Source organism: Cavia porcellus, unplaced genomic scaffold (genome assembly GCF_034190915.1).
Source record: "Cavia porcellus strain 051 isolate PalLab524CR breed Dunkin Hartley unplaced genomic scaffold, mCavPor4.1 scaffold_22, whole genome shotgun sequence".
NCBI classification, from domain to species: Eukaryota; Metazoa; Chordata; class Mammalia; order Rodentia; family Caviidae; genus Cavia; species Cavia porcellus.
The window spans coordinates 12,087,999-12,152,764 of NW_026947505.1; the positions used below are offsets into that span (position 1 = coordinate 12,087,999).

At 36.0% G+C, this 64,766-nt stretch overlaps 1 pseudogene; it reads left to right on the forward strand.

Annotated features, from left to right (window-relative positions):
• The first annotated feature begins 56,609 nt into the window (after positions 1 to 56,609).
• On the forward strand, positions 56,610 to 56,726 carry LOC111755595 (small nucleolar RNA SNORA40; annotated as a pseudogene).
• Positions 56,727 to 64,766: the final 8,040 nt, after the last annotated feature.

Genomic DNA, 64,766 nt, shown 5'->3' on the forward strand with positions numbered 1-64,766 from the left:
TCCTGGATAGAAAGCAGAGATGAGGCAGAGCCAGCCAGATTGGCTGGAGCTCCTTAGTCCAACAGGATCTGATTCATCAAAAGTCTTGATTGGCTGCCGTGATTGGTTGAGACTTTGTTACAGAAATCTACTCCACAGTCGTGATGTCAGTTAGGTTAGTTTATATACTAATTTAGCTTGCAGTTCATCACATAAGGACTCAAACTAGGGAAGCATTCGCAGCCAAATTTAATTGAACATACTAATGTCCTCATATCACTAGTGCCACACGTGATCTTGGTAAGATCACTGCTCTGTTTACACACCTGGTGGTTATGGCTGCTTGTTATGATTTTGACCTGAAATCTTTACTAACATTTCATGTAATAAAGACTTAGTGCCCATGTTATTAGATGGAACTCCTACAGTGGAGACTTTCTTTCCAGGTCCTTAGTGTCCCAAACAAATAGACAAGAAGCAGAAAAGGAATGGAATGGATAGATTTACTGAGAGGGGGGCAAAACACTCTACAAAGCAGATAGGTTGAAGAGGGCTCAGTAGTCATGAAAAATGGAAAGGGCCATTTAATATCTAACATACCTGCATTGGCTCCTACCTCATATAAATATGGCATTGTGCCAATCGTCCCTTCAAAACTTCACTTGTCTTCATGCCTGAGGAAAATTGTCCTATGGAAAAATTAATTTGTCCTCTCACCAGAGGTAAATGAAAGGCTAGGACCGGTGTCTCTGCTTGCTTGTGTCCACATGTACATGAAGAATTGGAAATACCATCTTCTGATTGGTCCTGTGAATAGTGCCACATTCAGATGAAGAGTTAGAAATAGAGAATTTCTGACTAATCCCATGAATGATGCCCAATTCAAATGAAAATATTGCTTTCTGACTGGTCCCTTGTACAGTGCCTGCCAGCTACCATGAGGTGCACAGCTCTGCTCCACCTCCTGCTCCCCACCATGATGTTTGGCTTTGCACCATCTCCAAATACTGGGGCCAACTGACTAGAGAACAAAACCTCGAACACCAGGAGCCTCCAAAAATCTTTCCTTATTTTAGGTTGTTTATTTTAGGTTGTTTAGTCAGGAACAGAAAGCCGAACTCACAGTGGCCCAGGGAGTCAGCATCACACTGCTTTCATTCTGGCTCAACCCTGTATTGAAGACCAGGCTTTTCTTTTTTTTTTCTAATTGAAAGCTGAGTTAAGGCAGTGATGTTGGTGAGATTTCAGAAGAGGGCAAAACCTGAGCTGTTCTGATATCCTCCAGACCTGTCTGAGCTAGGAAAATGTCTGGCTCTCTGACTACAGCAAGGTGATTCTGTCTTTCTTACAGTTTGGAAAACTCTGATCAACAACCAAACATAATTAACTTGCAGGAGGAAATCCCAATGATTCTGTGATTATTACAAAACCCATAAAACTCTGATTTACTTAGAGAAATGAGAATCTTATCTTTAAGCCCAGAGAACAATATTTTAAAACACACAGTGCTCCATTAACCTTTTGAAAAATTAGGAGCTAACCTACCTGTGAGCACTAATCATGATATATCAACTTCATGGGTTAAGAAATGGCTAAAAAATTGGCAATGCACTGTTTAGGGTGTGTCTGTGAATGATCCACAGAACAGCAAACTGAAGGGGAGATTCCCCTGGATTGGGAGCAAAGCTGTCTGTACCTTGAGTATCTAGGACAAGGCCACTGCCTCTCATGAGTTTGTCAGGGCCCCATGAGAAGTGTGCACAGCTCAGGTAGCTGATGCACACAGTGACTTGACCTTTGCTTGAGATAATGCAGACAGTTTTCTCTTGTTCCTCTTGAAGCTTACAAGGCTTGCTGTTCGGCTAAAGATGAGGTATTCTTACTGTCCCAGATTCTACCTTTCTCTTTAACTCTCCATGAACTTATTCAAATGCTAATTTGTATAAATCAACAGTGCAAGTTCTGCGTCTTCCTTTCTCTCATCAAGTGAAGTGACTCAGTTTTTGTATGTTGACTCCTGTCTTCTTCATCCCCCACTGTCCTCCCTCTGGAATTTCAAGAGCTGTGCTGGATGCCGCACCAGATGTGGGTGGAACCAGCAAATAGCAGGTAGCAGAATAAAGAGGGGAAAGAAAGAAGTGTTCCTATTTGGAAGAACCCCAGTCTTCCTGAGCGAGTCTGTCCTTTGCTGCCATCACCTTTAAATATCTGTCTTCAGTTTCTTCAGCCTTCCCATGCAGACTCACACTGATAACTCTGCAGTGAGCTTTCAGAGCTCCAACCCTGGTCAGGTACTGCACCTTGATCCTTCTTGCTCTGTAGCTTCTGTCCTCTTGGGCTCCTGGGTCCTCCAGCTGTCCGGAGGGCAGACAGCCACTGTGGATTCTCCTTCCTCTAATCACACAGGTGGTTGTTGTGGACTCTATCCTCTGATCTTGTTAGCCTATCTAATAAATTCCCTTGCATAATCATACATGTATTTTCTATTGACACTTTAGAAAACCCTAACATACTACCTATTTGGAGATCTCAAATTTTGTCTTTTGGCACTATTGAAAAGATTTTAGAAGCTCGGTGTGTGGGCCATGTTTGTAATCCCAGCACTCTGATAGGTTGAGGCAGGAGGACAATAAATTTAAGCCCAGCCTGGGCAACTGAGCAACTTACTAAGACTCTAAAATCAATCAATCAATTGATCAATCAATCAATCAATCAGTCAGTCATTAAGTCATCACTGAGGATATAGACCAGTGTGAAGGCCCTGCGTTCCATCCCATGGGTGTGGGCAGAGAAAAGCTTAGACATTTTATTTTCAGTAGGGGAGAAAGAACATTATTATATAATAATTAAAAATACTCTGTCAAAGGAAAACCTTTAAACAACGATCTTTTAACAATGCTACTCAAAGATTAAAAGGTTGCATTAAAAGTCATTAATTTTGTGAATTTTGGCCTAAGAGAAGCACTCTAAAATCCAGCATCGTGAATATTCCCTCTGAGGGTCTTGTGCTCAGTTTATTGTGGAATAAGAAGAACTCAAATTTTTAGCATCAGAACAACTCTGAAGATTCTACTAATCTCTCCTATAGTTATTATAAGTTTCCAACCTTCATTTAATGAAAGCTGCCCCAAAATGTGACCAACATGAACACCCTAAGGAGATTTTTTTTATCAGTCCAAGAAGCTTTTATTAAAATGGAGATTTTAGTGCAAACACAGGAGGTCAGATGTCTGCTGTAGGGGTTTTTCAGTTGTGCAGGTTGTTTGAGCCATTTTAAAAGAGAAAACTAAGATCAGGAAATGCCTAAGGGCAACTACTACTTGTCAAGTCTTATCATCACCACAGGAAGGAGTTACATTTTTAGAAAATGTATTTTGTATAATTGAAACCCTTGTCTTTCAGCTGAAGACAAGATGTGTCAAGCGATGACAATTATGGCAGTCACTGGAACCACCTCTTTACCCCAGGATAACTGTCTTCCGATTTTATGAACCACATCTATTACACATTTTGATTGGGACACTAGAAGTTGGTATACTGGTATGGATTTTTAACATTTATTCAAGTTTATTAAATGTCAGGAACTGTGCTAAACCTGGGAAATGGGTAATTTAATATAGCTACATAGAAAGAGTTTGCCAAATAAAACCTCACTTCCAAAATCTTTTTTCTCTCATCACCTTTTATTTCATTTATATTTCATACATTCTTTATAGAAAACAATAGAATATGAAATGAAGCAACAGGAAAAATGTACTTTTGAAACAGTAACCCATTCTCCTGGCAAACATTTTGGTATACAATATTTTGTTAAATAATAGTGTAGTATAAGATCTTCTAATTCTTGTTTACATAAATGCAAGCCTGTAAATTTGCATTTAGTATTTAAAAACAAGGACATGTTGTAGTTTGAATCTTCAAGGTTTCTCAAAGGCACATCTGTTAAAGAGCTGTGCTGGCCGCACAGCCCATAGTGCTCCTAAGGGGGAGTTAGCATTTTTAGTTGGTGAGGTCTAGTGGAAGGAAGTCAGTCAGTGGGGACAGCTTTGGAGGGGACATTGAGATCCTGCTGCTTTCAGTCTTTCTGCTTACGAGTTGCCATGAGGCTAAGTGGGCCCTGTATATCCCTACTTGTACCCTGATGCACTGTGCTGGCCTAATACCAAAGCCACAGGGCCAAGCTGACATGGAAGGAAACCTCTGTAACCACCAAAGTAAACATTTTGCTTCATTTAAGTTGACTTTATCATAGTGATAGGAGGCTGTACCCAAAAAATTGGTACCAAGAAATGGAATCATCATTGTAACTATAACTGGATCAACTTCTGGGCTGTTTGTTGCTTCCAAACCAATATTTAAGAGGCAGGAGTTTTGGAGGAAAATCAGTATTATTCATGGGTTAGCATCTTGAGAATTTTGGTGGGGAACAGTCAGACTCAGAGCCCCACCTTGAGGAATCAGGTGTATAAAGGGCTTTCCTAAGGAGAGAAGGTGCTGCAGGATGATGAGCACGAAGGCTATGTGCTAAGCTTAGCAGGGTCTTTGTCATCTAGGGAAGGTATCTTGTATTTTCTCCTCCTTTTACTTAACACAATTGACCTCCACCTTCCAGAGCAAGCTCTCACTTTCTTAAAAGAGACATAATATTTGTCTGTAGGTTCAACAATTTGTATTCTGTGCTTCAGTTGATACACAGAGCTAAAGACTGAGAAAAACCATTACACATTTTTTTTTTCTGGTACCAGGGATCGAACTCACGACCACTTGCTTGCAAGGCAGGTGCTTATGCCACTGAGCTAAATCCCCAGCCCCACCATTACACATTCTAATGTGATAAGTTTACCAGGTATTCTGGGTTCTGTAAAATTATAGAGATTGTATAACAGTTAACATGTTAGAATTTAGAATGTCAACAAAAGAGAGGAGACATGGTCTTCTCAAAAAGCATAAGTAGCCTTGCAGAAGGACAAAGGGAAGGGAAGAAAAAATATTTGTGTCAAGGACAATTCCAAAAGGAGCAGCCACTATTACATGACTACAATTGATGATTCTGTTTTAGAAGATTTGGGAGTCAGTTTGTAGAAGGATTTGCAAAAGTTTGGAGAAACCAATAGTACTATAAACAAAGCTAATTGGAAATTCTGGGGGATTCTTGGGATCAAGTGCTGACAGAGATGGAGAATAAAGTCTGTGTTCATGACAGAAATAAAGACTCCTTTTTGAATAGGACTAAAGGCCACTTGTGCTACAATTCATCAAAGAACTTGTCCACATTTTGTTTATGGTCTAAGACTACAGGATATAGAATTTAAAGGTGTGTCATTGGTTTATTTGGTGGAGAAAATTTCAAGGCAGCACAGTATTCAGACAGTGCATAGATACTGCTCCCTATTGCATAAGGCTTACTACGAGACGCCAGCAAAAAAAAAGCAGAATAGAAAGACTTGAAAAACTTGCACTTTGGCTAGAAAGAAAGCACAAATAAAAATCCAACCCCAAATGGTGCAGTTGCTAAAGAGATTATTACAACTATAAGAAAGAAGCCATTACTGGAATCAGTGGGTGTAGCTCAGTGGTACAGCACTTGACTAGCATGGCTGAGGCTCTTGGCTCAAGTGTGACCAGCACCTGCATCCACAAAAAAGTCAAGCAAGTAGTTTGTTTTAGAGTGATAGAAATCAATCCAACAATTTCAGGGTCAAATGTGTGAGAATTTAAAGTCCTTTCAAAGGCAACCTTCTAACATGAAATCCCCAAAGAATCCTGTCTCCACAGGGTACCAACAAAATTGTTTCTCTGGGATCACTTCCTACATCCCACTGTCACTGCATCCAAGCCATTGCTTCCATTATTCCAGTGGACTCATAGCTTGACATCATCCATCATCAGTTTTGCATGCAGTTAGGATGAACATTCAGTGAGGCTGCGGAGGTGTCCAGTGATATTTTAAAGGAAAGCCTAGGAAGTTAGATAATATATTTCAATGCCCAGTTTACATTAAAACTCCAGATTATTAGGGAATGAAGGAATCTTCCTCAATCTCATAAAAGGCATCTGTGAGAAAACAGCTAACACCATACTTGTTGCAACACATTAAATAATATCCCCTTTGATTAGAAATGGATGGCAGAGATGTTCATATTTGTCACTCAACATTTACTGAAGATGCTATGACTATAAGTCATAAATCCACCCCCAAATCATCCTTGACACAAGTTAAGAGAGATTCACACCAGCAAATGTTAAAAAGGACACAGAGCAACTGAGACTCTCATACATTCCTGGTAGTAATATAAAATAATGCAACTTACTTGGAGAAGTATTCAGTAATTTCTTTAGAATTTAAACATACATCTATACAATGATCCAAAAATTCAGCTCCTAGGTGTTTATCTCAGAAAACAAAATTTGTTCATATAAAGACTTGCACTTAAATATTCACAGTAAATTTATTCACAATAGCCAAAAAATCAAATGTTCATTAAGAGAAATTGGGACATGTAAATTGCAGCACATGCACAAAACTCAGTACTATGTAATTGAAAAGAAGTCAACTATTGATACACATAGTAACATTGAGGATTTTCATTCTGAAAAAGATCAACGCATAAGGGTATAATATACTGTCATTTAAAAGTTAGAATTTACCATCAGAGATGGAAGTCCAGGTGGATGGGTCTGCTGAGGTGGAATTGATTGAAAAGTGGAGTGAGATGAATTCCTAGTGTAATTATAACGGTGTGTATCTTATTAGATTGTTGATTCTGTAGATTCATACAATTACCAAAACTCATTGATTGAAGCAGTTAAGATCTGAGCATTCTACTGCAAGAAAATAACATGCCAATAAAACTTTTTAAAAAAATGACCATTATTCAAAGAGAAATTTTTTTGTAAACACTGAATTTAACTACAAGTAGCTATATTCTTTAGACTTTCCTCAATAGTGTATGTTCTTCCATATCATGTTCATTAAACTCATGTCCAAAGAAACAGCCTCCATGAGTTTAGCAGAACACACCATGACAAAATAGCCTGGCAATGTTAAGTACATTATTTGAAAGTCAAAAATAACAAAATCAATTTGATTCATTTAAAAATATTTTATGCATAGACTGGAAATCGCTCTATTGATTGGTTTTCATCTGTCCTAAAGAAATATTACATCTGCACATCATCTTTACTGTTATTGTTGTTGATATAAAATATTTTCTCTTGGATAAATACAGTTTTCTAAGTTGGAAAGAATACCATACAGATATTTGTTAGGAAGGAAACTCTGATTCCTACAAAGTAATGCACATTTAATTCATTAAATATTTTTCATGTAATTGTCTTATACTATGTACAAAATAAGCATGATTAAATAGTAGTTACACACTATAATAATTATTTAACAAAGTCAGTCTATGAGATACTTTGTTTTGTGCCTGTCTCAGTGATTTCACATTTTATAATAAGAGTTGCTCAGGCTTGAACCTACAGAAGGATGGAAATCCCAAGAAATGCAACTTTCTTATCAGATTTTATTTGATCCCATTTAGGAGGTCATTTTTCTAGGCAGCAGTTCACCTAAGAGACTACAGTGTTTTGAGCAGAAATATTTGACTGAGCTTGGACTGAGAGCCCATCTGCCAAGAGGACTGGTTTTCTTTGTCAAGGAAAGAGTCGTAGAACTTCTTTCAGAGGAAAACCACTGGGAAAAAGAAGAGCATGTTTGAGAGTTCTACAATTATAGTTTTAAAAAAGCTTTCTGTAGACATTCCCACTTACGAAATATTTCTATAAGCCATTTGTTGAAAATAATGGGGCAAACCTGAATTGGAGATTGAAGAAAGCAGAGACTATAAGATGAAAGTGTTTCTTTTTTTTAAATTTCTGTCTTGAACATGATAAAAGAAGCTGAAATGATGTGAACCTTGAACTTTCATTTCTGATTCTTCTGTGTTGTTAAAAGCAGGAAAAATGAAGCCAACTACAGAGGACTTTTTGCTTTATTCTGATGTACTCTGGCATAAAATCATAAGTGAAAACATAACAGCAGGTGCTGCTTTGGAAATAGAGTTACGTGCATTTATGTCAGTATATGATGGATGAGAATGTACAGCTGAGAAGCCTTTTCTTGGCTGTCCCTCCTACCGCAAAGGAAGTACATGTGCCAAAAGCTATTAGTTTTTTATTTAAAATTATGTTTATTAAGTTAAAGTGAGACATACTTATTGTATCTTGTACTGAAAAAAAATCGATACACCAATCAGCCTATGAAATGTAATGAAGCTTAATCTGCAGTCTTAGGTGCATATCACCCAAAAGAAGATGCTGAGATGTTTCAGGGGAAATGATTTATCAAAGATTTGCTCTCAGGAGAAACCAATGATGGAATGGGGCATCTAGCATAACAATAAAAAGAGAAGGACCCAGGCAGACTAAATTTTGGTGACAGTCTCTCTGAAAACTCTAGCATACGTGTTATATCTTGGGAGTTCCACTGCCTGAAGACGAAGACTTCGCACTCACTCTAGTATCAAAGTCCCCAGGGACATGAAATTTCCAGCTTTGTATTTCTAGCCTTATTGAGAATGGATGGGCTCCAGTTCCCAAAACAGTCTCCTCAGTGTCACTGATGAATCCCAGCTGTAAATCCAGCTGAAGCTGGGATGGGTACACAGAGTGGCCGAAGGGCCCAGTGGATCCAGGGGAAGCACCTGATGATGTGGATATAAATTTTACAGTGCAAGATATCACAAGACTGGCACATGTTTCCTTTTTCTTCCTCTCAATTTTGCAGATGGAAGATTCATTTTCATTATAGATCACAACAACCTCAGCACCATTTGTCTCTCATTAAAACGGGAACTTTTTTCTTCATAGTGAAAAGAAGGGTTTTTACAGCTTTCTTTGACATATCCAAATGGCCAGCATCCCTACTTGCTCTGAATATTGTTTGTCTCCTCTCAGATTCACGTGATTACCACGGTGGTGGTGTTGAGAAGTAGAATGAAGAGACCAGTAGAGGAATCAATGCATTTCTCTTGGGACAGTGTTAATTTTCCAGAAACCGCCCCTGACACTTCGCCTCTTTCCCATGGACCCACTGATATTTACACTGTAGGAGGAAGCAGTGTCAGGCCCTCACCAGCAGCTGAGCAGATGCCAGCTTCATGACTTTACACTTCCAAGCCTGCAGATTTGTGAGTTCAATAAACATCTTTTCTTTACAGACCTCCCAGTCTCAGGCATTCTATTATAATAACAGAAACTCTCCTCTTCTTCTCTGGGGTCATGTTGAGTGAAATAAGGGCACTTGAACAGAACCTCTGTGAAACCGAGGCATCCAATCTGATGTAGAAGGCTACTACGTGACTGATGGGTAGGGTACACGGAGTGATTACGCTGCACAAGGGATGACCACATCCTGGGAAGAGCAGAGTGGGGAGCACAGGAGTCCCCCACCTCACCATTCAGAACTGCAGTTTCCTTTTTTACTTATTTTATGTCAGTTGTGGCACTGAGGCTTAAACTTAAGGTCTCACACATGCTGGACAAGAATCTTACCACTAGGCTATAATCACAGTCTGGTGCACAATATAAAATTGAAGAACTGTTTATTTCTAGAAGTTTCCATTTAGTAGTTTGGAACTTCTGTCAGCCATGGCTGACAAATTGCCCAAAGTGAAGCTACAGATAATGAAGTGATTAGCGTAGTAGACATGTGATATGTGTGTCTGCATGTGTTTTTATATTAAGAAATGGAATCCCATGCTATTTGCATTCATTAATCTGTTGTTTTACTTGCGAACACATTTCAAGCATATTTGCCCTGGTCGACAGATATAGTACTAATTCATTAGTTTTAATAACTTCATAATATTCTACATTTCAGTTGTTCTGTAATTAATCGAAGCATTCCTCAGCTAATGGGCATTTGGGGGTATTGTTTTAATTTTGCCACCAGAGAAAAGTGAGGAATAAAACAAAACAAAACAAAGCCAAACAAAACAAAAACTTTCCATGGAATATCATTTTATGAGCAGCATTATTAGAACTAAGGTATGCCTTCATGGTTTTTAGAAATAGTGCCAGACCACTTTTACAATTGGTTAGAACAGTTTATGTGCCTAGCAGCACTGATGATTTCTGATTTCCTTAATCCTCACTAGCAACGTGCAACCCTCTTAAACTCTTGGCTGTATTATAGATGTTAATGGGAGCATATTGTGCTTTGCTTTTTTATTTCTCAGATTGCTCCTCAGTTTGAGCATATTTTTCCTGTATTTATTGGTGATTTGGACCTCTTTTTTGAATTGATTCTTCAAACACCTGGCTTATTTTCCTATAAGGAATAATTTTCTAATGAGTAGGTGATTTTTGTAAATTACAACCCATGAAATCTGTTACAGTTTGGATAGGTCTGGAGTGACCCTAGCCTTCATATGTTGATATTTAATCCTCATGGTGAGGTTTTAATAGCATTGAAATTTAGTCCAACAAGAGTGTTTGGAGGTGGGGACTTTTGGAAAATGATTTGAATTAGATAATTCTGTTAGTGGAGCCCACATAGTGGAATCTTGAAAATTTTATAAGAAGGAATCCTCCCCGGCTTTCTGTCTCCCGTTCTCCTGTAAGCTGATGCCTTGGTTGCCTTAAAATCCTAGAAGTTCCCCAGTAACAGGCATCACCAGATATAACCCTCAAACTTACAACTCCCTAATCATAAACTACAACCACTTTTATTACAGTAATGAAAAACACATTACCATAAAGTCTTCTGTTTCATTTCTCTTGTGAATGTTTCCTCCCATCTATCATTTAAATAAATAAATAATTTATATTTTCTGTTAAAGAGTAAGTTATCCTAACATAAATATTTTCAACATTTTTTTCATTAAAAAATGCAACCTTGCCATTTACTAAAGTCACAAGTATTTCTATTGATACCTGGTCTCTTCCATAATTTACAATGGTTTGTTTACCTATTTCCACATCAAAAATGTTTAATAATAAAAATCAATATACTTGCTCATTTGATTTAGTAGTGAGTTTCAATACAAATATATAATCAGGTTTTGCAATTTATGTAAATTTGAAGCATTTGTTTTTTTTTTTTGCTATGAACTTAAAATTGCTTGATTTTTCTAGAAATAAAATATTAGAATTTCATTAAATTAATATCAATGAAGAATTTACATTTCTATGATATTAAGATTTCTTATATAGAAATGTTTTCCATTTCTATGTACAATTCATTGATTTCAATGATGTCCTTTAGATAGAACTGAGTTCTTGATAAATTTAAAATCTGTTATAAATGTCATATTCTTTAATTTCCATTTATAACTGAATAGTGATCAAATTTTGGAATGTAATAGTTGAACATACTAGTATAGAAGACTATTAGCTCTAATTAAAGAGTATTAGAACTCTTCTTATTCCATTTTTATATGAATTTAAAAATTTGTCTTGTTTCATTGTTAAAATATAACAAATAAGGAATATCCTTGTCTTGCCTCTGATTTTATTATAAAATTCTCAGTGCTATGATTATTATTTGTTAATTATTCTATTTACTTTTAGTTATTATTATGTTTAACAACATTGTGTTCTTAAAATTTCTACTAGGGATATTGAATTTCTGTCAATAATGTTTTTGGCTACTATAGGTATTACCTACATATTTTTGTCCTAACATACTACTCTAAGAAATCATGTTGAAGGAATCTTAGTGTTAAATCATATTTGAATTCCTGAAGAAGTCTTACTAGATCACATTGTATTTTTATTTTGGTACACTAGATTTGATATGCTAATATTTTATTTGTTCTAGAATATAAATTTCGCTCAAATACATTTATAATTAGAGGATCTTCTCTATGTTCTAGAGTAGCTTAAGTAGCTCTTTCTTTCTCAAGCTCTTTCATAACTCCAGCATTCTTCCCATAAGTCAGAGTGAAGGAGTGGGATCTAGATTCAACTTTCTTCATGTAGATATCTAATTTATACAAGATCATTTATTAAATATACTGATTTTTATCCCATGAATTTTTTGTGACTTTTCTCAAAAACCAATGGGCTGTAGATAAATTGGTTTATTTCTGCATTTTCTGTTTCATTAATTGGTCTGTATGTTTGTGCTTGTGCCAGTACCATGTTGTTTTTGTTATAATAGCTTTGTAGTATGATTTGAAATTGGATATTGTGATGTCTTCAACATTACTAATTTCTTTTAGGACTGCTTTGTATCTTTTTTGCTTTACTGTTTATTTAAAATATTTTTCTAGTTCTGTGAAGCATATTGCTGGTAGTTTGACGTGAATCACATTGAATCTGTAGATTGCTTTTGGTAAAGTGACCATTTCAATAATATTAATGTAAAGATGGATGAGACCTTGCAGGTTGTAAGAAAAGGAATATGGGCCCATTAGAGTTTAGAAGAAAAACAATCTCAGCAGTCTTTGGAGAATATAAACAGGCAGTCTGCAGTCTTGTTTTTGCAATGCTGTCAAATAACTGTTACAATATGTATTTTAGTTCCTCTGTTAACCCATGACTCCCAAACCTCTACCAACAAAACAATCAATGAGGGGGGGGGCGTCTCCCTGCAGGGATGCATATCACCTCAAACACAGGATTGCAGCCCAACGCAGCAGTTACCCAGCTCTGGGGCCCCCATATTTTGGCCATACAAAGCCATATTGTGGCTTTGTATATCCCTTTCTTTTGCAAGTAAGCTTTACTTTTGACCTCTTCCTCTTTGTAAATCAGAGGGAGGGAGGGAGGGAGAGAGAGAGAGAGAGAGAGAGAGAGAGAGAGAGAGAGAGAGAGAGAAAGCAAGCCCAGGAAACTTCAAGGGTGGACTGCAGACCACAAGCCTTCCCAGAGATGAAATGTGACACATTTTGGGGGCTCAGCTGGGATGAAAAGACCACAAAGACTACTGGACACAGTCAGAATAACCGATCTGACATGGGGATGAACACAGGAGGATGTTTGGTTTTCTTGTGCTTTATATTGTATTTTTGTCAAAGATGTGTATGACTCACTTTGCCAAACATACAAACAAATCCGACCTATGAATGGTCTCCCAGAATGGAACTCATGTGTAAGTCAGGGACTTACTGTAGTTCAATTAAACTTGTTTTGTTAAAGGGAAGGAAAATGGAATGAGGTGCCCTGGGTCTGACTCTTCTTTGCCCTCCTGGGATCAAGTGAGTTTCTCAGTATTTCCTTAATGTCTCACAGCCCATCACTGACATCTACCCTCTCCCAGTAACCAAGTGAGAAAGCAAAATTCACACTCTCAGAGAAGAAGGAAGATTGGGTCCCAAATGCCCCCCCGCAAAGGGTACTGTTCCACCTTAGTCTGAGTCTGCCTCTCACCAGAAGAGTTACTGCCCATCTGTTCTGATTTAAGGAGAGAATCAGAGCAGGTCCCATTTACTTAGAATTGGGAGAAATTAAACAAGACCTGTGAAACTTCACAGATGACCAAGATGGCTATAAGAGATTTTAAAAGAGAAACTTTGCCATTTAGGTTAACCTGGGATGATGTGATGTTTCTCCTTAATGAGACTCATGACCAGGGAGCAGAAGAATGAGCTTTGGTTGCAGCCCCTGGAGATTGGTGAAGCCAGGCTTCATGCCCCTGTGGATGGGTAGGCTGGCTCCTGGTCCAGACCTCAGTGGCTTGCTAAAATGCCTCAGGGAGAAGAAGCTCACTTGCAAGTCCTCTAGTGCATCAAAGAAGGACTAAAAGGAGCAATAGTTAAGACTGTTAACTACACCAAATTAGGACAGATTTACCAAGAATGAAGGAGCCCCTCTCAGTGCAAAACTATGTCTAAAGATATATTTAAAGATGAATTCCCAGGTTTCAAGAGCTGTCTCCCTTTGAACTCCTGTATGGGGTAGCTTTACTCAAAAAGGCCTCCCAGTCAATGGGAAGACCAAGGGAGCCTTACAGCATTTGAGATTCTTATCCCAGTTCCAGCAGATTCTGTAAAGCTTGAGGCAAACAAACGCAAGACCCACTCTACCTAGAGAGCCTCTCTTCTGCCCTGGAACTCTGGCACCGGTCAAGGCTTAAACACCCAGGATCTGAGCAGACCCCAGTGGGAGGGTCCCTGCACGATGATCCTTCCACACCCATTGTAGTTAAGCTGACAGGATCCAATGCCTGGATTCACCATTCCAGGTTGAAACTCTGGGCTGCTTCTGGAGCTCCACAGGGAAATTCCTCACTATTGCTACTTGAGACAACACTTGAGTCCACTTGTTACCTACGAGCCTTGTAAAATCCTTAAACTTCTCTTCAAAAGACAACAAGATAAGTAATGCCTATTGATTAGCAGAGCCTTGACTACCATCAGTTTTGGTTATGCATTCTTTCATGGATGCTGTTCATTGGCTTACTTTATCTCCAATTCGCTTGCCTAGTACCCCAAGGGTGCAGCCATTTCCACTGTAAAATATGAGAACCATGGTTTCATTGACCAATCCATTAACTTTTTCCATGACCCAGACCTTATCAGGTCCTTCAAGGGATAACAATTTGATTAGGTACTTAGATAAAGCAAAGGGTTCCATGACCAAATGGCTGTGGGCTTACTGGCAACAGCTCTTCCCCCAAGTCAAAGTCCTATGTTTTCTATATCGATCTAGCTCCTTCGTTTCTTGGGAGCCCTGGCTGCTGTATTATATTTCTGTGCCTTTTTGACTCCCTGTATTTAACTGCTCTACCTGGTTCATTTCAGACCATATAAAAATGCAAATGGTCCTCCAGATGGAGCCAACTGTGGAGGCTCCTCTTTCCTTCTACTGTGGCCTGTTAGATTGATCTCCTAATGGATACCACCCACTGCCCCAGCAAGCACCTCCTTCAGCTAGTAGTACCCAGCATGGTTGTTGCTCGGAATCTCAAAAGCAGTTGGATGATGGTTTACAAAGGGAGAATGCAGGGATAGATGGGAACCTCTACGCAGGGTCAAAAAAGATATACAAGTTCTTTAAAGTTTAGGAGAAAAACAACTTTGCAGTGTTCCAAGAATGTAAATAACAGGAAGTCAGCAATCTCGCTTTGTTTATATGTATCTTTATATGTATATTTTTGAGAGCTTTTTTTTTTTAAAAGTCAGGGTCCCCACTTTTTAGTGCAGGCTTGTCTTAAACTCACTTTGTAGCCTAGATTGGCCTCCAACTTGCAGTGATCCTCCTGCCTCAGCCTCTCAAGTGCCGGGACTACAGGTGTGTGCCACTATGTCCAGCATGCAGTCTTGCTTCTGTAACATGTTCCACTCTAAGGGTTGCAATGTGTACCCCAGTTCCTCTATCAGCCAATGACACCCAAACTCCTCCCAAAATCCAAGCAGCCGGGTGGGGCCTCCCCAACAGGGAGGAACAACCACTTCAACCCTTAAAATAGGATTACTGTGCAAACTCAGTGGCTGTCCAGCTCTGGGGGCTCCTCTGAGTAGCCTTGTGTCTCTTTCTTCTGCAAATAAACTTACTCTTGCTTTGCACTCTATTCTGCTTCCTCTTCCTCTGTCTACACTGGACAGGAGACATTTCCAGGGAAGCTCGAGGGTGAGCTAGACTCCATATGTACCTAGGGATACAACATTCGTCCTGCCAGTCTGTGAGAGAGCGAGGACTTCCTGTTTGCTAATGCCTGCTTTAATTTCTCTTCACTGTTCTCATTTTCATTACAGAGGTCTTTCATCTCCTTAAATTGATTTTCTATTTGCTGAAGTCATTTTGAGAAGACTTGTTTTACTGATTTATTTCTTAGTAGGTTAGTAATGTATAAAAAAGCTGTTGACTTTTGAGTATTGTTTTTGTATCCTTCAACTGTACAGCATGTTTAACAGTCTTTTGGTGAAATTTTTTGTGCTTTCTGTGTAAAGGATCACTGAATTTAAAAGCAAAGCTAAATTGACTTCTTCCTTTCCTATTTGCATCTCTTTTATTTCTTTATCTTGTTTGATTTCTCTGGCTAAAATTTCAAGTCTTACATTGAATAGGAGTAGCCTAACCTTTACTTTGTAGAAAAAAGACCTTCACATTGGGAAATTCCAACTTTTTGAAGGAAAAATTGAAAAGGTAGTAAACGCAGGGATTAAAGAATGCTAGATACTGGTGGTCTCTAAAAGAACATAAAATATTTCTGGTGGAGCTGAAAATCTACAGACAAGAATATGCAATCATTTTCAATAATTTTTAAATGTTAAGAAAAATATGAGCAGGGACCCTTAAATGTTTACCAAACATAAAACAATCAAATGAGAGTTCTATAAAGTATTGAGTTTTTTTTTTTCAAAGAATTTATGAGTGGATTAAAAATCATTTATTTCCATTTAAAAAATAATGTGAGGTTCACTAAAAGCCAATATATGAACAGTTGTTGCCCTTTTCAGGGAATTAAACAGATTTTCCCATGACTAGATTTTGACCAAAATAAACCCAAAATTACATTTTTAGTTTGGAATATTATAATTTATTTCTACCTTAAAAATAAAGCTCCTGTTGTAAATGATATAAGGTTTAGCATATGTTGTTATTTATAAATTAATCTTGGATTTATTGAATTTTGTTTTATATAAATATTCAGTTATTAAATCTGAGTACTATTAATTTTTTCTATGTCACATAACAAAGTAATAAAGAAATATGATTTATGTGATCTTGACTATAATGTTTCCATATTTAAAACTTTTTCCATGCAAAAAGTAGGCAACATAAAACAATGCCAATGTTACAGAGTTTCTGTGCTCACCTTCTTCAGTCTTATAAACCTTCATGATGTTTAGACGAGTAAATAGCTTGAGTTTCCCATTTCACATTCTAACAATTAGCATTTATTTAATAACTCACTACTTGCTATTTATGAATCTGTTCTTTCACTTTCTATTTTTCTGTTATTCTGCATTCTACAATGTTCCATCACAATTGATTTTACTCCATACTTTATTCTTCATTTAGAGTAGTCAAGAATTTAAAATTTAGAATGTAGTTCAGATGTGCAAACAGAACTATACCCTACAAAACACTTCATTCAGACCTCTAATTCTTTCTAATTTATAGTATTTTGTTGGTTACTAAATTAAAGAGCAAAATGGATTGCAAGCTGTAATCCAATACTACACACAACAGCAGTCTTAAAATATAAACACTTTTACAGAAAATCTAAAATCTATAACAAACTATATTTGACTACAAAATAGCCTAAAATGCAAGACAGTTATAATTATCTAAATATATCCATAGCATCTAACTTACAATTTTGTCCATAGTGGCTACTTAAAAGCTATGTTGAACAAGTAATGAGTTCATTGTTATTCTTGATCCTACTTCTGTTTATGAAGACTAGATTTTTAGTCTGTGTTACGATTTGTGTCTGGATGTTCCCCCAGTGTCTCATGCACTCATAGGACTTTTTCTTTTTTTTTTTTTTTTTTTTTTTTAAGGAGAAAAGAAAAAAAAGCAGAGAAAGTGTACAAGTTATACAGATTTGCAGAAAAAAAATGAACAGTAGGAAATCACTAGTTAATGGATTACATATTGTCATCTTAGAAATAATTGTTCAAGTCACACAATTAAAGCTTGTAAAGTGGACATTCCATCAATGATACTGCAAACAGTTCTGTTCAATGATCCAATAAAACTCTGTGATATCATTTTCTATCTTATACACTTAAATATACATGCAGTTATTTAGTATAGAGCACTTTCTTTTCCTCTCTTTTGTACAATGACTATTACACATTTTGGATCTTGTTTTGAAGTCTCATCTAGCTTTTGTCCTTCTGTCTCCAATGGTCCAAATAGGTTGTATCTTACTGGATTTTATTAGGTACGATAGTATAAGCAAAAACCTTTTAAAGACAAGGAGATTATACAGAAACCATTGTTCATTTTCTGTTAGTCGATTCTAAATACTCTGTAATGCTGTCATTCTCTTAAATGGTTTTACATTGTTTTGATATACTTAATGCTACAGTATACGAAGTTGTACTCAAGGATTTCAAGGAAAGAGATAATATGGTAACTACTTTTAGGTCAGGATTATCTGGTGGTGAAACACTATTCTGCTTAAATGGTTATGTTTTGATCTGTGCTGTTTCGTTGTTATGCCCTCTTTTATCTCAATCTCCACTCCATTATTTACTTTTTTATTTTTATCCTTTTAATTAAAGGAAAAAAATAGCAGGATATATTATAGTAACCCACTTTGACTTTCCATTACCTCGATTTAAAGCCCTGTATTGCTCTCACCATCTGGTTTTTAACTGATGTTCCCCTATTCTGTTTCGCTGGATAGTATCAGGTTCGAAAATTTAGGCATCAGCTGTGAAGATAATGAGATTCATTATAATGCCCATTCTCGTTGACTTTTATCTATTTTTGAAGACCTACAATGTCTCCAATGTTTTGGTTTTGTCGGTTTTATTCTTTACTGTTTTGTTCAATTGTATTGTAACTAACGATATAGGCAATTATATTAGAGATAGCGGGAGGCATTATGGTAACCATTGTTGATCACCTTGTATTATGTTTTCACATTATCTATTATGTCCACCCTTTTGACTTGACCGATTCTGTTCTGTTATGTCACATTTGGTTTTACTCTCTTCCAAAAAAGTAATAAGGACTTTTTCAAAAGTGGTTGAATCCAGAGTGTGTGATGCTGGGATTAAGGTTGTGTGATTAGTAAATCACTCCACTAACTGGTTTGAGGTAGTTCTGGCTAAGATTAACAATGTGAGTACTATATCCGCCCCAGGGCAGGTATCCTGCCTATAGTTTAATGGACATTATATGTTTAAGCAACTTTATCTGTTGCTTTTGCTGTCTTCTACTGCCATGACTTGCTACCCTTCTGCCATGTGCCACCCTGTCTTTGGGCCAGCTGATTATGGACTAAAACCTCTACAAACTGTGAGCTAAATAAAGCTTTTCACCTATAGTTTTGGGGCTTGGGTATTTTGTCTCAGTAATAAAAGAAAAGTAACCAAGACAGTTTGTATTTATAACAAAATTTTTAGTCTATTTTAAAATAAAATTTTTTTAAAACAACAGTGACAAAAAAACCTTTTGTATAATATTGAGGAATGTTCTATGTCAACTGAGTTGTTAAAATTTTCCTATATACCAATCAGTTTAAAAGTCCTAAAAGTTTTGAAATTGAGAGTTTCAATGATATAATGTAGACCTCACTAGATTTTCCACTGTAATTTTGGCCCTGTTAAAATTTCATTCCTATGTGAAGAAAAAAATAATCAAGGTGTTGGCTTTTAAAAAAATTTTTCACTTCAGTAACCTAGTGTGGAACAGTAATTAAGCTTTAAACATTTGCATGGGTTAAATTTTTTCTTGAACAAAAAAGAAATTATCAGGCCAAATCTAAGCCAGGGGTAATGGCACACACGTGCAATTTTAGCACTCTGATCCCAGCATGTTAATATTCTTATGATGGAAGAAAAAAATGAAAGCACTAAAAAGTGGTAAATCTTTTTCTTTCCTCGTCTTGTATATCAGGGCTCACCCAGGAAGAAGAACTTATTCAAAGGCACACAGACAGATAGGTATTTTAAGGAACTGATGTGTGGAAGACTGGAAACTCCAAAACTCACAGAATGCGACATAAACCGCAGATCCAGAGAAGAGCTCAAGTCCAGGTTCAAAGGCAATCTGATGGCTAAATCCTGTCCTGTTTGGAGAGTCCAGTCTTTGTTCTAGTCAGAACTTCAACTGATTTAATGATTCCATCCACACATGAACAGTCATTTTACTCAAGATCTGCTGATCTTATTAAAAAACACCTTCATAGACACATCCAGAATAATTTTGACCAAATATCTGGGCACCTTGACACATAAAATTACCCCTCACATGCTCTTACAAGTTATGTAGGAATATTTGTGGCATAGTTTCCAAATCTTAAGCTGCTACTCTCTCGAACATTATCTGTATCAAACAAGTTACTCACTTGAGTGAGAAGAATTGAGATGTGCTGTGTATAGGTACAAATTCCTTGCGATGAACATGATTGCTATGTATATTCTCGGATTATTTTTGTTTGATACCAGGCCTGTATGTGGTACAGGCTGGCCTTCAACTTGCTGATGCAGCCCAGGATAGCCTTGAACTCACAGCAATCTTTCTGTCTAAGTCTCCCAAGTGCTGGGCATGGTGATGCCCCACCAAGAATAAAATTTTAGAAAACCAAAAGTCACAGGGATTCTTGCATGTCCCCACTGCTTCATGTTCTCCACATGTGTCTGTAACAAGAGCTCTTGCTAAGGGCTTTTCAAAGCTCATCTTCTTTCCTCATGGATTCCTCCAATGTTGCAACGAACTAAGATCATTTCTTTGACCACATCACCCTAGGACCAATCAATACTGTCAACCATCAAGCACCAGTTCTTGCAATAAACATTGTGATGAATTAACTTTGTTTCAAAACAACTCACAAGGAGTTCTTTTTTGCTTTTAAAAGCATTTCCTTCACTCAACTTCCTGGGATGCTTCTGTGATTCATCATAGCATGTGTGCTTCTGTCTGCAGTCCACTGATGAATTCCCAAATAAACTCACTTCTTCAGAGCGTCACTGTCTCTGCTGTTTTAGGGTGACTGTCTACTGCCAAACTTACTCACATTTCTTTTTCTCAGATAAACAAAAGTTTCACTGTCTTCCTACCTTTATCCCCGCTGCTTCTCTCTCTCTCTCCTTCTCACTCTTGTTTTATCTCACTCCCTTTTGTTTTCTGTTCTTTTCACTTTGACTGTGATTCTTACTCTTGCTCACATTTGCTTCACTTGTGACCATATTTTCTCTCCCTGAGGCCAGATTTCTCTGCTTGTTTCTCAGTATGTAAGGTATATATTAACACTAATTAGTGTCGTACGTTCTCACTAGTCCAACACTTGTGGCTAACATTCTTCATTGCTTCTCACTTAAATCGTATTTTCCTGAAAATTGTCAGATTTATTCAGCTTGATCAAGTTGTCCAGTCGTACTTGGGAAAACTGCCTGTCTTTGCCCAAGAGATTGGAGATGTGAAACTTACTATCTAATTGGCAGGGCTTTGGAAGCAGCCTGACAAGGAAGCAAGTTCTCCAAAAGTGTACCTCCGGAAAGAAAAGTGTTTGAAAATAGATTTAACAAATTATCTTTGACTTTGCTAAAAAGTTGAATACTTTCATGCAGTATTATAATAATATACCAGCAATTTAATTTAATAGATCAAATACATTTCTATTATTGTTTCATTTGTCTTTTTTTGTGGAAGTGAAGTCTCTTAAGATTGAGCAAGGCAGGGGAAAAAAATGAAAGCATTTACTGTCCAATAAGACAAAAAATTTAAGATAAAGAGAAAATGAAAATATCTGTTCTTTATCGAGCACTGGCCAGGTGCATACCAATGCCCATCCTTTAATAGGTTGCATTTATAGTACACTTGCCCCACCTTGTCATGTCTTTTAAGGTCTGCTACAAGTATGGCAAAGAGCATCACTTGCGTATGAGTGCACCTTTCGGAGAAGAAATGATGATTTCTATTTCATTTCTAGTTACTTTTCCTGTTGATGATTAGGATACACTTGATTTTTGGGTCTACCTTGTGCAGGTATATTGCTAAGGTATTTACTTGGATAATTTCATTAAATTCTACCCCTTTACCTCCAAAGTTCCTCAAAACTGGGACCCACTATAAGGCTTCTGATAAGCTTAACAAAGACACTGACGTTACACAGTAAGTAAAGATTAGACTAAAATTAAACCCAAGTCTCTTGAGTTCATGGCCCAAGTCTCCGTTGGTAGATTTTCACTTTTTGTTGTGTTGTTGTTGTTGTTTTTTACTGCCACCCCAGTGTTTCATTAATTAGCTTTATTATTAGGAAGAATACCTAGATGTAGGTAAAGCATCAAAGGACACCTTATTTTTGGCTTATTATCATAAAGTCCAGAAAAATTGTTCACTATAGATGGCAAAAGAACATGAAAACATGAACAAACCATTTAACACCAGGACAGCTGGGTGGATTCCTTGTGTTGTTCTTGAAATTCCCCTATAAATTTCATCTTGGGTAAAAACCATAAATTTTGAATTATAAAATAACATTTTTAACTCTGCTTTATACTCTGTACATGTCTGAGTTATTTCGTATGTGGTAAATTTGTAACTGAGACTTCTAGGCAAGGACCAAATGAATTTGTAATTTTAATGCCAAGGTATGCTCCCGAATTGCATTAGTTTGCATTGTCAGCCATATAGAAAGTTCTCAAAGTTCTATAATTTTCTCAGACCTGATACTGTTACACTGACATATTTTCCATTCCAACAATTATCTGATAATTATCATAACTTGTTATTCTGATTTGTACATCTGTGATAACTTATGTTTGAACATATCACCATATGTTTTTAGACACTCAAGTTTTTTCTTCCATGGATTGTCTGTTCATATATTTAGCTCACTGGAAATGTTTTATGTTTGTTATTGTCACTAAAAGTTCTTATAGACTTTCCATTTTCTATGTAAAATAGCTCTTAAATTGTGTACATATTTGTCAATTTAGTTTTACTTTTTAAAGGTCAAAGAAGGGTAAATATCCTGAAAAAAAAACTCAAACTCATCTAGTTCTGTACTGAACTAAGCTTGGGAAAAGCCCGAAATGTTACTATTTCAATGGTATCCATTGTCAATAGATTTTTTTTTCAAAAATTGTCATCTGATTTCCCTATACGCTGATATATGTTGTCATAAAATACGATCAAAAATTGGCAATCCAAATAATAATTAATTAATAATAGTCTAATTTTATTCTTTGTCTCCAGGAAGATATATTTAAATTAAATAAGACTTCTAGCAGTCTGTAGTTTGCTTTGGGATTTTATTTTAAAATGCAAGCTCCTTCTCCTATTCACACCTTCATGGAAAATTACTTGACTAACTAGTTTAAAGTTATTAATTTGAATATTGCAGTTTTAAAAAGGCATAAAGAAACCAGTAGAGCTGTTTTAGAATGGACATAGATTAGTCTTTGTCTTCCCTAGAAGATGTAAATATAATTTATAAAACTTGGGATCCACAAATGAATGAAGATTTACAGAAGGCAGTAATGAACAGCTTCAACACTGTATTTCTAAATTAAATATGACATTAATGGAACCATTTAATGCTGTTCAGCTCCACTTTGATGGCTATTTTAATTGGATGGCTGCCACTGTGGGAAAAAAAAGCTGCTAACAATAGTGGGGAGACTAGGTATGCACTAAAACACCGCCTAAGATGCTGAATTTGAATTGTCGTGTGTGATGAGCCAGGTTTGTCACCATGTCACTCTTTCATAAGTGCCACACGATTCAGTGGCTGGACAAACACACAATTTCTCATTGTTGAGTCGATGGCCAGTATGCTGGTGACAAAGTGTCTTTTTCCTCAGCTACAAATCCATGTCTGCTGTGGTTTCCAGCTACATCATATAATTACCAGACAATCCCCATGTGAGGTTTTCTACTGGGGTTGAGAATATATCAGTGAGACCCTGGAGTCAAATCTGAAATTGAAAAAGAATGAAGTTCATGGTAATATTTCCCTGCCCCCAGTAAAATACTGTAGCATGGGCCGTTTGTTAAAATTAGTTCTGAACTCTCCTTTTCTGAATCTTAAAAAAAAAAAAAACAATGAAAATATGCAAAATTCTTTCTTTTTAATTCTAAAGGGCAAAAATCAGGGCTATTATTTTATTGAGTGCCTCAAAAAAGAAATTGTTACATTTAATATCAATCTATAAACTTGAGGCTATAATCAAATAAGAGAACTACTATCTAAGATAACTGAGTCTCTAGATCAGAAAGACTCATCCTGGGAGCTAGTGAAAGGCTGTTTTCTAAGATGCCAGAATTTTTCGTAATCATTTCATTGGAAGTTGTTCATGTGGTTATACTTTTATAACTTTCTTTCAATCTAACCATATCTTCCATATTAATTGGAATCTGCCATTCGTGAATATTAACTACTTATTAAAACTCTTAAGAGAAAATTTAATAATGGAGGCACCTCTATCTGCACATACACACACATACACACACTCATTGTGTATTAAATTTTGTTTGCATTGTTATAACACATGCCAATACATAAATAATTGTCTTATTTTCCAGATTTATTAATGCAGGCCTCTTTTCCCCTGAAGTGGCATTCCTAGTTAACAACTAAATATTCCTGCCACCAAAGGCTACTGCCTTTTGAAAAACCGATTTAAAAAAAAAAACCTGAATAGTTTCAAAAGAAAGTCACTGGTTTTCATTTTATTCTTCATGAAAGAGTAATCATATAAAAGTAAATGTGTGACTAGAATTCATATACTGAAGTCACAAATAATCTTTTTTTTAAACTCATATAAAAAATGAATAGTAGATCTTTGGTTTTGATGGCAGTGCTTCAGAAAGAGAGAGCATCACCTATTGTCATTTAATTTCCACTATTAAGGAGGCAACCAGTAAGTGTGCAAGTGATAGTGAGAGTGATACCTGATCAAATGTTCTCATAAATGCATACACGCATATAAGAACTGCTTTTCCTCTAACTGGAATTTCTTCCTCTGACGGCAGCTACCAAGTTTTCAGATGAGATGTAATAGCCAAGCAGATGGCATAAAAGTAATAGAAATAAGGACATCTGGCCTGAGATGGTGAATTTTCTAGGGAAGTAGAATGTTGGAGGAACAGACAATTGTACTATTGACTTTAGGGCTGAAAACGTCCCATGGGCAGACAGAGCAATGTTTCTCGAGGTGTAGACCTCTGACAACAGTAGCAATATCACTGTGGAATTTACTAGAAATAAAAACCTTGCACCACATTCCAGACCTACTGAATCAGGAATCTAAGAAAAGGTATGATTTTTACTCTAAATTAATGATTTTTACTTCTATTTAATTAATGATTTTTACTTTTATCATCATGCTAGGGATCAAACCTAGGGTCTCATGCATGCTAGGAAAAGACTCTACCGCTGAAGTATATCCTTAGTCTGGAAGATAAGTGCATCAAGACCTTTAGATGATTCTGCTCCACTAATAACTTTGAGAACCATTAGGACCAAAAGAAGCAATCAGGTGCTAAAGGAAAGATTAGAAATCTGATTGTCAGTTCAGTTGAGAAAGAGGCAGGGACGTGCCGGGGAAACAGCCTCACACTGGTAGCACTGTAAATGTACAGTGAAACCCGGCTGAGCCCAGGGTTCTATTTTATTAGCCCCTGTCACTGGCACTAAACGATTTTCAAATGAGAAAAAGAAGAACGGCTCTGACTGGCACAGACGAGAAGGAATATTTGTGATTTGTTTCTGATAAAACTATGTTCATAAATCTGGCCATGGTACATTGAGACCACTGACAAGCACTAAAATTATTTAAAACATTTGGTTTAATTTGAGTGATTTTAGGCATTTACACTAAATTAAGCAAAGTACTTGTCTAAGGAAAAATATGATCTCTGGGTATGTAACGAAGAGGCTGCTGTCAAGGCCTCTATGATCCTGGAAGAATCTCTAAAATCAACCCCACACGATTTAGAAATATTTTATGAGGTTATCATGTCACGTTGACATAATGAGAGCAAGTCAAAGAAAAGGTACAGCACAAATGCATATTTACTGTAAGTTCTGCACACCTATGCAGAATATGAGAAAATTACCAGTGTTCCTATAATTGGAGGCCTAATCACAATTTAAAATTGCAGAACTGAACAAAAATGTCATTTAGCAGCTTTTCTGTAAGTGAAAGGACTTAAAAATTATTTCCCTTTATAGCCTAAAATAAATTTTATGGTTCAAATAGGAAAGATGTTTTAGAGATATGCTGGCTGTTAAAATATGAAACTTTAGTCATATCAGACACAGACCAAAGGCTACTAAAACTATTTTTAAAATACTGTCATCAAATCAAGAAGTTATAAATGGATACAGAAAGTGCTATCAGTTCAACTGAGGATGATTTTTCGTACCCCCTTGGTAAGGTCCCTTGCGTCTCTAGCTAAATAGCTCGGAGGTTTTATCAAACCAATTTAAGTGGCAATGACATATTTCTGCATTTAATGTTCACTTTGGATCTTAAAATACTTTTATAATTAGAAACAAATGAGCCTTTTCAATCCATCCTCTTCAGTTGAGAGCAAAATCTCTTATTTTTTTCTAGAGTCTGAGATTGTACCTAATGCCATTCTGACTGTCCTACCGTTCTTCAGAGTATATTTCAGGTTTCTGTGCAGACTAGCCTGTCATTCTCGTTACTTTGCTGTTGTATAAATGGTGCTATAGTTTGAGTTTGGTGTTTTCCCACCAAAAGTGTCCCACCCATTAAGTCCCTATTCTTCTCATCTTGCCCAGCTCCAGTACACCAGTGTCAACCTGGTTCCTTATTCTTTGGCTTTGATTTGCATTCATCTCATGCAGAATCTGGGCAGAAGAACAAAGTATACCATGAAGATGAAATCCAAGAGCTGACTCCTTCTGGCTGCTAGGTTGAGACCAGTTGGTTGTATTCTTTACCAAAGATTATATTTGTTCTTGGGCCTTTTCTATAGTTACATTACTCTGTCTGAGTTTCATCATCTAATTTCTCCTCTTTCCTCATTGGGTTTCTGTAACCTTTTTAAGCTCACTCAAATTGCAACTAAACTATCCCCCATTGGCATTTTAAAATTATTTTATTATATTTCGAGTTATGCTATGTAGCCAGAGTGGCCTCAAACTCCTGAGGGTCTTCCTGCCTTGGCTTCCCAAGGGCTGAGATTATAGGCATTGGCCAGCACACCTAGCTTTAGGCCTTTTAACAACAGAACAATGATTCCCTTCACAAAGGTGATGCCCTCCTCAGCTAATCACTCCCAAAAGCCACCTTCTTAATTCTATCACCATGGGAATTATATTTCAACAGATGAATTTTAGAGGACACAACATTCAGGCCACAACAAATGACAGCAGTGTGAAATTTATTTCTTTGGTCTTCTGCCTGACTCTCAGAAAAGCAGTGGCATTTATATCACAGTGTCTTGTCTAATTCTAGCTTTAGCAAAGCAGATAAAGTGTTACAATAGAGATATTAATTCTCCCTCAATAGAAAAGTAAATAGATGCAAAACAAAGTGCCATACATCTACACAACACTTCAGAGCGTGTTAACTCTTCTCACACACATCAGCTCACTGGAAAAATCAAGTCTGGGAAATGATGATGAAAAAGAAAAAGGTAACCATTTTGTAGCTTGGGTACAAAGTTTTATATCTTCAGAAAATATATTTTATGTATGTATGCATGCATACCCATGTTGATGTGTATAAAACTCATGTATATGTAAAGTACCTTAATAGGAATTCAGTAAATGTTAGTTCCTTTTTAATTCTAAATGCAGTATCTAATTATCCCATGATGTTAAATGGTATCTAAATTGTTGACTGATTTTAAAATTTGAAAAAGAATTGCTACACTTGAGGATACTGTAAATTATCCATTATTTTTCATCTATTGATTATTTAAAGAATCATCCTTAAAATATGTGGCTTAAAAACAATAATAATAATTCATGGTCTTTCCCAGTTTCTCAGAGATAGGAATTTGGCAGTGTTTGAATAGACAGTTCTGGCCCTAGGCTTCATGTGATTGTTCATCTTGGACTCACTAAATCTGTAGGACGCACCTGTGAGGGCTCCCCTCATATAGCTGGCAAATTGATCTTGGGAAATGTGTTCCTGCCTATCTGGGCCTCTCCAGAAGGCTGCCCAAGTGTCTTTACAGTGTATCCCAAGTGACTGCTCAGAAAGGTCAGAATTGAAATTGCAGCACATTTTATGAATGATCTACTCTTGAAATCATACAGTCACTTGCATTATTACTGGTTGCTAAAGCCAGCCCCGATTCAACATGCAAGTTCATCTGCAGAGGCATGGATACTGGGAGCCATATTAGATGCTGGCTACGCCACACAAGTAGCAAATCAAAGAATAATAAATCAATAATCCAAATGAGGCTTATTAAAAAATGACATTATAGACACAAAAGAAGAGATATCGATGATCTTGAAATTGCAGAGAAGGTCCCTAGAAGATGAAGTGGTACCAAGTTTGGAAGTTAAATAATGTATCTTTTATAAATATGGAGATAGAAGACATGAGAGAACGTAACAGTGAGGTCATTCATGCATAGCTAAGAGTAAGGAGAAAAATATTTCAAAACTTAAGCACATTATTGGAGGAAGCCAAGATGGAAGGTAAAATTTAATCACTGGAGGCAACAGAAAAGCATGTCATTGACACTAGCATAATTAAATTAATATGTAAGATGAGTGAGCTGACAGGAAAGAAGCCATTATAACTATTTAAATTTGAAGGGATAAAGTTTCCTATTAGGTTTATATTTTTGATAGTGGTATTATAGTTTACTATGCCCTCCAAGATCTTTACTACTGAGCTTCATTCTTAGACCTAAATTACTGCTGACTACTACAAGTGATAGAGAAGAAGGGATGAATGTCAAACACATTTTAGAAGAAGAACTGAGGTCCACTGTAGTGAATACCTGAATGAAGTCATCACTGATCTTATGTTTCCAAGTCCAAATTACCTAAAACATGAGGGTACTAAGTAGGAAGAAGAAATGAGGATTTTTGGACTCAGAACAGATGGTAAGAAATAATCTGTGTTTAGAGAAGTTGAGTCTGAGGTGGGAGAGCCAAGCAAAGAGAAAAAACCAAACTTTGCTAATCCTGTGTTTAAATTTGAATCACTTGTATTATTTGTTACTCTGCTTCGCCTCACCCTTAATTTTTAAGAAAAATTTTGGCTCCTTAAAACTAATTTTTATTATGAATAGTACATTACACCCAGCTTCTGCAGAGAGCCTGAGGTTTTTTCTAATGACACCTCAGTGTAAACTTAATAGACAGTTAAGATGGGAATGTTAGAAACAAAAAAGAAATATGAGGTAAGGGAATCCAACAAGCAGGACAAATGTAAAATATTATATTAAGAACATTATATTACTAAGACCCTAATAATTGTTTACATTTCTTCTGTCACAGAAGAAATGTAAATTGACAGAATTATAGAAATAGATGCTTCACAAAATTATAGAAATAGATGCCAGCGATAGACATTTTGCAACTGAAGTCAAAATGACTATCTAAACATGAACAGTGTCACTTACAAGCTAGTGATCGGAAGCCTCAAGTGTAAAAGATTCCACTTTTTGTATGATAACAACATGTATTTCTTAACCAGTTCACCTTCAAACTTATATATGAAAAATGCAATATGATCTTTTCCTTGGTATAGCTCCTGGCAGAAAAAACTTGGTTGATTTAAAAGATGGAAACAATCAACAAAATATGGTTGCTAAATTTCTAATTATGCAAAGTTTAAACCTTGCAGTAACTGCTTGAAACAGTTAAAGTGTATTCACAGGCAAAACAGGCAATTTTACAGTACTGATTCAGGTAGAAAATGTGATAGAGATCATAAAAGAAATCACAAAGTTTGTGTTGTGCTTTGTGTCTAGATGTCCCCCCAAAACCTCATGCAGTCATATATGCAGGCTTTTAAAATCTGTGACTGATGCATGATACAATTCTGGAATTACGTGTGTAAGTGCTACATCCACCCAGGGCAGGTAGCCAATGTACAATATCAGGGACAGAAAGAGTCTTCTCTCTGAGCTCTTCCCTTTTGCTGTTTGCTGCCACCATGAGCTATTGCCTTCTCCCATGAGCCACCTTGCCTTGGAACTAGCCAACTATGGACCGAAACCTCCACCAACTGTGAGTTAAATAAACCTCCCTTCCTTGATTTTGGGCATTGGGTATTTTGTTTTAGCAGTGAGAGAAAACTAACAAACAGTTTGGAAGAAAGAAAAGATCAGGTACAAGAGTGCTCAAAATATTTTTAGATCATATACTATTTCAGTTGACAGGTAATTTAAAGATCACTTTATATAAAATTTTCAAATATGAGCAACAGTGCAAGGATGCCCCATACACTATCAAGCAGCTACAAAAATCACTGACCCAAACAGGTCAAATATTTTATATCTTGCTATATATTAATACTCAAACAGATTAAGACTTTTGATCAAGAATTAGCGAGTAATACAGCTGACATTTGAGTTTATACCTGGGTGGTTACTTCTGGGTTCTTTTTACAGTGCAGAAGTAGAACAAGGAAAAGATGATCGTTTTAAAACACTTCACAGGCACAGTAGAGATCCAATGAAACAGTTTATCCTCACCTTAGTGATACTGAAATACATATATTATTTAGCTTATACATAAAATGATAGCTTAAGTTCAACACATAATTTGAAATCAAGGCTTGCATTTCTAACAAATATCTTTACTGCCTAGATACATGAATCTGATATGTTATAGGCATCTCACAAAAGTTTGCCAATTGAACATAAGTACACGGGGAATAGAGAGCAGGAAGTTAACTTACACTGGTAGCCAAATTAACTGAGTCTACAGGTAAAAACAAAATTAGTGTTGTCCTTTACTGAATTTCTATAGCTCTTAGCAGCGCTCTTGAACACAGATTTTTATTTTGGTTCATTAATTAGGCTACAACATTTTAAAATATGGGGGCTGTGTTTGACTTTGATTTTGCCTTCCTCATAGAGCCTAGACTGTGTTCAGGACCTAATCAGAACTCAGAAAGTGTTTGTTGAGAGATGCAAATTTCTCAAGCCTTTTGAGGCTTGCCTGGCTTTTGCTTCTCACCCACTCCACAGCCTCTGTCAGCAGAGAGAAGCACATGACTTCCATTCAATTGTCCTGTTAAATAAATGAGCAGCCTGTTGTGTCTGTCACACTTCCAGGGGCCAGAAGATGTGTTTCCACAAAAGACTTCCAGGCGGTGGCTCTGCCTGTGAGTGTTGCTAAGGGAACAGAATGTGGAAGGCATCTGGGGTCCTAGCTGGCTGGCTCCCCTGATGTGGTTTTTCTGAGCTCTACCTTCTGAGCCTGAGTCCAGTTGCTTCTGCCTTGGGAAGATAAAAAGGATTCTTTAGTAATTTAGATATAGAGACAACCGTCTGGATTTGCTCTTCATGCCTTATCAATTTTTATATTTCGAAGGTAGGTGAAATCAATAGTGACTGTGAAGGAGGAATGCATAACCATAACGCAGTGCGTCATGGAAAAACAGTTCTCATCTTGAAGGTCACTACACAGGATCAGTTTAAATAAAATGATGCAGCTAGCTACAGAGACTGTCTGGAGGGAGACCTTGGAAATCAAGGAGAAAACTGCAAAAACTTATCTGCCTGGTTGTATTTCATTGCATGGGAACAATTAAGAGTAAAGAGCAAGCCAAATTATTTTCAAAAGCAATAATGGGGGCCATCAATGGTTTATGGCAACTTTATGTAATGAAGACTTTTATTAGGCAGTTTGTAATCATCTCCATATCCTGTAAAGTAAAGTAAAATCTAGAATTTGAAGGTAGACAGGGACAAATCTTAAGAATTTGTACTCACACATTCTTGTCCCCCACCCTTAGTACTGGAGATTGAAACCAAGTCCATCATGCTGAATTACATTCCCTGCACTTTTCAAATTTTTAAAAGATTGAGATGGTCTTTCTAAGTCATTATGTTCCAAGGTTGAGTTCAATCTTGCGCTCTTCCTGCCTCAATATTCTAAAGCACTGGAATCGCTAGTGTGCACGACCACACCCAGCTTAAACTCAATAGTGCACAAATAGAAAGATGTCCAAGACTGTCCTCCATCTTCCAAGCTTTCCCTGAATCAGCTCTGCAGTGGCACCATCAAAAGACCTTTCAGCACTGAGAGAGATCATCTCAGCACTGTGGAAATACCATGTTCTTCCCATGAACCTAGGGACATTGGCAAGAGGTAGAGTTCAGTCTATTCTAATGTGTATTTTGACAATTCAAGAATGTCCTTTCTTATAATGAGACAAAATACTCCTATCATTTCAATCCATTAGCTTTGTGAACACAGACTGAATATATTTGGACTGAAACCTCGTCACTACTGCATTGAATCAGTTGCATATTTTTCCTACTGAATCTAGAAGCTCACAATGAAACAGAAGGCTGGTAGATTGGGTAGTGAGTTTTTCTATTTCCCTTCCTTTTTTGGTGTTTTGTTTGTTTATTTGTTTTGTTTGTTTGTTTTTTGCTTTTGGATAACAGGAATCAAACTCAGGACTTCATGCTTACAAAGCATGTCCTGCACAACTGAGTTAAAGCGTCAGCCCGTGTTGCCCTTCCTTGGTTTCTCCCCAGTAGCCTTCTCTGTATTGCCTTTCCCTTCTTTCTAGAGATGGGCTGGGGACTTGACTGGCCCTGCCATGGTGTGGCCTGGGTGCTATCAGGCTTGGTGTTTCTAGAGCCCTGGGGCCCCGCCAGGTGATCTTCTTGGGTGATGCCGAAACAATTCCAGGCCAGTGCTCATGTTAACTGCCACCTGCAGCAGCTCAGTCCAGCTGATTTCCGGAGCAGCTCTCCACACTGCTCTCCTTAATGGTGACTAAACACAAACTTAGCCTTTTGGATTTTTTTAAAATGTGAATTTGGTACTGGTCACTGTAGCTTCTCTACTCTGGATTTCGAGGGGAAGCTCCCCAACTGACTTTCTTGAGGTTCATCTGTCTCATCTTGATGTCCGTAATACATGCACACACACCCCTCATCTGTTCTGTGGAGAAAACTTGGTGGCAAAGAGCGTCACTGAACTCAGTTTCTTCTGAAGAACTTATCTCCAAATCAGCTTTTTGTAACACTGACCTCCTAAATATCCATAGGTGTTTTGTCTTTTTTGTTTGTTTTCCTAATAGAAGAGAAATTCTCTTCTCAGTCCAACATTGAGGTCCTACTTTGACATATTAAGAAAGATACTTAAGCAGTTGTTTTGTCCTCCTTTGAAGCTTGGGTCAAAACTGTCGTGGGGTTCTATTTTAACAATTTAGTCCACGAATATCACCGTTTGCTCTCTTGGCCTTCTCTCTCCCTTGACACACAAGTCCAATTCGGACACTTCCCTCCCCATGCACACTCCACCTTTTGATTCCTTCTTGCTAGACTTCCCCCTTTAAAAATGCCTTGCCCTGCTCTCTGACCACATAGCTGGTGTTCGTAGTTCTCCTCAGTCTGTGACTTCTTTGTGTCCCCATCAAGAAAGTTTCATGGTGAGTTTGTATGATTTTTAGAAGTTCATTTTAAAACCACCTTTGTGAAGCTCTAGTTTCACTTCTCTCTGGTGTCCTGCTCTGATTTTGGTCTTCCATTCACTTGCCCATTAACTCCTTGGCTGCCTCCAGTGTCACAACCGCCATACTCCAGCCACACTGCCACTTTCCAATCACCAAGTACTCACTGAATGTCTGCAGAGTGTTCAGCACTTTTCTGAGAAACACGAAGATCAGGGAAATGTATCATCCACCCTCAGAGTTTTACTTTCATTGGCCAGAACAGAACACATCAAATCATAATGATAAGAAAGCATTCAGCATCTTTGAAAGGTTTGTTTCATGACTGGACAGAGTCTGAAGAGGTCCTCAAAGTGGAGTTGGACGATTTTCATGACCTATTCCTCCTGAGGCAAGCAGTGGCTCACTGTCATTCACCACAGAAAAAGAAATTTCAGGATACATGAGTAAGAAGTATAAAGGGGCTTATTGGGCAGAATTTTAAGGGTACACAGTCAAGAAAATAGAGAGCCCTCAAAAAAGAAAAATACTTATAGTCTGAGCTGGGTATGTTTATGGGGGATTTTGAGGATGGAATCTGTAGACTTGTGAATCTATGGAAAGAGAGGATTTGATTTACAGATGAAAGGCAAAGACTCCTCCTTCAGGGCAAGGGTGGTGGCCCATTCCTAAATGACAGCATCACAGGTGACAGCTATAGCCCATCCACAAGGAAAGATCCATATCCCAAGTAAAAAGAGACAGTCTCCTCTCAGGTACAAAAGGCCAATTTGCAAAAATGGCCTAGACTTACTGGGTCTTTAAGGATCTTAGCAATTACTGACTGGGTTTGTCTTCCAAATCTGCAGTTTTTCAAAAAGTACAATTTCACAATTAAGATTTTTCTAGTCTTCTTTTTACCTAACTTCTTGTTCCTACCCTGCTTCAAAATGACACTGTGCTGGTTTTCACCTAAGCCATAAAGTGTGGGCTTTCATAAAATTGTAAGAGATTCTTGAAATCCCTCCTAATCTGTAAAGTCTTTTTACACTTTTCAAAGAAAGAACATCTGCTGTACTCCTACAGTTTTGGACATACCAAGCCTACCTATGTACCTCTGAAGCATTCCGCTGCTAAGATTAACTTTCTCTAAACTTGTACCTGCTCCATAACTGCAACATGGATTTTATACATACTAATTGCATCATTTATATCTGTGCTTGATATTTAGATTCCACACTGTTGGATAAAGAATAATCAGGTTCTTATCACCTTTGCATTCCCTCCCAGCACATATTAGATGTTCAGACCTTTGAGGTGACAATAATGATACTTTCTGTGTTTCATTTTACAAAGTACTGACATATGCATTCTCTTGTTTGCTTTCTAAAAACACATCTGCAAAGCGTATGACTATTTTGTTCCTGACTGAACCTCTTAGAGCCCATGACAGCTCCTTTACCTCCCACGAGTGGTGCCACATATACTTCAGAGCGCCCACCCCTCTAGCCCTGTTGCTCAAGTAACTCTCCAGGCTTCCAAGTGCCTCTGCTCATACCTCCCTGTGACCAAGTGTAGAGCTGATGCTCTGGTACATACCTTCCCACAATCCTAGGCTTGGAGTCAGCAAGCTCGCTTGCTTCTGGATCCTGCCTCCCTCCAGGGTAGAGTGTGATGGGGCTCCACCCTGTGCCCTGTCACTGTAGCCATCACCGAGCACTCTCAGCTGCAGATCACACATTCACAGTCTTGATCCTTCTCTCTAGAGAGGGAGCCCATCAATGCAAAAGTCAGCAGACAAATTTTTTTTAATTAAAAAAAAAAGATTAAGATAAAAGAGGACATAACAACACAGGTCAGAACAGAACAGTTTAAGCAACATAGTGTTTTACACAAAACAATCCTACATAACAATAGGTACCATAGTGTCTCTTTCCTTGAAATAATTGAATATACTTTCATATACTATAGTATCAAACATAAAAATACAGTGTAAAACCATTCAAGAGAATGAAAGTATTACAGGGTATTCAGAATTAACTAATGGAAAATGAACAAAGTATTATCTCCTTAGTTCAAACCCCCTATTAAGGCGTCTTATAAGAATCGCTATTTTCTTCCACCCATGGCAACCCCTTCTTTGGGATGCAGTAGCTGTAGGGTGGTTTGCATGCCATTCTGAAAGACTCCTTCTTTACTGTGCATTTAGAGTTACCACACAATGAAGGGCGTTTTCTAATGTTTGTGATGATATGAAATGTGGGACTCAGTAATGATGCACAGTCTCACAGACTGCTGGTTTCCTTCTGCAATGCTTATGCTTGTGAACACTTGACCACTGCTCCCACGGCTTTGTTTACCATAGGATTATGCACATATGGACCCAGATTTCCAGTTTTCATGAACTCTTCCTATTGCTCAAGAATAAAACATATTGAGCAATAAGACTGTCAATGACTTGCAGGATTTAAAAGCCAAATGAGGATGACAGAAAGCCTAAGGAACAAGAATAATTTTAGGCGATCTCGATGGTCGCTGATTGAGGACGGCTGTCTCAGTGGGAATCGTGTACACATGACACGCCATCAGCCTCGACAGAGGTATTTATATTCAGAGCATGTTGTCCCATGTTCCTGAGAGAAAACTCTTAGGTACTTTTACTTGTAACTTTAGAGCATTACAGATAGACTTTTATTCTTCTGTTATTACAGTACGATTTGTTACAACATGGGTGAACAGGCAACATTTTCAATGTGATTTATGTTTTAGGTTTGTAGGAAATATAAATTGATTTCTTCGTTATTTTTTATCGCCACTTTATTCTCCGAGTAAGTGCATTGTGTGAAAAGAAAGTTAAAAGGAATCTATAGAAAGAGTTCTTCCAGGATGTTCAGAGGAGAGATTTCCATCTGCTGAGGAATTGGATCTCTTCCCCTAATAGCTGAAATCGCTCTCAGAGCTGAGCAAGCTCAGAGCCAGCAGAGGCAATGTTAAACCATGCTGATGCTTCCAAGGAAGCATTCCAAATCTTGTCACAGTGGGTGTGCAGCTCAGGGTGTAGATAAGATTTCCCAGAGGTTTAAGTTGCTTCTCACTTCTTTCAATTTGGCTTTCTCTTTAGCTGGCTCCTACTTAGCTGTTCAAGCTCGTGTTACTATTCTGATTTTCAGTAGGACCAAATCCTAAAGACGTCTTGTAAAGCTGCATCGCTCTGCTTCACATAGAAGAAAAAATGCAGTTTTGCATCTCATGCTGTGGAATATGGTTTTAAACACTGGCAGCCTCACAAAGATTTTGACCCCTTAGCAAACCAGGCAGTTGGTCTGTCACTTTTCTTCCATCTTACAGCTTTTAAAAATGAAGCACTAAGTTAGGCTCAGGGGCTGAAATTCTCTTAAGAAAGTGCATTTTTTTTTTCATAGCAGAGAACATTAATACATGGAGATTGAAATAAGCAAAAAGCTCTTCCAGAAAAAAAAAAAAAAAACTTTAGGGTGGATTTCTCTAGCTGGGCACCAATAGAATTTGACTGTAAGTACAAATCAAGACAGTGTCTTACCAGTTCTCAACACTCAGCTTTTTATTCCTGTTTTTAAGGTAGTGTCTTGAAATTGAAGAGATGACTTTTTCTCTGAATGCTCACATTGCTCTAGTCCCATTGAACTCTACAGCACTCACCTTAGCCACCCTGGGAGTCAGCAGCACCTGGTACACGTCATTCCCTGTGGTCACCACCTCCTGTGGCCAGGTAGGCCAGCCTGCTCACACACCAGGGCTGTGGCTGAGTCTTCAATCCCGTGGTCCCCTTTGGGCCCCCCTTTCCCCTGGAATCCATAATCAAAATGGACCTACATCTCTCCCCCGCGGCCGATCCCCTTCACTCCCCTGAAAGCTCACTTCTTGAACTGGGTTCTCCAGCCTTCATTCCATCCCCTTCACTTGGTCTCCTGGGAAGAATAGAACTAGGAGAGAAATTGCTGTCACCTGGCCTAGCCGTTGCACTTTCTGTTTCCTTCTCTGTGTGACGTGCTGCCCAGAAACCTTTAAACTGACTCTGGTACACTCTGCTCTAGCTCCTACTTCCTTATATATTTTCCTCCCTAAATTCCTTGAGAAAACAAAAGAACTGGCAAGAATTCTTGCAAATATTTCCTCTCAAATGCCAACTGTGTTCTGTTCTGTTGATTCTTGCTCTTATTTTATTCTGTCTGCAAAACTTCTTTCCAGGAATGCCTCCTATACCTTCTCAATGAACTGGGCAGAACTTCCTAAGAGGAGGGACCATGCATGTGGTAGGTGGAAGGAGTTGGGGAAAGAATCTGTTATGAGCACTGCACTGTATCCAGAAATAGCACCAGGACTCACCATCACTACAAAGCAGGCTTTGAAGATTTCACTGCACTGAGATTTCCTTAGGAAAGGGAATTAATGAATGGGTATTATTTGAATGCCCATTCCTAGCTCTTGATTCCTAGACAAACAATTCCTGGAAACCAATACTAACTCAGTCTTGGTGGTGCTCCCCTTTAAGTTTCCCCATTCTGCTCCTCTCGGGGTGGGCACATAAGTCCAGCTTGGCCAAAATGGCTCACAGAGTAGAATGATGAAAACAATTGCTTTGATTCGTATTCTTTGAGGGATGGGCAGGGCTACTTCAAAGTCTGGTGCTTTCATTTTCCTTTCAACTTTATGAATTACGCTTACAAACGTTGATATCTAAACACTGTCAGACATGACTTCGTGAAGGTAATACGGTGAGCTAGTGAGGTTTTTGTCACTGTAATCAAATACCTGAGAAAAATGGCTTCACGGTTTCAGCCCGTGGTCAGTGGGCTGCGGGTGGAAATGTTGTGGACAGGCCAGGTAAAGGCAACGTGCTCACCTCATGGCAACCAAGAAGCAGCTTTTCATGTGGGCTGCTTTCGACGTAATAATGAAACATGTAGCAGAGATAGAGGGGAAAAGCCTAAGAAGATACCAGAGACCAGAAGCCCTTCCCAGGGTCATGATCTACTTCCTTCAGCTGGGTCACACATCCTGCTTCAGTCACCTCCAGAAACAACAGCAAATTGTGATCCCAGCAATGATTCCATAACCCACCAATGAAGCTGGAATTTTCACCATCCAATAATTTTCACCGCCACCCCAAGCTTCACCCTGAGGCACACACTAGTTGAAGAGCCGAGGAGACCTTGGTTCTCTTTTCACTTCTGCCAGAGTCAGCTCACTTATCCCCACGTTGCTTCACCTGCAGAATGAGGGCATGTAATCGAGGGGACATCTCTAAATCTTTGGCGGTTTTCCCTAAAACTGTACACACTCATTCCCCAAGCAAATTTAGTTAAATGCTTTTCTGTGCTCCCTCCCCACCGAGGTATGGCCTTACTATTAAAAATTACAGTACAGTGAGCCACCGTTGCTGACATTAGCGTGATATGCCCCTCAGACATTTGGAGCAGAAAAATATTTTATAGGATGAGGATATTTCCAAAGCTCTATCTCCAAAGTTCTTATAGGTATTTTATCCTTTGAGTTGATGACGTGCTTTTTTTAAAAATACAACTGTTTCAGACAGGTTATGAAAAAAAATTTAAGCACAGACAGATGGAAACCTCAGAATAGCAACAAAAATCAAATCTCAAAAAGTGGAGGAATGATTGCAAAAAATTTTGATGTGGGCTGCTTAAATGTAATGGCAAAACTTATAGCAGGTATATTTTAGTTCTCTAGCACAGGGGTTTGGTAAAAAGGAAAAAAGCACTACAGTTAAAAAATAACTTGTGGCACCTTTACTGCATTCTATATTTAGAAAATTTTATTTCCCTAAATATTAAGATTATAAATATGATCATAAAATAACTAATGGTAAATATCTAACAAAATATTTTGATGCATTTCGTAATTACTAATCTAGAAGCACTTGGTATCAAATCTTTTTGTATAATTAATTGTATATCAATGACATAATACAAATGTGATACGAAAAAGAAAAATAGTTAAAAGAGTCAAATACACACTAATGAGCTAAAACAACACATGAATTAAATATTGACTACTTATAATTTTTAAGAAACATACATCAAAATTTAAAATGTACTTTAATATTAACCCTCATATCTGTTCCGTGCTACTGATTTCTTTCACTAGATATTAGGGAAACATGGTTTCAAACTGACAGTCAGCTTTCACTTGATCATCTTCTAAAAGTCAAACTAAGTGCTTTCAAACTAAATGTTTTCTTTAAATTATCTTATTTTTATGTTTTCAGTTTTACACATTCAAATCTATGTGCACCAACATCAGGCCAACAATATTTAATACTGTTCTATTTTAATATTTAAAAGAGCATAGCCTTTGACGTGATATTCTCTGCCCCTAAAATTACTTCAGATCATATGGGATAGGCCCATATGCTTATGAGGCTCCACATTTTTTGCAAATTGTTCACCATATGGTGCCACTAGAACATTCAAAATTATGCTCTATCCTAGCTTCATCAATAACTTCAGCAGCTCACACATGCATATAATTATGAGTGTAACTTTATAGCGTTCATTGCTTTTTGTATACTTTTTACAAGTTCTTTTTATATAAAAGGTAAGAAATATCTGTTGAAAGAAATGAGGCAATTAAAATTTCAAAGCTAGCTGTGAATCTAACTAGTTCTTTACCTGGCAGTGAATATCCACTTAGGAGACTTCTAATGATTTCAACAATAATTACATTGGCGGGAGGACAATGGAGTATATAATTTATGATGATAATTATACCATTCAAATGCCTGTATCTACTTTAGGCAAATTCTTGCAGAACTGATGCTGTGGAAATGCTTTGGCAGACCTTCCCGCAGTATCACTCATTGTTTGGTAAGTTGTATTCACTCTTTCATCAAGAGGAAACAAACTACAAAACATCACATGCTGTAAACACACAGTGAAGGACTAAACAAGGAGAAAAGGTTTTCCTTTTACACATTACACAGTGTACTAATCAGCTTTCTTGTTACTGAGATACAACAGCCAACACTCAAAATTTAAGGGAGAGGTTTAATTTGGCTCACATTTACTGAAAATTTGGTCCATGATTGGCTGGCTCCAAGGCAGACATGGTGGAAGATTGTAAAAGACCAAAAATTCTTTAGTTCAAGAGAGTAGGCAGACAGCGCCAGAGAGGGAAGACTCAGAGAACATTTCTTAACGATCTACCCAGACACACTCACAAGTGTGCTTCACTAGTTCCGTGCCAATCGCGTTTGCGTGAGCTTCATCACCACACACAGTGGGCATCCAAATTTTGGATCTTGTTTTTGTCTTCCATTGAATAACAAACATTTTTTCCTCTTTATATGTGTTGCATAGTATGTGGGGGATAGCGAAGGGAATTTTCTACTGTTGTGTTCGTGTACCTATATACTTTTGTGAAGGAACCTAAGGGATAAAACATTACATAGTGACTAAAATCTCTATGATGAAAGTGGTCCATAGGGAAAATAACAGATGCTTTTAAAATTTATGGGTAAAGGAAATTATAAACTTAACAACTCACATTTCAATTAAAGATAATGAGAGCAGGAGTAAACAGAAGACTAAACCAAAAAACAAGGAGATAGAATTAAGTTTAAATATGCCACTAATAATAAACATAACATTAAAGTGAGATACCACCAAATTTGTGTTAAAATAAAAATAGGTGCTCTTTGTGAGATATATATTTAAGCAAAAACATTTAAAATAAGGTAATTAGAAAATAAAGCCAATAAATGGAAAACATGGTGAACAATAGTGAATATTTCAATTTTAGAATAAATTAGCACAGTTTTAGAATAAATTAGCAGACACATGACTCTTAATCTCCCTCAAAGTATTCTCCTCATTTCTAACACATTTATCCCATCATTCCTGCCATTGACTAAAGTGGAGCTGAAAGTCTTCTTTTAGTTGTGCCATGTAACTGCCTTGATGTCCTAAAGTGATTCGAGATGTTCATCTTTCACTGTCCTTCTCACTTTGGAACAAGCCAGGAGTCACATGGCACCAGCTATGGTCAATAAGATAGATGAGGCCATACTAGCTGTCTTTGTGATCCTGCTTCACCATTGGCTGGCACTGAGCTACAGCATTCACTACTGTTTTCATCATGGTTTATTAAAACATCAAAGAAGGCTTCCAGGACTGCTGCAGAGAGAAGCAAGAACAACGCAGTGTGTTTGAGAGGCGCGGAAGTGTTTTGAGAGGGGTTAATGGTAATGTGTCTTTTACTGTAATAATTTTAAAAATTTAAATTGTAGCTTTATATTTTGATCATACCACATACTATATAAAATGACATTATCAAAAAAAATTTGAGGAAAATGTATAAAAAGAGATAAGCTATGACCTTTAAAAAACTACTCAATTGTATACTAAAAATATATAAAGTAAAATGGATACAATTACTAATATTTAAAATATCTACAAAAGTACAGATTTTAATTCACCTAAAAACATGGTTAGAGCATATGATCACAGTGATGATCATAGATTAGATTAGATTAGATTAATGATTAGAGATTAAAAGAGTGGGAAGCACCACTTTCATACTTTTCCTGGCTGGGATATGTTATTTTTACCTTATTATTGCTTTATTTTGTATAATTTAAATGCTTCTTTCTTACAGTTACATCGCATCATTCTGTCATTTTTGTGAGAAAGATCTGAAAGGTCATTTATCTCTGTGTCACTGGAAACCAGAAATGTTATTTAAACTTCACTGTATACCTTGTAAATTAAGCTCAAGTTGGACTCCTTTCTTCAAGAAAACCAACCTCCTCAGCCATCGGGAAAAAAGTCTCAAAATGACCTTAGCCTTCAGCTCGACTTTGTCACATCCATTCTTTGATAGGTGCTCTTGACCTTGTCTCTGTTTCATTCATGGAACAAAACAAGACAATTTTGTATTTTTTCTAACATAACCCCTGTGTATTTTCTTCCTTCAACCCTCTCTAAACTGAATTTATGGATCCCAAATTGATGAACCAAATAACACAAACAAGAATGTTGTAGTTTCTGATACGTGTGTAGTTTGGCAATATCACTCACAAAAGATTTTTCCCTAAGCGTTTGATTCTATGACTAATCCACTTTTACTTTAAAATATTTACCCTACTATATTACATAAGAAAAAATATCTGGACATATTTTGCCTATAAAAATATAGTCATATATTATATAGATCTCATTTACTAAGCTTAAAGGGAGATTTAGAAAAGTAACATGAGTTACATAAGTTCTAGCCTCGGTCTATAACCTCCAGACCTTCACAATATTTTCTGGCTGTCATTTTTTTCTATTATTTTTAAAAAATATCCTCTGCCATCTGCCACAATGATCTTTGAGAGGCTTTTTTTAACCACTTAATTTAATTTTATCTGATCTCTTACAAAATTTTACTTGGGAAGATAACTTGTTCCATCTCAATGAAAACATAATTTTCAGCTTCAATGATCATGTTTTACATTTTGTTTTTTACTTCAATGTTGTCTTTACTAAAGTCAGGAAGACAGACGTCACAGAATACCACTGAGATCTTGCCCCCTTCTGGCCTTAGTGGTTTGGATAAAGGAATGGAGAACAAAAATGGGGAAAACAAATACTCAGACATTTATGTCCAGATATTCCACTATGCACAGAAGTTCCAGCAAAGGGAGAATGGCAAATGGAAAGGTGTCTGTCCACTTCCTGTTTAGAACCTTGGGTGAATTTGGCCACCGCTCAGAACCTTGCCCAATGCAGGTGCTTGCAAGTGTTAGCATACAGAAGGAAACAGCAGGGGAGGGGTCAGATCATTGAGCCTGGGGATGATACCAAGACTTTTTCATCCAATGTTTGGCAAGGTAGAGCTCAGGATTTCCTGCATGTTCCTCTCGCCTCCAGGCAGAGAATAGCAGGGCAACTGAAAATATGATTAGTGAAACTCCAGAAAGATTTGGGAGTCACTGTTTCATGGGAGAAAGTATTTCAGGGCTAAATGCTATGTACTGTACTGCAATATGTTATTGAGCTTGACACTAAGTGGGAACCTGTCTTGTCAGCTGCTGGGGTGTCCTGTTATTAGTGGACACTAAAAGGACAGTTCAGCAAGGCAACACGGCTGTGCTCTGGGCCTACTGTGAGGAGCACTGCATAACACTAGCCATGGTCGATGGAAGGGGATCCCACCAAGAAATGTAGGGACAGCAGGAGTCTAAACACACCGTGGTGAATACACCCACCCATCAACTACCCTGCAAAGAAGACCTGTGGGGCACTTTCCCCTTTGTGTTGGTTATTTTTTTCTTCTTTCTGGGACAAAATATGCAATAACAAAAGTAAAGAAGAAAAAGTTTATTTAGCTCACAGTTTGTGGAGTTTTCAGTCTGTAATCAGCTGGTTCCATGGGACGGTGGCATGGCACAGAGGCAATATTTTAAGAGAGCAGAAGACAGTAAAAGTAACAAAAGCAAAAGTTGGGAAAACCAAGAAACTTTTCTACCCTACACTGTGTGCAGACTACCAGGCTGCAGCATTCACACCATTTCCATACCCTCCTCATGCACAGGCTCAAGATATTTACAAAATAAGGACCCTTGCCCCCTGCTGAGTTGCTTAAACTTCTAAACCTCTCAAATTGACACAATGTATCAACCATTACACCAATCTTGTAGGAAAATAAGCTTCCCTCAATTATAAATGTCCTTTCAGGCTTGAGGGAAAGAATAGGGAATCACTCAAAGATGAATATAACTTCGAATTGACTAAATATTTTTCTGAGTGCTTGGTTTAAACTGAAAGAAATTACTTAAAGCTGGAGAGAAAAGTAAAAGCATGAATTGGAAAATTTTAAATGTAATTTATTTTTGCCCTAAAGTCTAACAAACTATGGTCCAATAGAAAGATTAGTTTTAGAAAATTAGAGTAGGGCTAGGGGTTAGCTCAATGGCATAAGTGCCTGACTGGCAAGCACAAAGTCGTGAGTTTGATACCTGTTACAAAAAAAAAAAAAAAAGATATTTATAAAAGTTTAAATAATTGGCATGCACCACAGTGTAAATAAATAATTGTGAAAAAGTACAAGTAATCACGCAGAAGTTTAAATAATGATTACATATATTTGCCCAATATCAGAAAAAGGTATCACTATAGATTAATATGGTATGAAACTCACATGGAGAACCCCAAACCTGAGCTGGGGTATTTGCAGGTAGGGCCTTTGGGACGTGATGAGATAATGAAGCTGTTTTGTTCCGCTCACCATAGATAAGGGTGCAACTACAAGGTGTTCTCTGTGAACAATAAATGGTCCCTCAGTGTACATCACAGCCCCTGGTGCCTTCAGAATTGTGAAACAGAACTTTCTGTTGTATATCAACTACCCAATGGATGGTACTGTGTGATGTCAGACTGAATAGACCAAGATCTAGATTAGAAATATATATGCATAAAGATGTGAGTATGAATATCCATCTATCATATCTGTATAGTGAGACCTCCAAAGTGATATATAGTACAATATAATACGTAGTCTAGTTTTTGTTTGTTTTATGTAAACTTTTGCCTTACTAGCATCTTTGCTTATGAGTCAGTGTCTTAATTTTGTAATATTTTCTTTAAAATGATTAAGTAAGGGGGAATAACTATTTTAAAGTTTGGTAAGGGGTTTTGCAAAATTAATTATGCTTTGTTTAGGCAAACTAATCTGTTTTTATAAAACAGCCAGATATTTGGAAGTAACAAAAAAAGCGAGAAAATATCAACCACAGATTTCATTTGTAATATAATTTTCACTGTTGTAAAAGCCAGATTTCAGAGACACGTTTGATGCTTCTGAGGTATTAGTTCTTCATAGACCATGTCTAGCCACTGGCTAGAGTGTAGCAGTATGTGTTTGCCTGATGGTTTTTTATGTCCACCATATGAAAGGTAGGGGTTTTCCACTCAAGGAAGACTATATTCAATTGAGTATTATTATTAAATACTTTCTTCCTAGGTCTCAAATATGATAAGGTGCATGAGGGTGTGAATATTATTTTTTTCTGTTCAACCAAAATCTATTCAGATGGCTATTTTTAATTCCATGCAATTTTCTACAAAAAGGCTCCATAGAAAGTCAAATTTAAAAAACAATAAAATAAAAAACTCTATGAATGAATTTTATTTAGAATATAGCATGTTTCAATCCTATAAGCTACCTTCAGCAGTTTCTACCAAATTATTTTCTAGCTGTTATTCTACGTATCAGCATCTTTTGGGAAAGAACATATTCACTGTTAGCTCATGTTCACAGCAGGCCATGCTAGGACAAAAGCTGAATCATTATTTTTTCTCCTTAATCCACCCTACCTTTTTCATTAAAATCATAGCAGTCTGTTCTCTCTTCATGGATATACCATACTCTAGTGCAAAATTTAAACTCATTTGTGTCAATGAGTTTATACACAGCTTTCTATTTTGGCAGCATAATTTTTCAAATCTGAATTCACAACCAAACAATCTCCACAATTGACCTTGTTGTACCTATTTTTCTAATCATCTAAATGTATTAGATTTTTTTTTCCAGAGGTGGGGTGATACAGTGGAGACTTGAATATGTGGAAAAATAATGTGAAAACAAATACAACTATGCTTTGTGAGATGACTAGGAAGGGAAATAGACATATATCTATATCTTGATTTTTCTCATTTTTAAAATACAGTATGAAAAGTTTGAACAACTTATCTCACTCTAGAGTTTCATAAGCATAAGACTACAAAACTCAAAGACAAAGAATTGAAGTGGAATGTAATTTCTTTTTTAAAACCTTCTAAATATTTTACATGTGACATTTCAATTTTTAATGTGCACTTGTATTTCTTTGCTTTCATCCACATTCTTAATTGACTTCAAAGAGACTTTATTTTATTCCTATCTGTTTACATCTTCCAAAATTTTCTGAATCATCTTCAAAATGAAATGGAATAATGACCTTACTGATCAAAAAGAATTATTTCTCCTCTTCTTCTGTTTAAATGCATAAATATATATTTCATGCAGAATAATAGCAAGTTTTGAAAGAGAAGCAACTTTCTTCTTTAGAGTTGGTAGAAATTCTTGCTTTGTACAGTCATAGATGGAGTTCAAAGGAATTTTCTTGGACAAAGTACAAAAGCGTTTCTGACATAGCATCATTCAATAAATCTTATTCTGTGCTGATTTTGACAAACTGATAGCCAACATCAAGTTACCACCCTTTGCTTGCTCTCCTATTGTTAATATTTTACCAGCTAATGAATATAAGTTAAATGGAATCAGGCAAATGAATGTGTGTGGGGGGCACAGATAGCCATTTTAAATAAAGTAGCAATTGTGATGAAGATAAAGGATTTAGTCATGTGACCTTCTGGGAACAAAATGTGACAGACAGAAGGAAGAGCTGTTGCTAAGGACACAGACAAGGTAGCCAGGCAGATCTGAGGACCAGCAAGGAGAGGGATCACTAGCTGGCTGTTACTATACTGGAGCAAAGGTGACATAAAGCAGCTTGATAGCCAGGGAGGGCCTGGAGCCAAGGTGTCCCAATCCATCAGTGGGGGACGAGGGGCAGCAAAGGGAAGAGAAGGGGAGCACATGACAGCTGCCTGCCAAACCATGTCCCACTTTAGTGCCCCTATCTGCAGACAGGGCAGGGGCTGGGAGAGCCAGACACTTCTCTGTCCCTAAACTGCGCTTTCTGCAGATTGTACTTTTTCAATATAAAATATCCCTGTTTGCTTTCCTTAAGGAAAAACCTTTGATTTGAATTCTGATTTACCTGATCTTCTTAAAATCGACGTCCAATTTCCTATTGTTTATATTTACATGGATTTTACTCCCAATGCTATATTCTCAACTTCAAAGGACATTTTACTTTAAATATGTTTTCTTGATCCAGGAAATAAATCAATATTTTCTTTACCTAATCTTTACCAAAATATAGGAGAGTGACTCCTAATGGGAAATTATCATTTACTTTATTGTGGATATTTAAAATTACTTTTTGCCATTTAAGCTCATATTTTTCTAACTCTTATCCCCTGTTATTGTTTCTTATGTTTTCTTTTCTCTGACTTGGTATATTACTAATTGTTCCTAGTCCACTTTTTTTAAAGTTTCAAAACTTAGGGATTCTAAGTGGGTAGTCTTCAAAATAATAATACACGTTTAAACTTGTGTTGTTTCCAATATAAAAATGAATCACTATTTAAATAATGTATGTCTTTTTCCTTTCATTTTATACCCTCATTCCATTAGTTTTTCAAGATATTTCCATGACACGTGGAGCCTGTCTCCTTCTGCCTTCACATGTGCAGGCATTTGGCTTGCATTTGTGCCTTCGGGCTCACCTGCTGTGTACCTCTTTACCCACATTTACCTGCTTCTGTATGACTAAACCCTATTTCCCTTGAGAGTCTACCCTATGTGTTTTGAATAACATGAAACATCCACATGAGCTTACTTTCTTTCACACATGTTGGCTGTTCTTCATGGTAGAATTATCAAAATAACTGTTAGCAAAGGATACAGTTATCCATGTCACATAGAATTATATAATTTTCCTTGACCAACAAACCATCAGTTTATAATGCATGTTATACTCTCACCCTTAACCTTAGTGTGCCTATGTTGGGCTTTATTTTGAGAGAAAGCATCTTTCTTTGCTGTGACAGATGGTTTTATATGCGTTTTGTAAATGTGATGAGAAACACAAGGAACGAAAGGACCAAATACTCAAACAAAGCAAAACAGATACATCTTCATTGTGCAGTGAAAGCCTCCAGGATCATTTGGAACAAGGAGAAAGCAGATCCCATTTTTTCTTTGCTTCAACCCTCTTACTATTAAACTAGAATGTTACCCAGCTTCTTGTGCTGAAAAGTTATCCTTAGAAAGTTTTTTTTTTGTTTGTTTGTTTGTTTTTCAGAGAATGGGGTTTCCTTGCTGAGTTCTATTGAGTACCGGAAAGCTCTTAAACAAAGGAGTAAGCTCAGTTTTCCACTGACAAATGACTCAGTCAGTAAAATATTTTGAATAATTTCTAGATTCCCAAGTTATTCTAACGAGTCATTTACGCAAATGTTAATGTACTGAGATTTGATGATGAAATTTAAAAAGAAAATTAACTCTTGATTTCCAGCTTTTTTCAGGTAGTACTAGTTATGCTTCTGTTCTTAAATGGATGTCATACCCTAGAATTTTCTTTGCTTAAATCATCCAATATAAATTAATACTTTTAGGTCATTACACTTTACTGTAGTTCCTCAATATCTTTAAGAAATTAAAAAATACATCCCAAAACATGATGTCTCTAGTAATATTATATAAAATTGTTTGACAGGCTGGGCTTGTTTCCATTCACAAGATTTTAGAAGCTAGTAAGAGATATGTGCACATTATTGTAAAATAAATTAATGTCTCAAGGACGTTATTAGTGATTTTTAGTAAAATAAGAGAAAATAAGAGAATTTGTGTGGTATCTAAGAGTAGGATTTTAAAAAGTAGTCAATTTTCTCCTCTTCAATTAAAGATGAATATGAAAAATGAACTTCCAAAATTAGTTTCAAATTAACTATAGACCAAAATCTAATTGTAGAAGAATCCTGGGAGTAATATTCATAATTTCTGCTTTGAGCAGAACTTTTTAAACCAAATATAAAATTATTACACATACATGAAGTGGACTAATAATAACAGAAGGTGGATTTTCCAGGTATGTCTCCAGTCCTCTTAACTTTAAACGTGAGAGCTTTAAAAAAAGTTAGAGCTTCTGACCACTCACAGCTTAAAGCAACCATCTAACCTCAAATTCTACCACAAAGCCTCAAAAATTAATTATGTTAAGAAAAGACAAAACTTTAAATCACCTGTGATCTGTAACAATAGTAAAGACAATTTTAATTTACTTATGAGTGCACACTACTTTAATAAATAGGTCAGAGGAGAGTTGAGGGGGAAAAGGCCAAATAAGCTATATTTTTCTCCATCTAAACTCATCTTCCTCTATTTTTCAGACTCTTTTATTCTTTTTCCAGGAAAACTCAGCCTGTATAATAATGCACAAACAAATGTACTACAGAATCCTCAGTGTCCATCTAAAATGACATTAAAATAAAACAGGATGTGAGAGTAAATTACATAAAAACACACCAAAAATAGTTGGGAAGAGAAAATTACAACTCTAGCACATAAAATTGAGTAATTCATCTAAGAAAAACCAGCAAATACTTTCCTATATGAAAGAACTTCATCAACCAAAATTCTAGACCTAAGGATAGAGATATTCAAATAGCCAAGAACTAGCCAAATCCAACGAAGAAGAAAGCAGACAAATCCACATTAAAATTAAGAATGAGTTATGCAAAGATAGTATAGAAATAATAGAATACATAGACTATTTGTATGCAATATAATTATGGTGTGGCATAACTTCACCACAATTTTTAAAAATTTTATCATTTTTGTTCTCTTATCTATCTCTTTTGTTTTTTTCTTATATTCTTTTGCATTAAACAGATGTTACATTATTCTGCCTTCCTCCCAACTTGCTAGTAACAATTGTTTATTCTTTTAATGATAATTTCAGGGCCTACACACTTTAACATATATGTAATTTTTATGTATTTAAAATCCATAATATGCTACTTCTGTTGTTTTAAACATTAAGTGTTCATGTAATTTAATCAAATAACTGTTTCCAGTGTTCTTCATTCTTTCTACATGTATGTAAATTCAACTTAGATATTTGTATTGTGACGAATATTTTGAAACAGTATGCCTTTTTCTCTAGATGATTTTGAATTGCTGTGTTTTAGCTGGTATTCAACAATCTCACTACAATGTTAATAGATATGCTGCACTTTGTATTGAGATTTTTAGAGCTTCCTATGTATTTGTGTTTTGAAGTCTTTTGTCATTTTTATTTTTGTAAATTTCCCTAGTTTTTCTCCTCTCTTCTAATTTATGATACAAAATAAATGCAGTTTCACATTTTCTTTTTTTTTAAAGAACCATTTTTTAAAAAGACCATTTTCTCTTTCTCCTTTCTGTGTTTTCTATTTTTCTCATTATTTAATCTGAATTTTTTATACTAATCTTTTCATCTAAAATTCACAAATGTTCTCTTCTAAGCTATGATATAAACATGTCAAATTCTTAAAGTAATTATTTTTTTCTGAAATACTTTCACTAGAATTTTACATTCTTAATAAATATATATTTAGATTATTACAATTTTACTTTTATGAATAATTTGAGTTGGATAAATTTTGTGTGAGCATATATTTGAATTGTCTTTGAGGATTTATCTAGTAATAGAATTACTGTCTTATAATTCTATATTAAACCTTTTGAGGAATGACCAAATCATTTTTAACAGTGACTCTAATATTCTACATTTTAATATCAGTGGTACTAGGGTTCTAATTTCTCCACATCCTCATTTAAGTCTGTTATCAACTGTATTTTCACTGTAGCCATCTCTGGGTATATGAACTATTATCTTTTTGCAATTTTAGATTTTTATTTACTTTATGATTAGTGATGTTGAACGTATTTTTTGTGTGCTTATTAGCTATTTGCTTATTTTCTTTAGAGAACTGCCGTTAAAATTAATTTCTCATTTGTAAATTGAGTCATTCATCCTTGCTTTTTTATGTTCATTCATTACTTTTCCTTTTTGTCTCTTAGACTGGGTAATCTCAGGTGACCTACCTTTAGACTGATTGATATTTTTCCTGCCTCCTCAGATTTCTCAATGAGTGTTTTCAATGAATTTTTTACTTCAGTTACTTGACTTTTCAGTTCTAGAGGTTCTATTTGATTTTTTTTCATAGTTTCTACTTTTTAATAGATTTCCTCTATTTATTGAAATATACTTTTCATACTTCAATTTTTTGTTGTTTGTGTTCTTTTAGCTCTGTAACCATATTTGAAATAGCTGATTCATACCTTTTTCTAGAAAGTTCAATTTGTGGGCTTTACTAAAAACAGTTTCTATTGATTGATTTTATCCTATGTTTGAGAATTAGTGTCTTATTTCTTTGCATATCTTATAATCTTTTTGCTGAAAACAGGGCATTTTGAATACTGTAAAAATAAGATGCTCTGCTCTCATTTGTGTTGATTGCTGTTGCTGCTAAATGTAATTGTGTTTTTTCTAATTCAGAAAACTTTCTGACACAGTTCTCTAAAATGTCTATTCTGTGCCAACTGTAACCACTGGAGCATCTCTTCCTTTAAGCTTAGTAGTCAGGTAATGGTTAGACTGAAATTCTCTTAAATGCCTGAAATTTTAAAATTTGCCAGTCTCTATAAAACAGTTCTGCCTACTGTGTACTTTTGTGTATTTGTGCATGTGTGGGAACACCTTCAACACTCAGCCAGTTTAAAACTCTGCCTTCCCTTCTCTTCTGTTGCTATAGTTATCTAGAGATTAGATTCTAGGGTCTTCTCATGTTTTTTTTTTTTTTTTTTTCTTTAGTGTACTCACTTCCCTAACTGTGAGAATCCTTTTAGATTATGAATAATAGATCAAGTATCTTCAAAATTTTATGGACATCTTATGGGCCTTTTTTCTCACAAGATTTTGGTCAGTCTATTGTTGTTCTCAACTGATAATTAACTCTTCAGATACACCCACACAACATTTGCTTGTACCTGGCTCTTGATAGATGACTCCCATGTAGAAGTTTAGCCCTTCTCTGCTTCAACCAGGTGAAATAAGGACATTTGAGCTGGTTCTTCAGGGAGCCACCAAACAGATCAAAGCAAAACATTACAATTCTTTGTGATTAAAGCCTGTTCTGCTCACCCCAGAAAAAAGAATCCAAGCTATTATTCTAGTAAATTGGATTTCCACTGACCAGAGAAAGAATGGTTATAAGATCAGGATAAATTAAAATTTAGCCCACTGAGCCTAATAAAATTTAACTACATCTTTGAATAAGCACTTCTAAGGATTGTTGGCCTTGGGTTAATTTCTAGAGTTCTGAAAAGTTGATTCTTAGGATATTTTTCCTTCATTTATGGAAGAATGAGCTTTCAAACTTCCTTCCTCCACTATGTTCACTGATTACAATTACAATTATCAGTATAATTATAGATGTTTAAGTTCATATTTTCTATTTCTGTGAAGTCATTTAAAAATGGCAATATATTATTTGGTACTCTTTCTTTGGACAGGCGGGATCCGTGTATTGTTTTTCCTGTTGTGGAGACACAATGCCCAATACCCATGATTTAAAGAAGAGGTTTAATTTTGCTTATAGCCTCAGAGGATTCAGTTCATTGTTTGCTGGATCGATAGCAGGAACGTCACGGCAAAAGTACGTGGCAAGGTGAGAATACATAGTTCATAGCAGATGGGAAGCAAACCCATAGGAAAATGCCAAAGAAAGGCCAGTTGCTAAACTCATACTTTTTGATCCACCCAGACACATAAAAGCATGAATTTACTAGACATTTCTTAATCCACTCATGTTGATGTATCAGGATTCATAGGTACTGTATGCATCCTCATCCCTAGAATTTGTCCTGGATTGTGTATACTTTAGCAAAAAAGTTCATGATGGTGATAATGTGTAATTTTTTTATGGTTATTATTAAAAAGGTCATACAGTTTTAGCCTGAATGTTTCGGGATAATTATATTAGAGAAAACCAGTTGCTATACAAGAAACCTAGTTACATTGACAGCACAATGCTATACAAGCTACGCTTAACACCTCCAGCTAATATTTCGCCCAAGGATGGAAATCTTCAACCAATTCTTTCAACCAAGACTTGGCATCTACAGCCAGCCATGCAAATGAACTAGCTTAGAGGTACAAGTAATTTCTGTAGATGACGACAGCCCTAGACATCTAACCATATACTGTGTGAAAGAGCCTAAGAGAAAACTGCATATAAAACACCTTCCTAAATTCTTGGCCCTTGCCATTATGAGAATGCATTTTACCCCCTAATTCTAGTAAAATGTATTATGCTGCAGCAGTAAATGTGCTTCTATTGTCTTTCTCCTCTTTCAGTTTGGTTATGCTTTCAGTATACCATATAATTCTGTTCGAAGGGCAGAAATCTTATGTTAAATTATATGACACTGTGTGGTGCTATTTTCTTTCAGTAAGTACCTGATGTTAGTGAATGATCTTGACCCAGTTTATGGTCATTTGTTTTGCATTCGCTTTTATTCATATGAACTACCCCTGAGTTGTTCACTGAAGTGTCATATCTTTGGCAGGATCACATTTTTTTCTCTCTTTTGTGCCAATAGCTTTTCACATCTGCTTGATTGCTTGGGAAAAAAAAAGAACTTACAGGGGTAACTTTAGACACTGTGTCAAGTTTACATGTGTGCTGCTTTCATCCTTTGTCCTGAAGTCTTGGTTACCCTGCATAGCCTCTGATGCCCTCAAACAGTCGTCCTTTTATGTTTTGCTTAGTTCACTTTTATAGTTATTCTTGATGGGAGGATTGATTTGATACTAGTTGCTTCATGACAACTCAGAGAAGTGGTTTATACTGCTATAGATTTCCCTGGTCAGTGTTGTTTATTCTATATTTACTTGTTTGAGTTTTATATGTCTCCTTCACACAAGTGTAATATGGAGAGAACAGGTCTCACGGTCTAGAAAATAAGCTAGCATAAGGAAAATATTTAATAAATATTTTTCAGGGAATGAAAGAGACACATAAATGCAATAGATTTGTTGCTCTCTTAATTATTCTTTCTGCAGGTACGTATCTGGGAAATTTGGTGTATTTATCTTCTTTGATCAATATAATTTCAATTTATTCTACTTCTTTACTCTGTACATTTAATTAGCCATTCAGGTCTGTTGATTCCTGACCTTTACTATATTACCATTCAGTCGTCCCCTATTTATCCTTGCTATTCTAGATTAAGAAGCCCATTGTCCCTTAATGGGTAAAAGTATTTAAGTCTCTTAACAGTGCCCCGCCTCTCATTTTTCTCCCTTTTATTTCGTCTTCTCCTATTTTCAGTATTTTTCTCAAACACAGGTTTTATAAATTCAAGGCTTTAATATATCAATGGCTCGATACTATCCACAAGGATAAATACTAAAAAAAGATAAATAATGAATTGATATATTAGAAACTTCTAATATATATTGCCATGACAAATAACTCTTTTGTGCACTTCCAAAATCATCCTAATGCATATTCTAAACATACAACACCCAAATTCATAGAATGCCACTCTGATTTTATGCATTATTCTTGACAGACAAAAAATAACTCAGAGGGATAACTTATTAGATTGACTATACTGAAGGATCAGAATGAAGAAGAAATTCACATACAAATGCAATATTTGTTATAAGTGTATGTTTGTGGTAGTAAGAAAACTATTCATATCTAGTTTTAAAAAATTTAAAGGACTTACACTAAACTGATAAGGCTTTTTTTCACTTTTAACTTTTTTATTGAATAACATAATCATATATACACATGGAGTCTAATGTGATATCTATTATATATACACGCAGATTGTGGAATGATTAAATCAGGCTGAACAGCCTATGTATCCCTTTCCTTAACTAACATGTCTCATGTTTGAGACATTTACTTTTTTAGGCATTTTAATACAAAAATTGTTATTGATCACAGTCATCATGCTGTACAATAAAACTGTAAACCTATTCCTGATGTCTACCCAAAGCTTTATACATTCTGACCAACAACTCTTTATTTCTTCATTACTGCTTCATGACCGCTGGAAATTCTCTTTCTACTTTCAATTACTGGGTTCAATTTTTTAGATTCCATTCGTAAGTGAAATCATTTAGTATTTGTCTTTTTGCATCTGCTTTATTTGTCTACTAGATTACCAGTGTTGTTACAAATGACAGAATTCCCCCATTTACAAGGCTGAGAAGTTCTTACTCCATGGTGAATATCTACCATATTTTCTTCTGCCATTTGTGGGCATTTAGGCTGATTACCTCGGCTGGCTGCTGTGAATACTCCTGCAGTGAACAGGAGGGATACTGATTTTAGCTTCTTTGGATACATACCCAGACATGAAATTGCTGAATTGTGTAGTAATTTTATTTTTAGCTTTTTATGAACTTTCATAGCTTTCCCAATATATTGATTTATATTTCCACAAACACTATGTAAGAGTTCTCTTTTCTGCATTTTCAACAATATTTGCTATCTTTCATTTTTATAAAAACTATCCAACAGGAATGAAATGCTGTCTTACGGTGGTTTTCGTGTGCATTTTCCTGACTCAGTGAGGTTGAGCATTTTTCATATACATAGCATCCATTTGTATGTTTTATTTTGAGAAATGTCCTCACAGTTTCTTTGCCTGCTTTTTAATAAAGTTACTTGTTTCCTAACAAAGTTACTAACTTCTTATTCTTAATAAAATATTGAAATTGAAGGCATAAAACTACATTATTTTGTTTTTAAAAAATTACCGAATGCTCAATTGTAAAGTCCTTACCTTACATATAAAATTATATAGATTTTATATAAAATCACATATAGGTTGATGCAGACATGAATGCATAAACACAAAAATAACAGCTTTTCCAATTGAAAAGGATAGAGAATATTAATTCTGCTTCACTAGTTGTAGTAAATACTTTTGTTGTTTTCCATTTATTTTTAAAGTTATAGGCTTTTTTATGGAAATGAGAAAAATATTTGTTTCCCTAATAAATTCTTCATCAATTATGGGCTTCAATCTTTCATTGCTGGTCTATTTTTTTAATTTTCCGCATCACCTAAAGTTATAGAATGCCACTACATAAAAATCAAATTTACCATGGAGACTACAGTCAGAAGTTAAGAAAATTTAGAAACAGATGCTTTGAGGAGTAAGACAGAAAATATAAATCAGCAAAAGTGATATCAAAAGAGCCAGAGTATTAAGAAAGGAAAGGGACAGAGGTATAAACTTTTTAAGTATTAATCTTCTTATGTGCAACATTTCGATAATATTTAACTGGCATACTTACTAGGCAAAATAAAGTGTTAATAAAAGCAGAATTTATGATGCATAATGTTTAGCAAACAATCATAAATATTGCTGCCTTCATTTGGTAGAAAACAATAACCTGATGATGATCAACTGAATTTTTAACTAGAACATCAGCCAACTTCTGCAGTCAGCAGTACCTGAGATACCTGCTTTTTGATTAAATGCTTTATTATTTAGCTATAAAAATGGAAATACAGAAAAACCTAAAATTTTGAGACTCAAGAAATTTTTTCTGATAATTAATGGAGAGACATAATCTAGGCAGCATCTCTCCTGTATCTTGGGAAGAGTATGTGGGTTATTTAACTTGTGAGTTATAAAAATGTTTTCTACCAAAAATAGTATAAGAATTGCAATGAAAAACTATGAGTCTCATCAAAATGAACAGTAGGATAATGTTTGTGTGCTGTTTAACTTGTGGACAAAAACTTAAAGACACGAAAATTCTCTTTTGCAGCTCTGAAATCATTACCCAGTATGAGTTTTGATGTATAAATAAGGAACATTATGGTGTGTAAAAGATTTTCAAGCCATTAAGATTGGTTCTGAGACAGGGGTTAATAATGAGAAAGTATAGACCATCAAAGAAATTGCAGTACATCAATCTTGAGGTTTTGTTAAGGTAAAGGACTTTGGTGGCCTGTAATTTGAGATACAGTAAAATGGAGGGAGAGATGGAGAGAGAGAGAGAGAGAGAGAGAGAGAGAGAGAGAGAGAGAGAGAGAGGAGAGAATGTAAGAAACAAAAGACTGAAAGGCATGGAAGTGGATTATGTATTTCACATCTATTTATGGGGTGATTTTTCTTTTAAGTGGAAGATTTTCCAGAATTTTTGTTTCATCTGCAACATGATATTAAATATTTAATGATACCTAGTAACACTTTTGCCAGGGCAACTATGATTTAACAGACTACTTACGGTACTTGTTATTATGCTGCTGGAATGTATAGATGTGGAGCACAGTTTTTTAAAATATTTAAATAAAGTGGTTTGAGCAAAGCTGAGCTGTGCCCTCAGGTGGTGGATGTATTTCAGGAATGACGGAATCAAGAAAAAATCACTAGCCAGCCATTTCATGGGGCTAATTCTCACTGAGCCATGTGTGATCTATTTTTATACAACTAGATGCCCCCTTCGATGTAGTCTTATTTTTATTTACATAAAAATGTTGTTTATAACATGGAGAGAAAGCCATCAGTTTGTTCTAATTTTGTTGACATAAAAATTTACCAAAATCATATGATAATATCTCCTACTTCAATTATCCAAGTATCTCACTCTGCGAGGTGCATGGGTCTGACACACAAGCCGGCCCCCTATACTAACACGCCGGGTCACGCTTTGCTTCTCCTTCCTTCTGCGGCCTCATCACCCACCGGCTAATGAACACTTAAGCAGACTTAATTTGGTAAGTATTTCTAGCCAGTGCAATCACTGAAGTTTTCCCACTGCCATTTACTAAGTGGCATTTTTCCTGAATTTCAGATTTTCAGTGGACTGCTTCCAAAATAGTCTAATAAATCTGAAAAAGAACTCCAAAAAAGAACTCCTCTAGGCTTGGATGTTTGAGTATAATTCTGGGATGGGGCAGGTGGCGAAATCTCTGTTAATTGGTATGTCAAGAACTGGTTTTTATTACAGCTGTTTTAATGAATAGTTATACCATAATGCTTATATGAAAAAGACAATGAACATATAAAAAGGAATTCAATTCTATAGTCATAAGGAAAATGCAAATTACAAACAAATGAGACAATATTAAACACTTTCTAGAATGACTAAGACAATAGACAATGCAAGCATTCAAGAGGATATAGAAAAACCAGAAACACTGATAGCAGCAAGAGTCTATGCAACCACTAGTGACAAACATACGCAGGTGCCACCGACCAAGCCCACCCTCAGGTATTTATCCAATAGAAGTGCTAGAATAACACAGCACTGTTGTCTCTCTTTCTGTAATTTGCTGTCTCTGGTTTGAGTGATTATCTCACATGCTTATGCTGCTTAGTAAGCAGTTGAATATCCTGGGAAGAATGCTCTGTAAATGTCTAATTTGACAGTTCTCTTCTTCCTTGTATCCTGTCCTAGTAACTCTAGTTGTTCTGTTCTTAGCATCACCTCCTCAATATGAGTAGTCTGAGAAGTCCTGTCTTGGTTTTCCCTCTGTGACTTAGGAATTCTCTAAGGAGATTAAGCTAGAGTGTTATAGATATTCATCATTTGTTTTCCACTCTTCAGGGATCATTTTAAATGTCTTTAAAACTGTTGTTAAAAAAACTTGTTTTATATGCTTCATTTTTTTAGAGAGTTGGGTAAATCTACTTGTCACCACTCTATCTTGTCTAGTAGTTAAAACATTTAGGAACAAGATGTTTACCTGAAAGAACAACTGAGAGCCAATGTGTAGTTCTGGATTAGGTATTTGAAGGGCATTGTCTCTAAAATCAACAAAGTAAGCTTCTCCAAAAAATAATGATTTTATATTTTTTATAAATGAAAAATTCAAGCTTCCAAGCAAAATTCAGAATTTAGAAAGCATATCAGCCACCATTAGCTTAACAGTTTCCACATACATAAATAGATATCTGATGAAACCAGATCAGAGACTTAGGATTTTTGCATGTTACAGTAAAATGTGTCAACAAGGAAAAGAGGTAGTACTTACTGTACCTGTATTTTCCAGATGACTAAAGTATGATGTTATAAAAGCATGCATGAGTAAAAATTATGTTTACTTATAAGGCAGGCCAATAGATTTAAATGTAACATCATTCATTTGGTTTCAATTGCATATTGCAATTGAGTTTTAAGAAACAGGTACTTCTTGAGTTTTTATGTCACAAAAATGAATGTACAGTTATTTGAAAATGTTAAAATATCTTTCCTTTTTCCAATATGTGTGTTTTTAGAGTTTCTTTATATTCTTCTTCAAAAACAATACATTGTGATAGACTGAAATCCGAAACAGATTCTTTTAAGCCAGATAAATAGATTTGCAAAATGTAAATCTATGTCAGTCTTCTCAATACGTATTTCTTAAAAATATGACAAATGTTCCTATAAATAAATTATTGATATTAACTAGTAGGAGGGGTGAAATGGATGGATGTGTTACACATAAGAAATACCATGTTGAAGCCCAGTGTTAACAAATATTACAGATGACTTGCTGTTCAAAGGTGGGTTCACAGTCCGCAGAAGGAGGTCACTGTGAAAGCGACTCAGATGGTGAAATTTCCCTCTCCAGCTCCTCTCGAGGCTCACTTCTTCCTCCCATCCACGCCATGAGCAACTCTCCTCTACCCTTCGCCCCTGCCATACCGACTTGCCTTCGATCCAGACAGTTGTGAACTGAAATGGAAGCCAAAATAAACCTCGCCTTCCTTAAATTGTAGGTGTTGGATGTTTTGTATCATCAAGGAGGAAAGTCACTAAGATGTTCATAGACTTTAATAATAGACATCGCCAAAGATACATTTTTAAACTAAAATAATTCTATAAAAGTCTTCATTTTAATTCCTTTACAGAAATTATCAACAAATATCACCACATAAATAAAAGCCTATTGAGATCTCAAATAATTTTAATTAGTACATATGATTCCAGACACGGTAAGTTTTGTGAATCTCTGTTACAGAAAATCACTTTCTTTCAACTCCCTTTTCTCATTCCTTTCAGATGTGAGACTGTCTGTGTCAGTCCAGCCCTTTGGTCTTCTCTCTTCTTCCCTTCTCCTGTCTCATTCATAGCCTGGCCCTAGAAACAGGACCCTGCCCAGATGTCCTGCAGAGTCAGAAAGCTTGTCCTATGCCCTATCCTTCAGGCACAGACATCAGCCTCAGATCCCTTAATTCCTTTGAGCAAAAATATCTGCCTTTCCTGCATAAAAACTAAAATTCAGTATCTACAACACTGTGCTCCTTCTCCATATATGCTATGTGAACTGTGTTATCCTGCTCATCTTCAAGAGCCTTTTCTGCTGTGTTATCACTGAGTTGGTGCTTTCTACTTTACCAACCAGATTTTGAGAGATAAAAATAATTGTTTACACAAGGCATCTTTGAATTTAAGACTTTCTGTATGTTTAGTGGTTCTCTGGTGGAAAAAAAAAAAAAAAAAACACCATCTTCCAACAGTCCTGTGTGCATGCATATTGGGGATAGGAAGCTGTTTTAGAATATGGAAATTTCCCGGTGCTTTTTGAAAATCAGGCATCTGTCTCCCTGTATATGTGAGCCTACAATCTTGCTTACTCAATTACAATAATATAAATCTTTGGTTGAACTTTTTGGTTCTAGGTAATAAAGACTCCCAAGAATTTTATGTGTTAGAAGTAATAACTAGAAGACCATAATCCTTCCAGTTGTTCTCAAAGTTCCGTCTTTTTGAAATGCTGTTTCTAAAATTTCCCATACCGTGTTCTTATCAGGTTCACGAAGTCTCTCTCTGTAATCTATCCCAACACTCACAGTTTACTACCCAGAAGAAAATAATATCATTTATAAAAATGGTTATTTCTGTGAGGTTGTTTTTCAGGTCCTTTTATTTTAAAAAAATTATATTAGAACAGTTCTTGGGGTTGGCGGACTGAGGGGAGATGGAAAGGAAGCAATATCTTCATTATTTAGTTTTCCATCCACATAATTTCCCATTCCTTGACATTTTAAAATTTAAAAAGAAGGAAAAAGGATTCTAAGTCTTTGTAGAAAACTAACTTCTACTTTTTTCCTAATAGGTACAATGTCATAGGTTAGAAACAAAAACAAAAAATCCCTTTGTGACTTGCTCTTGGTGGAGAGATTAGATTAAGAAGCGTAGAATTTTCTGAGGAAATGTTTCCTTTTTAACTCTGTCTCTGTTTTCTTCCATATTTGCTAGGCTGGCAATCTCAAGATAGTAGACCGAAAAGTACTTAATTTGTGAGCACTTGACATATGGCTCCGTGGTTAACTAACAACACAAAGCAAAATACTGATGACCAGCTGCACTGCTGCTGATGGTCTTCCCAGTAAAATACTCTCAGAATTGCTGTTTTGATATAATAATTGTGTTCACCTAATTTTAATACTATTTTACACTATCTTTTAGTAGTTTCCATCAGTAAATTTATTCTCATTTCTTGCTTCACCTAACGCTATCTCCATTTTACATAAGAAAAACATACTTCAATATATCTTCTGGGTATTTTGTTCTATTACTCAAGTTTGAAGAGAATGGCTTCCATCTGTTCTTGACACTTTTGTCACCTTGATAGTGTCCATGAGTATCTAATGATATGCCTATACTACTAAGTCAAATTTATCTTCTATGAAACATTTCAAAATTCAGCATTCCACTTCCTTCTAATGAATGCATTTGGGTGCTCTGATTTCCAGTAATGTGGCAGATTAGTCACACAATAATCCTTTGAAATGTGAAAAGTGCTAGAACAAATTAAATTGTTGAAAAATATTTCAAAATATGTATAGCACTTTGCTAAATACATTTCTGGACTTTAAGAAACCACTACATCACTGAAGTCCTCAAATGAATGAAATAAGAAACATTAGCAAATCAGCAAACCCCAATGCTAGTTTGTGTCCTGAGGAGAACAACTTGTATCTACTTATTTTGAACTTCCGTGGAGGTGTGGCACGTAGGAGAAAGAGATAAAACTCAGAATGTTCTCAAGGAAAGAAATTTAGTAAGAGTTAACCGCATAGAGACTGAACTTACAGTAGAAGTGAGAATTAGAAATAAACCTTGCCATCATCTGAGAAAAATTTTCTATGTCAGATCCAAGGCCAAGTAGAGGGAAAAATCATTATGTGAATTTCCATAATCAAAAAATTTCCTTTGCAGTGCACTTGAGATCTGAATTTTTATTACCTGGAGCACTCAAAAATTCCTCAGAGAAACTTTAATTCACAGTGGTACAGGTAATTCGTGGAATCAAATAGACATCTCTGTAGGGATTCAAGTTCAACTGATCTCTCAAAGGAAAATGAACAGCTCCTTGCTAAAACTCAAAAATAGAAAAGGAAATAAAAAAGCATAGATAGCAAACAACAGCCAACACAGAAAAAAGCTTAAAATTAACTCAGTTGTTTTTTTTTGTTTGTTTGTTTTTGTTTTTGTTTTTGTTTTTTTTTTTTTTTTTTTGAACAGGTCTCACTATATTGCCCAGTTTGCTCTTGAACTCCTGAGTTCAAACAGTCTTCCTAACTCTGCCTCCTGAATGGTTGGATTCTAAGCATACGCCACTGTTCTGAGCTTCAGTTCAGATACTGAAAGTACCAGACATGTAATGTAAAATAGCAGTGTTTAACAAAACAAAAGCCTTATGACATGACTAAGGATCAAGAAATTTTGTGAAAGAGTCAAATAAAACTAGGCTTTAAACAGTAAATATGCAATTAGATTAAAGTAAGATATTAAACAAAAAATCAAACGGCTACTTAAGTACAACTGCAGAGAATTTGTGAACAATAAAAATACACAACCATCTAAAAACACTCCAGCAAAAAATGGAAATAAAGAGGTTTAAAAACTATTAAATGCAATGTGAAGTGTTGAGCTACCATTAATTAATAATTGAGTTACAATAATCAATGTGAGAAAATACAGATATTATGACACATAAATATTTAAAAAAGATAGAACCCTCAAATCTATAATTTTTAAAGTCCTAGTAAATACAAATAAACACAAGCTATATTTATTTCTAGACTTTCCACTTAAATTGCAAGAAAAGTACAACAAAAGAGCTCTTAAAAGCAGTCAGAAAGAAAATACATACTCCTATGGAAAAGTTAATACTATTAATTTCCCAGCATAATGGAAGCCAGAAGTTAAGGAAATTATATCTTTAGAGATTTGAAAGGAATTGGCTATCAGTCAAGCATTGTAAATCTGATGAAATTATCTGATGAGAATGAGAACAAAGTAAAGATATTTTCAGACAAACAAAAACTGAGAGTTGACTACCAAATATTTTCATCAAAGGAAAATGTAGGAATATATTTTAGATAAGAGAGAAAGAAAACCTCAAAGAGAGAAATCCCAAGGGAGAAGGCAAGGCGGCATGAATGAGAGGATAGGACTGCAGAGGCGCTTGCAAAATACATGAATAAATCTAATTTTGACCACATAACACACTGGTAGTAATACCAGTGGGAGAGGGGATTTAAAAAGAATTTTAAATTGACTTTAATGAGTGGGTAGATGGAAATAGTAATTTAATTTTTTAATTAGCTAGGGTAATAAGGCATATATTTTATTCTATCAAACTGATTGAAAAAAATTTTGAACTAGAATAGAAAAAAAGTGTACAAAAGAAGTTAATAAGAAGAGAAGAAGAAAAAGAAATATCAGTGAGAAAAACCAGAAGCATGGTGGTAGAAATATATACCAAGGCATAAAAAAATCACTATACATGTTAAAGAGAAATGAATCATTTTCAAATTATATTAAGAAAAAACTCAATTATATGTTTTCTGTAAGGGAAACAAAAAAATGTAAGAACATCAAACTAACAATGAAGAAAATATATACTACCAATAAAATAATAAACAAAGGAAATTTGACACAAAACCAAGTATTTTAAGCCTGGAATGAAAAAGTTTTATATAATTAGTTATTATATAATAAAAAAGTTTAATTCACCAGAAAAATGTAGTTGTGAGTCTTTATATGTTTAAAATAGTCCCAAACTGTGCATAAAACTCATACTTATGGACATCATACTTATGGTGAAAAAGTTCATATTAAATTTAAAGAAAGATTTTGTTCACTTGTCTTGGTCTCTTTCTCATTACTGAGACATAATACTGACACCTACAATGTAAAGCAGGGAAAGTTTACGTTTGTTCATGTTTTCATCTTATCTGGCTCCAAGGCAAGAAGCAAAAGCAGCATAGTAGAGGAAATCTGCTCAAGTCACAGCAGCCAGGAAGCAGAGCAAAGGGAGGAAGGGGGAGGGGTGCACCCTACCAGGCCTTGTCCCCATTGAATCACCTCTTCTGACCAGGCTCCACTTTCTAGCATCACATTGCTATAACACCCCCTATGATTAACTCACCTTTCAAAACTCTGTCTATAGACAAATGAGGTTTTGGGGAGACATCAAGATATAAAACATAACATTCTGTCCCTAACCCCCAAAAGTCTCATGCACATCTCTTTATGCAAAACGCACTTAATTCATGTCTAAAAGTTGTCAAGGACTCGACAGTTTCAGCATGGCTGAAAAGTTCAAGTGCAAAGTTTCCTCTGAGATTTGAGGCATACTCTTAGCTGTGAGCCTCTGCAAAAAGCAAGATGAAGTTAAACACCATTGACACACAATGACACAGTATAAGCATTCCTATCCCATAAAGGAGGCATAGGGGATAGAAAAGAACAGAACCAAAGCAAGACTGAAATTCAATAGGATAAAAAGTAAATCCTACAGATCCATATCCAGGGTCTACTACATCCTGAGTTTGCTCTAATAGCTTCACATACTGCTCTCTCCAGGGCATACTTAAGTTTCCTAGGCTTCCTTCTAAAATCAGAGTGGAAGG